Here is a 71151-nt window from a genome sequence, read left to right on the forward strand (position 1 = left end):
TGAATTGAAGTGTTGCACAAGTTTACTATTTTAGGGGAGTTAAACACATGGATTTCTTTTTTTTCTATTGCGCTACATTTATATAAAGATGACACTACACAAATCACTATAATTATAACATAACTAAAACTTCAACATAAATCAATTGTAACCCTATGCTGGGTTCAGAAATAGGCACCTAGTTGTGTTTCCTTGATTACCTCCTATCCATGTATGCTACTCAGAAAGGAGAAGGGGAACCAAAAACATCCGAGTGTCAAGGACTCCAGATTTAGCAATAGCTAGAGTTAACATTCCAAATTTTCAGCGCCACTGATAATTTGTAACTAGAGTTTTCCATAACGGGTTCCTATATAATTTCTGGAAGATAAATAAACTTTGTATTTATAAAGCCTATTAGTCCCAAATGAGATTCAGCATTTCCAAAAAAAAATAGTTCCACATTTGAAAATAATATATTCACCATTTTTCAAAAATACATACATGAACATGTTGAAAAAAAACTACCTTCAACATTTTTTTATAAACTGTTTCAACATCTCAAGAGAATAGATTCAACATTTACTAAATCTAAATCAACATTCTTTTTCAATAGACTGACATCTCTTCTCCGGCGGCGGCGTAGGGGCAGGAACCTTGGCGAGCGGCATGCAATCGGAGGCCTGGCTGCAACGGCAGTGTGTGGCGAAGGCCTCTGCGTGAAAGGGAGCAGGGGCGGGGCATGCCAATGGCAATGAGCTAGGGCGGACGACGGACACAACGAGAAGCAGGGCGGAGCGGCGCGCGGTGGTAGGCTGGGGCAGAGCATGGTGGCACACAGCGGGGAGCAGAGAGCAGGGAGCGGAGGGGCAGTCGGAAGAGGAAGACAAGATGGTAGTGGGGCGAAAAATTCAAATGGATAACACATGTTGCATGAATTTCAAATAGTGAAAGGTGGAGAAAAAAATCCTCTGAAAGATGTATAGGATTTCTGGTCTATAATCATAACCTGAAAAGCAATCCAAATTTTTAGCGGTGCCAATAATTGGGGGCTCCTATACTCCTTCCCGAAGATGGTTAAGAGATTATCTTCAAAGCCCATTAAACCTATGAGTGATGTATTTACATCCCCGCACGTGCCACTTGAAAGTGCATCTAGGCCCCTAATGGGTTTTGGTGAATTGAATGACAATGATTAAGGGACTAATGTTTTATTTAAGATATCATGAGCAGAGATTCATTTATAGATCATTATGTGTATTGTCTCATGTATCAAGGAATCAAATAAAAGAGAGTCTATTATTGAAAGTCAAGCATGTTGTGATGAGAAATGAGAAATAAGTATTCATGCAATGACAATATACGGTTTCTATTCATGGCTTGATATATTTGAAGAATATGTGAGATATAAAATAGTTCAAAGTATTATTTCAAGGCTTCATGGAGTTAAACAAAAAGAGAAGACATACACTTATGTACTACATATTGGTCTTATATTTTGAAGCTTGCAATGCTTGAAATATTATTATCAAATCATGGTTACAAAGCAAGACAAGCACATTATGAAGCAAAGATAGAAACAAGTGCTCATACGTTATGTAATGGTTTCTAAATATGGCTTGTCCAAATGAAGTATGCTTTGTCTCAAAGGATCAAAAGTTCTTTATTACAATGCAAGACAAAAAAAATGAAGATACAAGAATGAATTATGGAATTCATTGTTGATGTGCAAAGTTTAGCTCAACATGGCAAGAGTAAGTGATGAAGAAACCAACCGAGATGACTAGTACGAGGGACTAAGCAAGCTTTGGTGAAGCCACGGCTTACCATGTGTGCAAGTGCTAAGGTGAAGTGCTAGTATCCGTGGGGTGTTCGAAGTATCATATCCAAACTTTGTTGGGAGAGGCAATGCAATACATCAAATATTTTTATTGGAGTGACTTGAGTATTCAAGGATAGTTTTGCAAGATGATTTGGAACTCTAAGTCACTAGCTCAAGTATGGATTTGCTCAAAAGGATGTTATGCAATGTTGGAATCCCAAAGTTGAAGAAAATCAAAGTATGGCAAAGCTGAAGTAATTCAAGACTCAAGTGGTTGAAATGTGTTTCATATTTAATCTTGAGTGTAGGTACTCCGTACTATTAAGAGGGATGCAACATTGATTGATTGACATGGTCAAAAGTGCTCATAGGTCACCCCAAGAGAGAGTCCTGAGAGAAAACCCCTGAGAACTAACTTTGTGTTACTTGGATGATCAAGTGTAGACTTGGTGGACCAAGTAGAGTACATTAACTTGGGTTTGGGCTTCTCTGGCCCAGACCGGTCTGACTGGTATGGGCGACCGGTCTGACCGGCCTGGGTATAACAGCTAGTAGTTTGAACAGACCGGTCTGGGGGACCAGTCTGATTGGTCTGCACTAACAATTACAATGGCTAGTTTTTAGAAGTGGGGTATTTATACCCCTCAGCCCCCTCTTGCGTGGGCTGCTGGTTCCCTGATCTTTTTTGAGCCCTTAGTAGCATTTTCTTGACCAACTAGCTCTCCCCAACACTCTTTGTGAGTTAAGCCATCTAGATTGCATATTTTTGGATTGGGTTGGGAGATTGAGCAAGTGTGAGATTGATGAGCATTGTGAGAGCTGCATTTTGAGCAGCAAGTGAGCAACCATAGCTTGAGCACTTGAGATTTGTCAAAGCTTTCAAAGTTCGCATTTGTTACTTTTGGAGGTTTGCCTCCTAGACGGCTAGGTGTCGCCGGCTAGCTCCCAATGTTGTGGTGAGCAGCGGCAAGTCTGTGCGGGCGTGATCTTGCCCCTTGATGGAAAGGATTAAGATAGTGGAATCGGGGAAGTGGTTGAAAGAGACCCAACTCTAGGGATCGAGTTGAAAGAGGCGTGAATCTGAACTTCGAGAAACAAATTCTTGTGTCTCCTTTATGGTTTGCTTCACTACTTTGAGTTCTAGTATTTGTTTAATAATTCCGCATCGATCTACTTTGGTGTGTTATTTCTGTATGTGCAGGGACTTGCAATACATTCATAATAACCTGCAGGAACACTACTTCAAGTTGTATTAGTGCTAGAGCTCGAGGAGGGAAGAAACTCTGATATTTGTGCAGGTTCTGCGTAGGACCGGTCTGACCGGTCACTCCAACCGGTCTGACCGGTTGCCTGTTCTGCTCAGCGTCTAAGTGTTAGACCGGTCTGACCGGTCAGTGTGCTGACAGTTTGATTTAAGTATTGTAATTTGCAGAATTTGTTGGAACACCTATTCACCCCCCTCTAGGCAACATCCAAGATCCTTTCACCACCACAGTCCATTACATGCAGCCACGCACAGATGCACAGTGAGCAATTGACCACACACGGACACGACACATGCAACACAGCAATGCCCAGGATTCATAAGATGGCATGAGGATAGGCTGCCGGCAGGTAAGCTTTCTTTGCTTTTTTGTCCCTTAGTGTGACCATGATTCATAATTTTTGCTACAAATATTTCTAACCTAGCATGTTTAAAATATTAAACTGGTATGGTCAACATTTTAAGCCATTAGAGTCAACATTGATCAAAATCTAGTTCAACAATTTTAATGAACTATTTCAATATTTCACATGGAAATACTCATGCAGTATATCTACAATGTTGAACTATTTTAAAATGTTGAAGCATTTTAATTTGAATGTTGAATTTTCAAAAAAAGTTTGAGAAGTCAAAATATATTGAGTAAAACACATGGTCGGTCCTCGAACTTGTCTCAAAGTGTCATCTAGATCTCTAAACTCTCAAAATGTATTTTTAGATCTCTAAATTTGTTCGGAGGTGTCATTCGAACCCCTAAACTCTCAAGATGCATCTTCAGGTCCTCAAATTTGTCTTAATATATCATTTCGGTCCACAAACTCTCAAGGTGAAATTTCAAATTCCTAAAAATTACCATTAATTAATTGTTTTCAAAATGGATTGTTTATTAAGCTATTTCTTCAGCCAATTCATTTACAAATCTTACCACTAAGACCATTTTAATTCTGAATTAGATGCTTATTAATCATACATCTTGGGTTAATCTAGATCAATTGATATCAACGATGTATAGTTTTCCTGTTTAACAAGGAGATATCAATGTTAATTTTGAATATTTTCTACTAACTATTTTACATTTTGCATGTGTTTTGTATAAATTTATTAAGATAATTTATTCTCATTCTCAATAAAAATTAAATTAACAATTTTTTATTAAATTTAAAGTAACAAAAGAACTTTTCATTAACTCAAAGTAGAAAAACAACATTTATATTAAATTAAAAATATAATAATGAGAGTTTAGAGACCTGCATGACACCACGAGACAAGTTTATGGACCTAAAAATATATTTTCAGATATTAGGGACTTATGCGACACCTTGTAACAAGTTTAAGAATATGAAAATGTATTTTGAGAGTTTAGAGACTTAGATGACACCTTCAGACAAGTTCGAGGACCGCCTATGTATTTTACTCAAATATATTCATATTGGATCTTGTTCTGTTGCAAAAATTCAAAATAATATTATGGTTCAAACGAGATCTAAAACACACTTACAGTGTGAAAGAAAATTAAAAATCAAAGTTTCAAACTCAAAAGGGAATCCACCTGATTTCTCATTGCACGTATGCGTCAGGACATAGGAGCAGGCACGTGTTCTCCTGACTCCTGCTGCCGGCTGCCCGGCGCTCAGATGACTAATCAGCAGCTTCCCACTCATTTTGTAGGCATTGGATTTATACATGCATACAAATCTCGAAGCGAAAGTCATCTTAGATATATGGGATTCCCTCCGATAATTTGTACTCCTTCTATTTCAAAAAAAAGTCATCTTATAAATTTTAGAACAGATTAACGACAATATAAAATGACTATGTTTGCCCTCATTTATTATCCATATTTGACATTAATTGATTCTTATATGCACATGCACTTCCAAATAGGATAGGGTGATTTATTTTTTGGATAAATTTTGAATCTTGAAATGACTTGTATTTTAGGTCGGAGAGAGTAAGAAAGTAAGCCCCAAATCCATAACTGTAACACCACAATTTTTTTTCTTGGCCTGTATGGACTATGGAGGACTAAATAAAAGTACACAATATTAAGGCCCAAGTCCACCTAAAAATGAGGAGGCCCATTTCTGATGCGGCTTGTCTCTAGGCCCTAGAGGTCCTTTCCTTTTGGGCCAATCCAACACAAAGATCCAATTAGGCAATTACCTGCCTGATTCGCTCCGCTCCAAAACCGATGGGGCGGCGTCGCGGCGGCGGCGGCGGCGGCCGAGGAGGCGGAAGAGGGCGTGGGCGAGACGAAGAAGACGACCTCCATCTGCACAAGGCTGCGAGGTCTGGTGATGCGGCCGCGACGGAGTCTCTGTGCGAATCGAACCCTCTCGCCGTCAACTCAAGGGACCGCCTCTCCCGCACACCGTACGCATCCCTATCCCTGCAAATCCCTCCCTTTCTCTCTCACCTTCCCTCACCATCTGAGCAGAGGAGAGACGAGTAGCCATGCCATGTGTTATGGATACTTACTATCTTTGTTGAGAAGTAGTAGAGTTCGCTAACCCTAACACAACAAGCCTGTGTGTTGCGCTGCGGCTTCTTCTTATAGATAATTGGGTTCCTTGTTAGTTTGTTTGGTCTTCTGTTGTTGCAGCTGGCTTGCCATTGCTTTTTCTTTCACGAAATCAGCTAGTCTATAACACTACAAAAATTCTGTTCCCATTACATTAGCATGCCATGGCATATCATCTTATTCTTATCCATCGAAACTATTGCTATCACTCAATTTTGCTACTAACTAATGGTTAGAATAGGCCATTGTATTTTTCTCTCTCTCTTTGCTCCTTGTTATTTCTAATGCTAGTTACAAAACAAGCTGTATGTCTACTGTTGCGCATAACATCAAGATTTCGCTAGCATGCATATGAGTTGAGTGTTTTCATCAATTCCAACTCAGGACCAATTAGAATGCCTGAATATTTGCAGCCATGGGTTAAATCCTCTGATATAAATACTGGGGCTCAGTGAGACCCTAAGGCCGATGGCCTGGTGGTGGGGCAGCTCTTTAGCATTCCTGCCCGCACCAGGTTTCAAGTCCTAAGAGGCTAACACCAACTCTGGGGGCAAACTGATTCATTGGAACTTGGGAGTATAATTCGCTATTACTGCAATTATATATATATTTTTTAGGGGGGGGGGTGGGGGGGGGTTCTGATTTCTCCACATTCATCTTTCTCTCTCCCTTCCTATCATATCCAGGCATCCAGCCAATGATTCTGTTTTTCTCCCTGCAAGAGTGATCTGGCACAATGTAAATGTAGTCTTGCTGCAGTGAAGCATATTTACATACAGAGATGTACATGCTGACCGATGCTGTGCTTTGTCATACTGTATCATACCATCTTTTTTATTTATTTGCCCATTTTTTGCAGCATGTAGTCTGATAGTTATTGTTTACCATGGGGATCCATTGCAGTGGGAAGTCGCCTTGCCAAGTTTTGATAATCTTTTCCTTCTGAAAATAGCCCGCAATAAACCCTTTTACTTACTAGCTGTAGTAGTTCCTGAACTTTGTTGCTAATTCAGCGAAACAAGCTGTTGTGTTATCTCAAGGCTTCGGGTTTTGGCAAGGGACCAGACACAATTATGTGCAATTTACGAACATTCTGTTAGCATCAATGCGAGTATTCCTCATTTTAGCTTTCTTGGTGTACCATTCTTGCTGAATTGTCTGTGCACCATAGAGGAGGCAGAGTAGTTCCTCAGTGGACAGGATATGTTGTTGCTGTATTAGTATTCTATATTGATTTTCTCTGTCAATTTTACTATCTCCTTGACACAATATATTTCTTCATTCAGACTCCACTTGGCTGCATGGGCTGGGCATGTTGAGGTTGTCAGATGCCTTTGCAAGCACAAAGCTGATGTCGGAGCTGCAGCAATGGACGACACTGCGGCAATTCATTTTGCATCCCAGAAAGGCCATATAGAAGTGGTCCGCGAGTTGCTGGCTGCTGGGGCTACCGTGAAAGCGAAGAACAGGAAAGGCTTCACGGCGCTGCATTTCGCTGCGCAGAACTCCCATCTGGATCTTGTGAAATACCTTGTGAAGAAAGGTGTCGACGTCACAGCAAAGACGAAAGGCGGGCAGACAGCTCTGCATGTCGCGGATAATGATGATGTGCGTGCATTCCTGAAAGAGTGCGAGCAGTCCTTGAAGAAGGGGGCCGAGCTACCATCGGAGAAGAAGGATGAATCTGCTCAGGATGGCGGGGGCGACAAATCTTCAGGTGAGGGTATAAAAGATGAGGATGATGCAGGCCAGGGTGAGAAGAGGAAAAGCGAGGGGATTGCTGCGTCGAGTTCGCCACAAGTGAAGAAGGCGAAGGTTTCCCTTGGTCACCTTGTTAGCGAAAATGACGCTGATGAGGAGGAAGAGGACTGATATTCATTGAACGGCCTTACCTTTAGGATCCAAGAGAAGTGTCACCTTGTATGTTTTGTTATCCTTAGTCTGTACGGCAATCTGGGATGTAAAAACAAGTGCAGGTTTTAAGACGTCTCGTGTATTTGATGGATGGAAATTCTAATTGCATCTAGTCAGCCCTGCTATGGGTACGACCTGTTGTTAAGATTTGGGTACGATCCCCAGCGTCGCGCTAGCCATCAAGATCCTGGTACACGAGCTGCACGGATCAACTTCTAAGTCGTAAAAAAAATTGTACGAACATCCGTACACGTAGCAATTTCCACGCCCTACTCTGAAAGCCGGGCGGAGGAGTATAATCGTGTGAGGAAATTTATTAAAGAAAAAGTACAGGGTTAAGTTACGGGACATTTCTAGAAATCAGGAAAAGGGAATCTGCCATGGGATAAGCTAGTCGAAATGAGATTTTCACCTGTAGTTTAGCTACAAAAAAAATTGAAAGAAGTTTAGTGTTCTTTTTTATAAAAAAATAATGTGTAATATCGTGGTAATCAAATTGCGTGCTAAAAATTCTCAAATATGCTAGATAGAAAAATATTAAAGGAAACATCTAACAAAGGGGATCTCTACTTCTAATGGAAAGTTTATTATACCCTCAACACCTTGAGCTATCTTTTCTGATCTGATCAAGTTGTAAATCTTTTTTTTAAACGGAGTCTTAAATCTTTTATACACTATACACGCTGCTTTAAGCTTTGATCCTAGTTTCGCTTCGATGGTGGTTTTTATGGCGCATAATATCCACCTTGCGTCTTTTTGCTGTGCTAACGTGCATGCATTGTAATAATAATAATAATAATAATAATAATAATAATAATAATAATAATAATAATAATAATAATAATAATAATAATAATAATAATAATAATAATAATAATAATAATAAAGAAGATATTAGCAGTCGGTGTTTGTAGATCTCCATTTGCCATCATGGGCAAATTGAGGTAGATCGCCAAGACCACATGCACTACTTCAATACAATCAGAAAAATTAGGTATTAAATGAGCAATGTTTAGGTTAAGTTTGTAAGAGACACTTGAAATGGAGTGAATTTACCTTACTAGTTACTCCTCCAATTTTGTGGTAGTTAGTATTATGTGCTATTTGCCTATAAGTCTTTTTACAACCTGTTTAAACGCACAAACATGCACCGGCTGGCCTTATCTATTGAATCAGATGTTTATTCTCATTTCATTGTTGTTTTAGCGTGTTTAAATGGTTGTTTAATAGCTCAAATAAATAGCTAAAGATCGCTCGTTTAGTGTTTACAATAAGAGTAAACTTCACCCACCTAAAAGTTCAACGTGTATGGCTATATCTCTTTGGTCCAAGAAATTGAAAAATATGCAAATGGATACATGAACTCTTGAAAATATATGCATGTACCGTCACATATATACTATGAGCATATTATGCTACTTAAGCAGATCAAGAACAATAGTTTATTGTTTGATTGTAATGAGGTAAACATTTCTTGCAAATATATCCTTAAGAGCAATCTCATGTTTATTGTGTAATGGGCTACCATCGAACAAAAGTTATGCCATTAGCATTTCTCACAACTATTTTTGACGAATTATTTTAGTTTATTTTGGATATTTTTTCACTTCTAGATTGTACGTCTAAAATAACATGATTTTGTGATAGAAAAGTTTGTTAGTAATAAGACGTACTGATATTTAAAAGTTTAATATGCGATTTTAGTATAATTATTAATTGATGCACAAAATCACAATTACTGGGAGGAGAATATGATGCAGCACACTAAATTGGAGGTACACTCCAAGGTGCTGATAGGCGAACAACACAAAAGTGTTGAAGGAACCATTTCAACGTGCTGAACTAGATATCGTTCTAGAGACGATATAGACCAATAGGTCAAATCCAAATCCATGGATAGCAAGAGCTTAATCCAAAGCTCAAAGGAGAGATCTAATTCAAGAGCTACTATAGGAACATCAAATTCTATTCATAAGGGAAAGAGTACATGTACGAGTTACAAAACTTGAGGGCGTTGCCTCTATTTATAGGCGAGTATCTCCAGCAAATTGTTTATCTCTCGTACCCTATATATTTTCTCTCTCTATCACCAATAATACTTTTTGTATTTTTTGTAGCAAGTGTTGTAGCAGATTACTCAAATGATAGGGTGGAGCCGTGGAGGGAGGAACCCTCTACATTTGAGCAAGAGATGTGTGTTTTGGCGATTGCCAAAAACTTTTTGGTATTAGTGATGAGATTGGTAGTCTGCTGAAGCACTTCCCATTATCAAAAGAACAAATTTTTGGTATTAGGAAGAGGGATAGATAATCCACTTGAGATGCTCTATGACCTTGCACTTGCACAACTTGTATACATTTAATATGACAACTACTCGCTCCGCTCCATTCCTAAATAATTGTCGTTTTCGTTTCCCGAGAAACAACTTTAACAAAATATATATTAAAAGATATTAATACTTATGGAACATAATTAGTATCATTAGAAAGATCTTTGAATCTAGTTTTTTAATAAATTTATTTGAAGCTACAAATATTGCGCGTATTTTCTATAAATTGAGTCAAACTTGTGGCACGCACACCAAGAGCAACACATATTTAGGGACGGAAGGAGTAATAGCCAACTAGATAACAACTTTTATGACAACTAAGACTAAGATACAACTCATAACAACTCATTCTTAATTCAGTAACACCTAGGATACAACCTCTAGATCAACCAAGTAACTTCTATGACATATTATATGGTGGCATTATTTCCTTCTTAGCTAAGTAACCTCTATGAAGTATAGAGGTAAAACTCAATTTGAAATTTTGATCTTAGTGGTAAAATCAGATTTCTCTTCAAACTTACGTATCAAAATCTAGTTTAATTTTATATTCTTTAGGGTACTTGAGTGTTCAACTGTTCATGATCCATCTATATGATTTCCCTCGTCAGAATACAATAGAAGCCATAAAATGGGGTCATTTATATTCTAATATATACAGAGCAGCAGAGCAAAGGAAACGAATACCCCCCAAATTAAACGTGCCCAAAGGGGGGAACGAACGGAAACCCCACCACATCAACCGGGGCTCGGCGGATCGGCGTTTCGCGATGCCACCGGCGCAGGCGCCCCTCGGCGGCGGCGGTGCGGCCTGGCGCCGCCTGCTCCTGCTCCTTACGGTCCTCCCGCTCACGCTCGCCACGCTGGCCTTCGTGCTCCAGTGGCGCGGCGGCGGCGTCGACGACCCGACCGCGCGCTGGCCCCCGCACGCCTTCCCCGGCATGGCCGAGCCCGCCCGCCTGTCCCTCCCATCGTCCGACTGCAGCGACGTCCTCGCCGGCTCCTCCGGAGCCTCCTTCCCCTACCTCCGCGGCTGGTCCTTCCCCACCGACTCGGGGGCGGGCCTGGGCCTCCAGCCCAAGGTGTGCGTGCAGACGAGCACCTCCGCGGGGCTCGAGCAGATCCTGCCCTGGCTCTTCTATCACAAGGTCGTCGGCGTCGCGCAGTTCCTGCTCTTCGTTGAGGGGAGGGCGGCCAAACCCAATGTCGCCGGAGTCCTCGAGTCTATTCCTGTGGGTGACATTCCGAGTGCGCTTCTATTTTCTGCTCTTGCTGTCCAGTGCTAATTTGAGTGCTTTTTATATTCCTGATGCTGCAAGGGGGTAAAAGTGGTGTACAGAACAAAGGATCTTGAGGAGCAGCAGGCCAGCAGGTGTGTTCTTTTCTGCTACCAACCTCGTAATTTTTTTTTCTGCCACCAATCTTGTATTTTTTTTTCTGCTATTCACTTCATTTTATGAAATTAGAAATCACATGGTTCTTGGTTCAGGCAAAATTAAGCCAGAGCACATCAAACCAATGATGGCTGATGAAGGATTTTATTGATCAGGAATGTGTAGGACATTTCCATGAGCATAACTGTATAAAAAAGCCTATATTTTAAAAACCACAGCAGCATTGCTATCCTCAAATTTAAACCTGTTGTTTTGGGCAAACAATGCTGAACATCACATGCCACGCACATGTATGCATCTGTAGTTTGACTGAATCCTTATTCAGTTTGGTGAAACAATGAATGCCTATCTCCATATCTCTCTCTCTTTTAATTCTTATGGATAGTAAAACCTTTGTACAATCGTATTTGCCGTGACAAACCTCAACGCTTGAATTGTGACCGCTATTGGGCTTAGCATCGCACGGTATCTTATAATGCCCACTGCTGACCAGTCAAAGAGTGTCTGGGTTGGCATGCATGTTAATTGAGTTTCTATCATTCTCTTCTTTCACCTTTCTGATGTGTTTTGTCGTTCGGCTTGCAGTCGAATCTGGAATGAGACCTGGCTCTCAGGCTTTTTCTACAAACCTTGCAACTATGAACTCTTTGTGAAACAATCACTCAACATGGAGATGGCTATTGTTATGGCTCGGGTATGTCTTTTCTGTTATCTCCTTTGTTAATTAATTCTGTTATATATGAATGATTGAGCTTCATTTATAGTTTTTTGCTTGCCAATGAGGCTGCTATGCAATATTGTAGGTTTCTAGTTTTGCTTTAGGCATTTATCTACTAACTACAATGTTATGCGTTGAAGGATCATGGCATGGATTGGATCATACATCTAGATACTGATGAGCTACTATATCCTGGCGGAGCTGCTGAGTATTCTGTTAGGCGTTTATTATCTGAGGTCCCTCATGATGTTGACATGGTTATTTTTCCAAACTATGTAAGTAAACAAAGTGAATATTCAAGTCTGCGCTACTATTCATATGTCTGTCTTTCCACAAAACTTCTATGTTGTAATCAACATAAATGTCTGCAGGAAAGCAGTGTTGAGCGTGACAATATTAAAGATCCATTCAGCGAAGTAAGCCCCTTGTTCATCCTTCCCTCCCTCCCTCCCCTCCTTCCCTCCCTCCCTCCCTCCCCTCCCCTCCTTCCCTCCCTCCCTCAGTTGTGTATAGATCTTTGGTTGCAAGCCAAATCCTAGTCACAACCTTGTGCATCTAATAACATTATGTCTACTGAGTTTGTTTTTTTTTCTTTTTTCTTTTTGCTACACAGTTGTGTTTTGCATTCATTTTCTGCTCATTCAACAATCACAAGTTCAAAACTGGGAACAATTGTATTCCTCTAATTGTGCTGGGCAGTAACTGGTTTGTTTTGTGAATAGAAATTTAATTTAATTTATTTTTTGAATGATTGCATTATGTAGTTTCTACCCACCTTTGTAAGGCATTGATGAGGAAAGGTCAACTATTGTTTTTAAATTATTGAATTATTTTCTTTGTTCCTTGCTTAATGCTTACTCATTCCTTCTTGAGATTACTCCTACTCTAGTACTATGTGATTTCCTGCCTTTTCTTGTAAGCTAGTTTGGGCTTGCATTCCTTGTTATTTGGTCAGACTTTCATCTATGAAGATTATGAACACTTCGTTAAGTTCCTTTGTTTCTTGCCATCCCTAATTATTAAAGTCTCTTTTGGTATATACTGGACATGGAACCTAGCCAGTTCAGCATGTTGTTAACTTTTACAAAGATAGTTGGATGTGGTAATTCTGGCTTCACCTCTGTATAAGGTTGAGGTCGTATATCCCTAGCATTTGAGTTGCAATATGATTCTCAAATCAAATGCCTGCAGCTGTGGTGGATTTTTGGTAAGCTATTTTGTATTTTAGGATAATTACTGATGCATTATCTCCTTATTTAGCCTTTTAGATTCTTTTGAAAGCACAGAAAGAATGCTAGGTTTATGTGTTGTACTGTGTATTGGTGGTTTGTATGTCTCTTTTGTGGTTTTGTCATCATCTTTAGCAAGAGAAACAGCTCATAACTGCATCCATTGCAACTTGTGATCCTACAGCAAGTACCGCTACAGATGAGCAGTATCACTGAATGATAAAGTTACATTTGTATTCCAGACCTTCTGCAGTTAATATGGTCTTATCATGACAAATCTATTTGTGCATTGCAATATCTTACCAGGTATCCATGTTCAAGAAGAATTATGATCATCTCCCTAAAGATACTTATTTTGGCATGTATAAGGAAGCAACACGTGGAAACCCTAATTATTTTCTCACTTACGGTAATGGAAAATCTGCTGCACGAATTCAAGATCATCTCCGTCCTAATGGCGCACACAGATGGCATAACTATGCAAAGAGCCCAAAGTAAAGATCTGTTTTGCTAATATACGTTTTTACATTATAATATGTATTCATTGTTACCTCCAGCCACAAATACTTGTGGTGTAAAATGTAATTTGAGCCATCTATTGTTTGGGGTTGAGAAAATGAAATCTTTGTTGTATATGTCTCTCCAAAACTTGCAATTTGGAGTTTGTCCATGTCCAAAATGTAAAATATTTGTGACTGGAGAAGGTATCTCGTGTTTATACTTACTATAAATGTCTCAGTAGAGTTATTCTTACAATATTTTTTGCACATCACGAACAGTGAGATCAAGTTGGAGGAGGCTGCGGTTCTGCACTATACATACACTAAATTTTCAGATTTGACATCAAGACGCGATCGCTGTGGATGCAAGCCTACAAAAGAAGATGTTAAAAGATGTTTTATGTTGGATTTTGACAGAGCAGTAAGTAAAGATGCTCCTATCAGTAATTCTGAAGCTCAAGACAAATACATGTAGTTGGATAATAACTTAACTTCATTTGATATCAATAAGTGCCTTTACTGTTAGGAATTATAACCTTGTTGGTGCTTCCCTTTGGGCAACTCAGTTTCTTACCGTCTCTTCTACCATCTAACTTCAATGTTTGCTGTGCAGGCTTTTATAATTGCATCAACTGCTAGTGAAGAGGAAATGCTTCGTTGGTAAGTTTCATAATTTTCCTCGCTTGCTTATCTAATGTTATGATGTAGAGGCACTGGGGCGCTGTTAATTCAGGCCAGACTGGCGCTTTAATGACTGGAACTGTGCAGTTAGATTTACAAGAAAGTAGTTTTTTGTTTAGATGATTTTTTTCCTTAAGATATCTAATTTATGTGTTGGTGAGTTTCCTTCAGAAATAATTTCTTTAGTGAGTCAGGTAAACTGCCCTTATATAAGGATCAATGGATCACAATGTATTTTCATTTCTGTAGAAAGAAAGGATTAGGGTTGTAGGAGGTTAAAATAGCGTTTTTCATCTCATCTCCACTTCTCCAGTATTCTTCCTCATATAGCCCATCTCAAACTGAGTGGTCCACACATAAGTGGTGTTGTGGTTACTCATTCATGAACAATAAAATGACTTGCTTTAGCTTTAAGCACGTCTGCACATGGCAACAATTGGATGCATAACGATTCCCAAGTTGCAACCTACAGGGTCAAGATATTAACCTCAATGAAACCACATGTAGAGGTTTTCAGACTCGGGCGGTCCTGAAATGCCTGACCCAGAAACACATAGCCGAAGTCTGGACCAGCTTCACAAGGCTTGGCGCTCAGCTTAAAAGGGTCAACAACATCGTCATCATATTATGTTTTGAATATTTACTGTTGTTTTATTACTTTTCTGAGGGAATACATGAAACATAATTTATTGCCTTGGGGTGAACCGCACTGGGCTACACATTGGTTCAGTATTTACACCAGAGCTGAGCCTGCCCTGAATATGGAAATATCAGACTACACTGGACCAATTCATGGAAATATATAATATCTACAAATCTGCTGTCTCTTGATATATAGGTTAAATGAGTTAAATTCTGGCGCTCCTCCTCTCTTGGACTGCGCCCCCCCTCTTCCCCCTCTAATGTTTTTCCTTTATTTGGTGGCTAGGTACAATGAGCGGGTTGTGTGGAATGATAAGCAGCTGAATTTGAAGCTTCTGAGGAAAGGAGTGCTAACTCGCATATACACCCCAATGGTGCGTAATAATGCTTGTGTGAAGTCACCATCAATTTCCATGCTATCTAATGCTTAATTGTTTTCTTTTCTTCGTCAGGCAATTGTTCAAGGTCTGCGGGAATCTGGTGTCTTCACTTCTGCCATTGCAGCTGGCCAACCTGCTGTCAATGAGAAGCTCTCACCGAAGAAACCCGATGCCCAGAGCCAAAATGTTACTAGACCTGGAAACTTGCCAATTAATTTGAGAGCTACTACTGATTCCACGGCATCTGCTAGGAAGATCTTGCAATCTGAGCCTGTCTTTAGTGCTACTGAAATAACTGCTGTTCCACCAATGTCACCACCCGGTTTGGATGACGAACACAGGCATCATAGTGAATAATTCATACATACATTGTTTTGCTTCCTAAGGAAAGGAGAAAAGGTACTGACATCTTAGGATACAGAAAAAGGGGTACTGACATTATTATAGATGGTCTAACCTTTTCTCAATCTGCAGCAGCTGAAATTTTTGCAGGGATATGTGGGCAGCATTGATAGACAGATATAGTGCTTTCTTGTGCACAACACAATTTTTAGCGATTTTGTACATGACCTTAACATTTACTAACATGGAGTTACGACTTACGAGGGGTGCCTCCGGATGGATTCTTTCAAAGTTTTCTGGACAAATGCTGTAACCATACTTGATGATCCCTGCACATTGCAGAATGAGATTTCTATTTATAGTGCTAGTACTACCGTGGTAGTACATTATAGCCCGTGTGATTGTCCCTGGTATGGTACTGGGAGTGGGACTCGATCGCGGCTCTGGCGTTCGCATTGACTGACTGTTTTTTTACTGGTATACTCAGCTAATTTCTATTGGTGGTTGTTTCCGTTGCACGGCCCGTGCGTATTGATGTCTGCAGGGCACTGCGGTGCAGGTGCAGAGCTGAGCAGCCCTCGTATCATCGTCTGTCCGGGTGTTGCGGTCCAAGCCCGAGGAATGGCATCTCCCACGAATTTGTTTAACACTCAAGTTTCTGTTTTGAGCTCGTTTTAGACTACATTTGCAGGTTGGATTTTGTGTTGCCGAACAGCTTGCCACGTGGAATCCACGGTCACAGATGCTTTATGTGGAAAAAATTGCTTATTTAATTTCAAATACAGTCACTATGAATTCATAATGGACATATTTGCTTAAAAGGTTGAAAATAGATCACTTGGTCTTCACCCTTTTCTCCAACTCTCATGACATTCATTTTGAAATTAATGATGATTCAGAACTTGCGGATTTGGTGCTTTATATGGGATGCCGAGGAGGGGAGTTGCATGGACGGTGGTTGGTGCATAGCATAGCATGGGTGGCAAGGATGTACGTCTGTAGGGATGATACTAACATTTTGAAATTAATGATGATTCAGATTTTGAAGATTGCACCTTATGGTTTTTTTTTCTTTCAAGATTAGGCTGCGTCTTACTATAAACACTTCATAGGGGAAAGCTGAGGTACAGGTTTCATCGATAGCACTTGTTGCTCGGTAAGCAGCTCCTACTACTCTTGGTTGACCTGCTTTAATTTTCCAGCAACCCAGTGATGAACGAGTCCCATAAAACTAAGTCCAGAGTGAGGAATATTTGAAACTTGATGCATTGGAAAAGAAGGGAGAGCAAGTAACGTAAGAAAAAGCCTTCACGTCTGTCTGTATAGTGACCTCATGGTAATTATCTGGCTAGCATTAGCCTCGCATTGATGACCCATAGACAAAAAACAAGAAAAGAAAAATGATGGTAGCCCATATTCCTCCTGTACGCAACAGTAGAACACGCTTGAGATCAAGTCAAGCTGCCAGAAGAAACAAGACGGCGGTGGCCTGCCGGCGTTGAACAAAAAAGAAAAAAAAAGAAAAAATCGAAATGGCTGCATACGAACTGAGACACAAGCCTACGACCGCGTGACCGTGTCACTGTGGTTGATGGCTCCAGTGGTACGGTATTCGTTGACGAAATCCCTACCACTGATTCGTCAGATAAATATATATGTGCATCAAATTTAATTGAGACCCATACTTGTATTACAACCATGCAGTGCTCGTGCGTACACGTCTACATATATAGTAACTTGCACCTTCAATTTTCTCCAGTGCAATACGTGGACACCTCCAAGCCGCCTACACCGATACGCAATAAAAATGCAATGCATCACATATCACATTTGCTTTGTCCCAAGTCAAATTTGTTGAACTTTAACCAAATTTATAGAAGAATATAACATCTAGAGTACCAAATACTCCATGGTGGAGCCATCGTGCGAGTATATGCATTGTATTATATATTGCGTATATATAATCTATTTTCGAATCTTTATCTTTACCTACTTATAAAGAGCGGACCGTTTCTGCGGTACTTTGACTTTTGGTCCGTCTTGTGTCATTGACAGATGAGATCCTCTCCCTGTTGTGTTCGTTTCTCCATGGCTTATCTGAATCCGAGTGTGATTCAACTGTCGATCAATGGCCCGAAGCGGAGTCTGCCTTGCCCCTAACGTCGCCCCCTAATCCGGCCTGATATGTGATCCCGTGCGACCGTGCTTGTTAATATGTGTGTTGTGCCTTCTTATCTCAACTCTAACACTATATTGTAACCTAATTATGTATGTGTTGTGCTAATGGATTGTCAGTTCGTGGATTTTAGCCCACAGGCGCAATAAATGCAAGCTGTGACAGCTGCTACGTGATCGATGGTTGCACGGTGCCAATGCATTATGCTATCATTACTTCTTGTCCTTCAATTCATGTTAGATCGATTGAGAGGAAAAGAAGTGAGCTGGGGTTTTGGGAGCCGCAGGCGTCGACGGGGTTTATTTCGAAGGCGAAGGTCCGATTGATTGTGGCGGCTAAGATTGCGCGAGCCAGTTTGCGAGATGATGGAAGTAGGGGCCTCATACGAAATGATGTTTGAACTTTTTTTTTTACAACATTTTGTTGTGTTTTTAAGACACTGATTCCAAAGTAGTACTACAAAATAATGATATGCATTACTCCGATATAAATATATTTCCTTGTAAATATGATTCCCATTGCAACGCACGCCATATATGCTATCTCTGTCTTTTTATATCTATTTATTTATCTATCTATCTATCTATCTATAATCTATAATAATATTTCTAAAGCGAGTAACAAAATTATCCGATATATATATATATGATACTTATAGCAACTTTGTTCATAGCACGCATAAGCATATTAAAATTGACAGTCTCATGTAGAACAAGGTGAAATTTATATTATTCGTAGCAACGCACGGGTACTATGCTAGTGTAGTATGTTTGGCCAATGGATCACTTGTAAGTCCTATATAAGCACGTACACCCCTCAGCTGTTTTTCCACCTGCCTACCTAGCTACCAAGCTAACAAGCTCCTCGGACAGATCAGCCAGTGCACTTGATCACAAGATGATGGCTGTGATGATACCGGGGCTAGCTGCTTGCTGCGTAGATGGAACCAGGATCACCGCGCCGTCGCCACGCGAGATGCGGGCACCGCCGCCGCGACGAATCGCCTTCTTCCGCCGGCGTATGATCATCACGGCGGCGGCGATGACGGCGCCGGAGAAGGCCGAGTTGCTGCGCTCGCTGGACGGGTGGGCGGAGTCGAACCTGCTGCCGCTGCTGAAACCGGTGGAGCGGTCGTGGCAGCCGCACGACCTGCTGCCGGACTCGTCGTCGCCGGGATTCCGCGAGGCGGTGGACGAGCTGCGGGCGCGGGCGCGCGAGATCCCCGACGACTACTACGTGTGCCTGGTGGGCAACATGGTGACGGAGGAGGCCCTCCCCACGTACCACGCCGCCCTCAACAGCTTCGTGGGCTACGGCTCCCCCTCCGGCGACGACGACGCCTGGGCGCGGTGGTCCCGCGGGTGGACGGCGGAGGAGAACCGCCACGGCGACCTCCTCAACCGCTACCTCTACCTGTGCGGGCGCGTGGACGTCCGGCGCGTGGAGCAGACGATCCACCACCTCATCGCCGCCGGGATGCGGCTGGCCGGCGGCGGGTGCCCGTACCGGGGGTTCATCTACACGGCGTTCCAGGAGCGCGCCACGGCGATCGCGCACGGCAACACGGCGCGGCGCGCGGCGGCGCTGGGCGACGCGAGCCTGGCGCGGGTCTGTGGCGCTATCGCGGGCGACGAGAGGCGGCACGAGGCGGCGTACACGCGGGTGGTGGCGGAGCTGTTCCGGCGGACCCCGGACGCCGCCGTGCGCGCGCTCGGGTACATGATGCGGGAGCGGATCCTGATGCCGGCGCACCGCATGTTCGACGGGCGGGACCCGGAGCTGTTCCGGCACTACGCCGCCGTGGCGCAGGGGCTCAGCGTCTACACCGCCGCTGACTACGCCGGCCTCGTCGAGTTCTTCGTGGAGCGGTGGGGCGTAGCGGGGCTCGGCCACGGGCTCACCGGCGAGGGTAGGCGCGCGCAGGAGTACGTCTGCCGGCTGCCGGAGAGGGTGCGCAGGATGGACGCGCGGCGGCGGCATACGCAGCCGCAACGGGTGCCCTTCTCCTGGGTGTTCGACAGGCAGGTGGAGCTGCACCTCTGACGGTGGTCATGGCTGATCGAGCTGTGTACTTGTGCGTCCGACACTGTATAGAGGTGTGCGGTCTGGTGATCTGCGCGTTGTTGGGGATCAGGAGAGTATTCAATAAATCGTATGGCGCGTACCATGTCTGAAAATTTATACAGAACTTTTTTTAGGGTCGAACGTGATTAAGGTTTACTTGGTCAGGAATGCTGCTTCCTCTCCCATTTCCCTTCTCTCCTGCCCGTGCCGGCCCCAGTGCCATCGCGCTCCCTCCGCTCCAGGACCTGCCTGGACGACGGCTTGCCGCCGCCTCGCGGTCCTTGCGGCCTCAGGCCGTCGAACTCGGGGTCGCCGATGCTGCTGGCGTCGCCGGAGTCCCTGCTTCCCTCGGTCCAGGCGGTGTCCTCGTCAGCGGCAGCACGGTCGCGAGGCTGCAGTATTGGAAGGTTGCCGCCGGAGTAGGATCGTGACCCGGCGAGCACGACCGGGGTGCCTCCGGCTGGTGCGGGCGCCCGAGCGGAGCCTCCCTCGTGGCCTCGGCTGCATGATCTCAGGCTCCCCGCCTCCTGCTGCGCTCTGCCGCCGTCCCTTTCACGGTACCGCTCCCTGGACCGGCTGCAGGATGAGCAACTCACAGGGGTAGTCGCAGTGCTGGAAAAAAAAAATGACTACCACACGAATGGTAAATGCAATGGGTAGATAGAGGCGACCAGAGGCACACTGCACCTGTTTGGATTGGCAGAGAACTCCCGCCTTGACGACCGCCCCAACTCGACTTGCTCCAGTTCACGTTGAAGCTCTCTCTGAGAAACAATCGTACACGATCAATACAGTACAGGAAGAAGACAGATAAAAGCCCATGCAAACTAGTAAAATGACCATCAAACGGCGTGGCATACTTTGAGTTATTCAGTAGTACATGGTGAAAGGAAAACAGTGATACACATATGGTGAAAGTTAAACAGTGATTTCGATGGTGCTCTCACAGCAGATGCACCTCTAAAGCAAGTCTAGCTCACTCTATGTTTCTTTTAATGATGGATGAAGCATGAAGAACTGATTGCAAACATATATTCCAATGCCAACAGATTATGTCCATTCGAAAGGATAAATTGCTTCGTACCTGAGTTTGTTTTTCCTTTTCCAAATCAAGATTGAATTGCAGTTCCCTAGACTTGGCACGCTCAATATCTAGCTGTCGCTGTCTTTCTACTTCACGTTCCATCTCGAGACTTCTCTCCCTACAAAGATACAACCAAGAAATAGGGACAAACATCTCTATAGTATCAACATGCCAAACAAAAAAGCAACAGGTCCAAACCTATCGAGATCTTGCATAAACTCCATTTCCCTAGAGCTTGTCTCTTCTAAGTACTTTTGACGAGCATGTCTTATAAGCAGCTTCTTTTGCCTGCGTGCTGTAATTTCCTCTCTGAGCCTGGACCTTTCCCTGTCCAATTAAAACATAACCAAATGAATATTAAACAGTTTGATATGCTGCTAGACTTCAAAGTAAACTGCTGAGGAAACAATGTGTCTTCGATTGGCATAGGAGTTAATATAAAATATCAGAAACTTTGGCTGCAAACTTGTTACTAGAAGTTCTTAAAGACAAGATTGAAGAATAGTAAATTTGAAGGATCATTCACCGTGTTCGGCTGGAGGCTGTTGCCTCCAGCGCTACAGTGAACCCCTCTCCTATCCCTCCAGCTCCAGCCTCCAGCCACCAGCCACGTAACAGTATTTTTCTCTCACACCACTCCAGCTCCAGCCTCCAGCTCTAGCCTGCCGAACACGGTGATTGTAATCTCCAAGCTTACAGAGATCGTATATTCTCCCGTAATTGCTGGAGCCGTTTATTGACATCGTTATCATCCTTGGGGTCTGCAAATGAAACTACATAAGACATGCATGTAAAAGCAAAAGATAGAATTGACAATGCTAGCCCCTTAGTAATTGAGCTTACATGATGGCATATCAGGGACCACAGTATCATGGGGATGCCCAACAAAGCTATGAACTGTTTTCTCTTTTTCAATAAGCTCCAACTCAATCTCAGCTTCTTCAAGTTCCTTGGTGTTTTATTTAATCAAGTGTCAGAACTCTGAATACGATGTTCAAAACAAGTCCGCAAAAGATGAAAAGAAAATGGCTGTTGTACTTCTCCTCACCTCATATTCTTGAGCAGATCTGGCTGAGAAGAACTCAAAGTATGCTTCAACAGAACTTAAAGAGGACATCACCTATCAAAATGTGTTTGGCAAGTTTAGATAGACCAGTACTAATTAAAGCATTAAATTAGCACCCCATGATTTCAGCAACTTCTACCATAGAGATAATATCAATTTAAACAAATATATAAGCATGCCAGTGCTTTTGCTTGATAGCATTTTCTTTGAAGAAAGATAAACAAAAACTTCCAAAAAACAGTGTAGTTATTACAGAAATTGAAACCATCAACATCTAAAATGAGTGTGATATGCAAGCACATTCAACAATGAGAACGTAATTCAAGTAATGAAGTGAAATCGAGGATACAGAAATAAAGTAGAAACAGAAGCTGGAGAATTGACTATGACCAAAGAAATACGGAAATACAGATGCAAAAAGACTAATAAACCTAAGAATATCCAAAACATTATGACCTGGAGAATTGATTCACGGATGCTCTTAAAATCAGGGCTGACTGCCTGACTGGTGGTACATCCAGAGAGAACTTCTTTGACAACCTAATGGAAGAAATTTGGAGACAGTAGTATTTGGTAAACATGTAACTTCGAAAACAAAGGGGGGAGGGGGCACTACGGTTTTAGCATCTGATTCACTTCTTAGTTGGCACAGAGCTCGGCAGAGATCTTTCTCCATATAACCAAAACCTCCTGGTAAGAAACGACAAAAAAAGGCAGCTTGAATTACCAGAACTACATACATACATGTGATACATTGGAATTTACATATGTTGGCTGAGAAATCTGGATAAATTTACCAGTCGATGTTTGCATGTTTTCCAACTTCTGCCACACACATTCAGGTATCAAAGCAATATCTTCAGGAGTAGAATAAAGACATGCCCTAGAAAGCAACAGCAAAGACATTCGTGTAAAATAGCCCTCTTCAATTATACCAGAAAGTCGTCCTAAACCATTCAGGATACTGTTACTGGATGCAAGAAAGGACTGCAGATGCTTCCTATCAACAAAGGGCACATATTCAGTAAGCAATGCCACTACTTGATTCCTTAATATCATAGAAGAGTCATGGAAAGCCAATGCTGCTACTATGTCCCACGAATGAGTAACCAAAATGGGTGTAACTGTTGAGCCAGATATGAGGAGATTGTGGTCATAGGTAGGAGATTCCAAATCAGCTTCGGTGGAATTTGTTGACTTAATAATCCTCCCAAGTTTCTGTACTGCAATAGAGCGCTGCTCTGGTTCAGAATGACTCAACATTGTACAGAAAAGATCAATCAAACACATCTCGCTGTTCTTGAAGCCCTCAATTCCACCAGAAACCAATAATGATAACCACTTATCTGTCTGAAGCCTCCAAGATATCCTAGGTGCATGAGAGCAGAAGACCTTGACTGCAGAGCATGTGACACTAAGAACATTACCCCAAGCAAGGACGTTTGGTATACTCATTATATAATCGAGCATAGCTGATGCCACCTGCCAGCACTGTGTTTTCTGATTTGCTAATATGATTTCTCCAAGTCCTTCAAGAGCACTTTGCCAATGATTCTGCGCAAACTCAGAGGTAATTTTTGCAGCAACATCTTGCTCACTGCCACTAGACACTGTGTCTTCTTGAGCAATGGACTTCAAAAATTTTGCAAACAACAAACACTTCGCAATCGACAAAGAGAGACTGGAGGCCAACTGATGATGCCATTTCCAACTACCCTCAATAGATGGAGTGAGGTGTGAAATAAACTTCTCCAGGGCACCACAAAATTCTATGATGCTACTCGGACGTAGAGAATAAGCACCCTTATGACTTCCATCATTCTCGCAATATGCTGTGGGTTTTATTACTATTTGCTCTTCACTATCTTGTGCGTTCTTCTCTAGTTGCATGGTGCCCTCAACACCTAAGGAATCAGTAGATTCTATAGATTGACCTGTCGCAGAACGGATGCTGACACCAAGTAGTTCAATATTTTGAACTAGCACAGTTTCGCAACCATCAAAAAGTGTCTGGAAGCTTTGAAGATAGCTGCATAACAATGATGGGGGATCGGAACTGATACAATCAACCCATACTAACAAGGAGCCAAGCATTTCAATCCTCCTTTCAAATGAGAAATTAGGAAACATTGATCCCAGAATGAAGATAAGCAAGGGTACCTGAATATTATATACAGATGCATCCTCTGAATCTTTACCACAGCGCACAAGTTCAAACAATTCTTCGAAACAAAGCAACTCAAAATTGGTGCCCTCTGTTACATGACCCATTACTTTTGTATTATCAGTTCCCTTCCGCAAGAAGTAGGCTATGAGTGACTTCATTAGACATAGCACAGACTTGAGGAAGGCCACATCAGTATAAGAAGCTCTACAGAGCGACACAAGAATGTGCACTATCCTGGGCATTTCAGGAATAATGGCCTCCATGTGCTCAGTAATAATACTCTCAAGTAGGTAGAAAACAACTGCTTTCACATTAGCAGCAATGCTTCCTCTCAAACAACTAACGCGGTTTGCAACTATAAGATGTTCCTTAATGCCTTCAAGATAAGGCCACAAGCACAACTCAGAAAACCAAGAAAGAACGTCTGGTACTGCACTGTTGGGTAGACATTTTAACTGTAGTCCAACAGCTTCCAAGATGCCCTCTCCAAATGCATTAAACAATTTGCTCATGCTTGGAAAGAAGAAATGTAGTTCTGTCAGTAAAATTCTAAACTGTTTGGCCATGTTTCCCTGATCTGACAGAGTATTTTCCTTAAGGAACAAATGCTTACAATTAGTTCGTTCACCTTTTGCAGGTCTGACCTTCTGAGTTGCAACTCCATCCATCAAACAAAGTTCATCCATGTAAATTGACAGCAAAGATGTAAGCTGTGAGAAATCAGAAGCAAGAAACAGCCTCTCATTTAGATATTCTTTGGCATAACGAGACACTGCCATCCACCCAAGAAATCGAGGGAGCGGGCTAGAAAACCTGGAGAAATCAGATATCTTCTGTATCCATGTTGATGGAGGGACTAAGCTTCTAAAACGTAAACCATCTCTTTTAGTTCTGGCAATTTCTCTAACATTATCACTGCCAGATGAAGCCAGAACAGAACCAGCTTCTGGAGAAGGGTCCAACGTCTTCTTAGACCATGTACTTTTACCATATCCAATTTCTTATTCCTTGCATTAACACAACTGTAAACACATGCGAGCTGTTCGTTGAGGTTTTCAGCAGACTTCAAAATTATATCAATTACATTCTCTGGTGGACAAAATAGGTCGGTTGCTGAGTGCAACAAGAACAACAAGCTCTGGAGAAGAATTTCACTACACAAGTGTCCTTTCCTTTGCAATTGCTTCATAATAAAGTGGCAGAGCATAGCCTGGTTCTTTCTGACCAAAGTTACAGCATCAGCAAACTGAAGAGCTTCTGTTGAGATCTCTACAGATCGCTTGCCAGCTTCGGCAATATTTGGATAAGGCTCCCCCTCAGGTACCTTTTCCTGGTATTCACTGTCAAGTGTTGCAGCTTGCAAAAGTAAATCTATGACAGATCTATCCCGCTTGTTCTCCAAATTAGATATTGTTTTTTGATCTAAATCTTTCAAGTGCAATTTTTTGGACACAAACAAGGCATTCCCTAGCATCAACTCTGAATGGATACGTTCAATCTTGTTCAGACGCTCTAAATTAGACTGGAAATCCAAGAGAAAGAATGGATTAACATAACATTCTGCAGCTAACAGCAAAGCATCAATTCCAGCATTGTGCCCTTCAAATGTTGGTTCTTGTTGCGTGCATAAGTTCAGTGCTAAGCGATGAAATTCTTGAGCTTGTAACTCACAGTCCTCATAGTTCTCCAGCTGTAAATAATCAGCCTTAGCATCAAAATAATCAGCTGCAACAATATTATCTAGCAGGAAAGGATCAGACGATAGCTTCTCATTACTTTTTCTGCTTTCAGGGCTGTCCTGGTTCAAACTTGTTTGAGTTATTACATCACGGCCTTTTCCTTTCAAGGTACAAAGACCTGTCAAATCAGATTGATTTAATTCTTCAGGAGCAAACAAAAATTTGCACTGTTCAAAACTTTCAGCCCGAACAGTTGTTTCAGATGCATCTCGCCCATCAATATTTTCAGCGTTGCACGGCTGTGGTGCAGGATTATCCAAAACAGACAAAGATGCATTATTAATCTCATGCACTGAACTTTTGCAGAAGTCTATGTTAGGAGGAAGTGGCATATGTGGATCCAAGATAGAGAGAACTACACTGCAAACAAAAGTCAGGCATGTTATAAGTTACAAAAGCATGCATGATAGTGCTAGAGAGAAATATAAACTAAATTTGTCACTATTAGTGCAGTATATGTATGCCGTACGTCTTGAAACGTCACATGGTTCCGAAATTTGCATCAAAGTCTTGAAATGGAAACTAAATCCGTCACTGTTAAGTGCCATATATGGATCATATACACTTTCATCCATTGGGCCTACCTAACTGGATTGGACAATGATGCCCATAACTCTCTAGTATATGAACCTGATTGCTAATGGGATAAAACATACAGTCATAATATTTCTCCTCATCTCAATTTCCCACAATTACAGGGATACCAAGCCTAGCCAGTCTACATTATAAAGCAACCTAATCCAATGGTGCGGACCAGAATAAACTTTAGAAACTAGGATAGCAAATAGATGACTCAGGAATAAAAAAACATCAATTGGATGTGTAAATCACACATCAAATCTCGATAAGACAGCTGCTTGCAAACACATGAAAGGTTCCCACTCCTGAGTAATAATAACTTTACTCCTTCCAGTCAAGAATCTTTTCATTCTTTTTTCGAGGACACCAAGATGAAAGGTACAATCATTTTTTACCAAGGTAACTGCAGAAAACTATACGAATATTAACATTATGTAATTATTTTTTTTGTGACAAATCTACTCCTGCAATTTTCACCTGACCAATCTAAATGTAAAAAGACACAGGTTTATGACAAATTGGTACCTCAACTTCCACTTATGCCTCATATTGGCCCCTCAACAGAGGGGTGTGTGGATGGGTTGTAAATTGTGATCGAAACATTTTTTTTATCTTAGTGTCAATATACACAGTTGTCCTATGTTTTCAAGAAAGAAATTGGTCCCTCAACATTTGACAGGGAAAATTGATCCCTGAACATTTGGACATGATTCAGCTGGGGCTATAACCTGAGTTGGTAATATATGTAAGCATTAAGTTGACCGTTTCGTTGCTGAGGCATTGCTTATGTTTCCTGTCAACTGAGCCAGTGACCTAAATTGAATCATGCCTGCAAGTTCAGAGGGTAATCTTTCTGTTCTGAAAGTAAAAGGGACCACCATAAACTTTTTGTGTAAGTGGTGGACAAATTTACAAAGGACAACATTAATTTGTGTGTATGTTGGCTTGCATCAATCATGACGATTGGGTTATTGCAGCATCAGGCTTATGTCAAATCTTTAAATACATTTTGCTTTACCAACCTTGGGGCAACTGCTCCTCGTCGCCATTCAAGTTCCAAAGAAGGAAGAACATCAGCCCTCTTTACTGCTGTACGGATAATATTTAAGGCAATATCGGATGCACTTGACTGCTCCTCCAAATATATAGCAGAGATACCACCAAACATTACTGTATCTTTCATGGCACTTGTAGAAGGATTGATAAAAGGATCTAGCATCTCCAGAATGAAAAGTAACTTATGCATGACTTCCTGAAAGTAGGAAAGTTAGGGAAGCAGTGCAGAGGTCACTACAAAGAACCACTTTCAAGAAGGGAAACATAATTTTACTTTATATTCTGTGAGCACATCATCCATATGGCCAGATATTGCCAATACAACATACTTCAGCGCTGCACGAGAACGAGCAAGATATTGGCCTGCTTCCTAATCAACATGACAAAGAACAAAGTCATTGGTTCACAATATAAATATGGAGTGTCAATCATCTTAAAAGGTCCTGAGTAGTTTAATAAAATGCATCATTGACATTGCAGTTGTGGTGAAGTACTATCACAACTGAATCAATTTTGCTCAGTTGTGAATAAAGTGCTTCATCTCAAATACAGGTGCATCCCTTCAAGTGCACTAACATCGGAAAGATATAAAAATTAAAGCACAACTTCATTAGGTATAGCAGCAAAGTCCAAGACATCGGAGTGTGGTAGGATACAAATGCCCGAGATTACATGGATCAAAAGCTAACTTCAAATTTCCCAGCATTAATAAGTTTCCAGTGTGCACGCACCTGGATGATACCCAGGAGGCCCTCCAGAAGTTCAACTGCAAGATCTACCTGTTTCAAGAGTATATGAAGAGTTAAATACTAAAGCCACAAAAAGGAATGAATAACAGAAAATCTTAAGAAACAAAGTTGCAATATAGACCTTTGCTGTTATCATGGGTATCCATGGTACCAATGGCCCCCGACACAAGTCGAGCAAAACACAAGCTGTTTTTGCCTAATAAGTAAAAAAAAGAAAGTTGAAAAAGATTTTTTTCCAGCAGCGTGTATAACAACATGTGGCAAAAGCATAAATAATTTTCTCAAGATTGAAGAGAAAAGATTAGCAGGGAGATATACAAACATGTGATGAAAGGTAGGATGAAAGATAACCGGCGCAAGCTCTGAGAAGAGGATGAAAAACTGATGACGAGACTGACATTGTAACAATCTGCAGCCACAGTTATCTTGAGGAATGGTATAACAAATTATATCAATCAAAGCCAATGAGGTACCTGGGACAGAGCTTTCTGAACGTTTGTATGATTCCATTGGATAAGAGAATCATCAATCTGTTCAGTAGGACCAGGACAGAGTGGAGGACGAAGTGCTTCAAACACAAGAGCAACAGCATAGTATCATTTATGGGACTCAGCAAAGGCAACGTATGCTATGCAAACCACCTTCGTATGCAAACTATGGAAACTCCAATCTGGACCACCGGATCAAGATCCAAGGGGGGCGTAGGGGGAGTGGGAGGGGGGATTTGTAAAAGTGTGATTACCTAATCCTAGGGCGGGCGGTTAATTGTAAAATTACCCCCCCCCCCCCCCGCCTCCTCCTCCTCATGCCCGTTGGATCTTGATCCGGTGGTCCAGATTGGAGTTTCCATATGAAGGTGGTTTGCATAGCATACGTTGCCCTCAGCAAATGCATGCATGTACTGCTCGTACAATTGCAGGTAGGCCTTGTTTCAAAAAAGGGGTTCACTTCATTATTATACTCCCTCCATTCTCTTTTTATAGTCCTATTTCATCTTGGTACAATAACCAAGAAGTACCTCGCTTATCATCTCATTAATTATGACTCCTCGTTTTCGATATTATCATATACATGCACCAATCTTTTTTCTAGAGAACTTACTCTGCACAAGAATCGAAGAGGCATCCATACTATTCCCAAGATGTCAACCCAAATAGGACTATCGAAAGAGAATGGAGGGAGTAATTATCTTTATGGCTCAGCAACTAAGAGGTCATGCGATAAAATTTCAGAAAATGCCTAAGTCAACCGCAACATTTTTAGTCAGTCAAACTCACAGAGCAAGGCCGTTGGCCTAAAGACACAAGAGCCATGATAATTGGCATAGGCACATAGGCCTTCCTTCACTTAGCACAAGATAATCCCACCAGCTAAAATAGGTCAAGTTATGGAATCTATGCAGTAAAATATTTAACTCTGAACTTACCTTAGTTGTTTAAGTTGGTCGAATGAAGTTAGTATATTTAAAAGTTGTCACAGAAAATAATTTCATACTGTCGTAACCCAAAAGAATAGATGGTCAAAAGTGTGCTAGGACATCATGTCTGTCCATGCCCAAAATGTAAGTGTGATTAGAGCAAGTGACATGTGATTGCGCATCCATGAAGGTGTGGAATTGTGGATTACCCATAGCAAACATTCCAACTCATTAAAATTTCCATATGCTTCCATGAAGAGCAGTAAAGCCCAGTCATTACCTGGGAGTAGAGCTTGGACAAGTGGTAAGACAGACCAAATGTCTGAAGTAACTTTAGCAAGCTTGCGACATAACTGAGGCTATAATTACAAATCAAGAAAAACATTAGTATTTTTCTAATATAATGGCAGATATATGGTGAAAGATATGATGATGGAACAAAGAGATAATTAACCTGTGAAGCAGCAGCATATAGTACATGAAGAATGCCTTCTTCGACAGCAGCGATATCCAAAATATTCAGGAATGAACCATCAAACTGATTTTCTGACAAGCTAAATTCTTCTCCAAACATACTAGAGTAGTCTGTAGAAAGTACTAGACTGGAAGCATCACTTTTAGGAATTTCATCACAGACATGGCTCGACAACACGACACCATTGGAAATTGATTTGTCTGAAAATGGCTCAGGCTCTAAGAGTTTTTGCAATACTTTTGACGCCTAAGTTAAAAGAAACAATTAAAGGGGAAATTTTCCATATGGAAAGAGCATATAATGAAAATGAAAAAATATAGTGTTAACGATCATACTCTTAGGCAAACAACTCCAAGAGTTTTGTCTTTATGTGCTTTCCTTAAGAGGAGCATAGCCGTTTCAGATCGAAATGCCAGTAAATATGAAGCAGGCTGAACAGATGATGGACTCCGTGATCTCCTAGGTTGTGCCTGGAAGGAATGCAGAGTTTAGAACAGTAGATCAGGTGGGAAATTCAAAGGAGTGCCTCTATGTTCCACAAGAGAATAACAGAACCCTAAATATATGTGTTTGATTTATTAATTGCCAGCACCCTCAACTTCTGTAATTGGCTTAGGTGGCGTTTCCTTTTGCGGAGCAAAGGGGCACTTTAGTAGTATAAAATAGAAGGACCGACAATTGTATGATGATGTTTTTGTAAAATAAAGAAAGGGTTTGAAGTAGTTCTACTCATAGAACAGAAAACAAAAAACAAACAGTCATTTCTTCACTATTCATGCTATTCAAATATCACGCTGATTTTTTAGAGCATTATATTTTCTATGATGTCAATCTTACATCGAAAAGATTGGTACAAGAAAATTGATGCTTGTCATGGAACAATGGATGCAGCAGTACCACAAAAACCCGCATGTTAGTTGATAGGTTGACAGTAATCCCTTATAGGACAATAAACAATTACAGCCAGTCATTTGAGTCCCTCTTAGATTTCACACTTTTGGGAACCACCAGGAGACAAGTTACATGCTTAAACCATTCATTTACTAGTGTGACCCAGTTGTGTGACGATTCCTTTTTCTAAAAAAAAGGGGGCCCGGTTGTGAAAACTAAGGCTGTTCTGAAAATGCGACCTTGAACAGGACAGTCAGACAAAAGATATACCACCCATTGGCCATGAATGCTTGCAAGAAATTAATGAAGTAACAAGAAGATAGTATTCTTGGCATGTCAATACCTACCTCACAGTCCAACTGATTTTTTTTCCATGTAATGATAACAGGCTACATGAAGATCCTCGGTAAAATCAAGCTAACTTATGTGCAGTGACAGATCTTCAACAGCCATTCCATGGTAGCAAAATTAAACTATGCAATTTGATTTGAGCTCTTCAAGATGCCTACTAGAATATATTTGCATCCCACATTAGAACTTTTAACAGTCACCAATTAATCAAGGCAATGCAGTATTTTTAAACTAACAAAGGAGCTCGGCTTGTATGCTGTCAATCAGCACTGCTGTTAGTTGTTACCTAAAGACCGTTCAGCACAAAAGAAAATAAAAGGACTGAATATAAAGGATTATTTACCAGGAAATTATGTATGACTAAGGTTGCAAGTGCAGATCTATGTAATCAAGCTTATAGCATACATGGCTGCAAAGCCTGCAATGCAGTAACCTTCACCTTCCACAATACTGTAGCACATTGCAAAAACAAAGGAAACAGACACACATGAGGAAAAGGGAAAAAAAGTCACATGCCTCAAAGTTTGAAGAAATGGTTGGGGTAGCTGCCAGACTAGTTCTCAGGGCATCTGAATCAGCAGAACTTAACAAAGATTTGGTAGGATCCCTGTAAATTTATGACATTTCAGATACCATTGCCCACATACAGGAAGGAAAGCGCAAACACATATGCACAATAACACAAGTGCAATATATGATGTCAGGCAACACATCATGTACCACAAATCAAACACCTTTCGTTTACAAGGTGGAGGATCGGATAAAATGGACCAGCAAGCAGAGCCAAGAAACGCACGCTGCTCTCTGGGGAGTCTGCAATGTTATTAAGGTCAGCCTGCACTAAATGTACAGGAGCCTGTTAAAACGGCAATGCACACCATTCATCGAGAAGTGGCAATTCAACTAGGAGCATGGAAGAGTGACGTCACCTCAATCTGGGGCAGAAGTGGAGTCAGCCTGCTGGCAATGTCTTTGAGCAACTAGAGTGAATGGGGGCAGGAATGCATCAGGAACTCATGAAATGGTGAACCCAGAGCCAAAGGGGTAAAAGGAAACAGAGTAGTACGAGAATAACCTGGAGGTGCATGTTGTGAGACGGGGGTTGTTTGGCGGATGTGATTTGTGGGAGCAAGTAGCTGAGCACGGGCTGGAGCTCAGGTTCGAGGCCAGGCACGGGGATGCCATAGAGCTGGATGAAGAAGATGGCGATGGGATTGCCGCGCAGGCAGGAGATGCGGAGGTAGCGGCACGGGGTGTGGTTGGCGGGGTAGGCCACGTCGCGCTTGGGGGCCTCGCAGCGCGAGCGCACCTTGACGAAGGCTTCTGGCTTGTAGCGCAGTCCGGCGGTGAGCTCCCATTCGAGGACCGACTTGTTGTAGATGCGGACATGGGAGAGAAGGCACGGCTCCTGCAAGCAGCTCGCCCTTGTAAATTGTAATCCTTGGTAAGTGAGCGAGGAACTCCTCAATTCGATTCCCAATCCATCGGATTGGGAGGGGAGGAAGAAGATGACGCAGCGAAGGGCGACCTGGAGCTCAAGGAGGATCCATTCCTTGGTGTTGGTGGCGGTGGACCAGTGGGAGCGCAGGTCGGCCTCCAGCAGGTTCCCGGCCTTCTGCGACGGCGACTCACGAGAGGACGCCTTCACCCGGAAACCCAGCGCCACCACGCCATCGCCCCACTCCGCCGCCGTCCAACGCCGCCGCCTCCATCAGCTCCGATTAGTCTCCCTCCCCGCACCCCACTCCCTCTCGCCTCTTCTCCAGTGAAGACCGAGGGACTCGAGCAAGACGATTCTCCGGCAACAGTTGGGCTGGGCTTCGAGGTACGATATTGGACCGAGGCCTATTCTCCTTTTGGGCTACTTTACTACAAGTACGCATTCGATTAATCTAGTATAGGCGTACTCTCAAAAAAAAAAAAAATCTAGTATAGGCGTGATTTAACCTTGTTAATATGGAGCCAATAAATAGGCACCTTGGTATCCTTGAACCAATAAACAGGCTAACCATTTTTAAATTATAGGATGTAATTGGTACCACTGAATTCATATTTGAGAGTTCTTTTATGTGATACCAATTTTAAGAGAAATAAAAGTGAAAAATATGTTTCTACATACATCCGATCCTACCGCACTTTACCAAGAGAGAAGCAAAGGAGAGAATTATTATGCCAACTTTATAGTCATTAGCAACGTGGTATAAGAGAAATAATGGTCAAACTATGTCCTTACAGACCTCTAGAGACCCCAGGTTCACCTTAAGGGAAAGAAGAGGAAGTACTATGCCAAATTTTTATGACCAATAGCAACATAATACTCTCTCCATTCTAACTTAATACTCGGTACATTTCAAATTATATGCACCCAGATACACACTGTCTAAATACTATGTACTAGAAGATTAAAATAATTTATAATTTGGAACAGATGGAGTAGAAGTTGATGAGAACAATACTAGTCAAAACACGTTTTCCTGGAAACCACACCAGGTTGTGTGAGTACATTACTGCATTAGCACGTATACATACCATATGCTGCTATGAGTACGTTACAGCATTCCGCACCAGAAATGGAGAATAGTGCGGTGTCTCGAGTTCTGTTTCCGATATGTATATCCATATACATTGTCATCTCGATTCCTTTCCTACTACTGGTCTCAATCAATTCTGAATGGCCCCCGTTTATTCAAACCTGACTTAGGCCCCTTCCTGCTTCTATTCCTAACTCTAAATCTCTTCTCTTTTATATCTCCAACACAACCTATTATAATACCTACATGATACACGTCAGGTTTGCAATGCCTAAATGTGCGATACAATACAATACATAGTACATGCATAGTAACACCCTCAGTTTATTCACTCACTGGTAGGAGGTGGCATGAGGCCCGGCCGCTGGAGCCTTTATCTATGTTTCCTAGTAAATTGTATACACTGTCAGAGATTCAAGCAAAGCCGTGACATAGCTGCAGCCCAGTACGGTACGAGCTTTGGTCAATCCTCGAGCACCGGAACTACTGCTGATGACAATTCAATATGCGACATGCGAACTGCACCAATCAGCCGTTCTGGGAGCTCCTCGTATGTATTACCCTGCAGGCAATGTTCGGTTCAGCACTCCGGCCAATGATGAATGATTATTTCACAAAAACAAATGATGCGTAAACAAATTATCGGCAAAGATGCCTACCTGGACAAGGAATGCCATGTCAACAACTAGCGTTGTTATCACACCACACACAAGACCCAAGACTCCATTCGCCACTGTAGATGAGCCAATGTCCACATCTATCTGCACGTCCATCACCATAGGGCAGCATAAAAGATGTGTTAAGTCAGTCCAAGTCCACATCCTATTTCATAGCTGAAAAGGAGACAAACATAGGCTTCGGAGATTTCTCCCCATCTTACTTCTAAGTAATTTACTCCGCGGATGTAGGTAATGTCAACTGCCTTGCCTAATAGACAAGGTGTGCTGCCAACACTTTGGCGGACAATCCATGAGCCCTGAGATTCAAGGTGCATTACATCAGACAGAAATATCTAAGTTCACCAAAAACTTAAAACAAAATTAAACTTATCCTTTCTTTTTTCCCTTCCTACTTCACTAATCACTTTTCACATGGACCTCACAGGATCTCTAAGGAATGATGGATAGTCATAGAGAAAACATTACCTTAGGTACTGATGGTATCAGCTTGAACCTACTATTCCGAAATTCATCATCGCCATCAACAAATCGTTGCAATAAGGAATTCGGTACCAATTTCTTTGTAACAAAGTAGAAAACCATACTGTAGTTTGTTGTCCCAGGGACCTGCAAAAGAAAATAGTTGCATCATCAACAAAATTATGGAAAAAAAATGCAATGTCAGCATTTGATATCACCCATCATTGCTGGTCCACAAGTAACAACAATGAACAATGATAGTGTTACAAGGTACATCTATCATGAGCAACATCTGGAAATGAGTAGCATAATTAGCAGATTTCCTTTCAAACTAGTAGATTATACGCACAATCCTAAAAAAGCATACGCATATAAAGGAAGATAAGGAGCAAAAAAAAGGCTTTGATCCATTTGTTCAGTAACGTCCATGGTATTACTTACTTGTAGATTTATAGCCAATGTAAATAGCCCCTTCTCGGCCGCCACCTAGAACCGAAGCAAAAGGTTATCAAAAGGGATAAAATAAAAACTAAGTAGAAACTGAATTTCACCTCATCAATACATCCATGGTTAAATACAAAGCTCAAAAGAAAAAAAAACTATCAGCAACTGACTCTTAATTGTATACACAGAAAAGCTAAACGTAATACCACCTCTACTCCAATGTACTCCCTCCGTTTTTATTTACATGTCATATTAGGTTTGGCCTAAGTCAAACTTGGCTAATTTTGACCAAATCTATAGAAAAACAGAGCAACAACAATACTAACCAATCTATGCACTATCAAGATATATTTCATGGTGAATTCAATGGCACAAATTTGGCATTGTAATGTCATTATTGTTTTCTATAATTTTGGTCATGGTCAAAGTTGGACAAGTTTGACTTAGGAAAAATCTAATACGACATGTAAATAAAAACAGAGGGAATAAAAGCCGTCTAAAACATCAACACGGCCTCCAATATGACACTGTGACTTGTAATTTTTTAAAGCGTGATATTTTAAATAGATAAAGTTATATATTATAAAACTATTTTCCACGATGAATCTAGTAACACAAAGTGTTCTTAATCTATATAAATTTTCATATATTGATGGGTCAAGTTAAAGAAGTTTGACTGACTACAATCCTAAAACGACCTACATTTGATTTGGAAGTAGTAAGAAAGAACAAAAACATGGATCTTGGTGCAACAAATGATGCTGTGTTAACTCCATGTCCAAGCATCGTTTTATGCGCCTATGAGGCCTATCAACAAGGACTTCCATATACAGTGGCAACATAGTTCAGTTTCAAAAACAGAGGGCTTGCTTCTCCATGGTTAGGGTGTTCATGATGTCAGAATTCAAACACGAATTTACTTGAACAGCACAGCCTTTTCTTCTAGCAACATGGTCCATTCGCTTTGTATCTTTGAACCAGTCAACAGCAACAAGTTCCATAAGAGGCTTTCCTGCAGGAACCTGTCAATGAAGAATAAAAATCATAAATAATACGGCCTAGAAAACAGCCAAAATGATGCTACAGCAGTGCTAGCAAGATAATGAGTGTGGTTAGATGAGGAACATCAAAACCTTGCTTTTATCATATACAAAATTCTTGCTTCGAACTCTGAAGTTATTCCCATCGGAGATTCTCCAGCAGTCACGACTGTTATCACGGTCATCTCGACGTAAATTCCCAGAAAACCCAGATAAATCAATATGATCTGAATCCTCCTCATCCCGCCCTAGATAGAGTTCATAAAGTGAACTAGAACATGTGAAATATACTGTTGTTTGTGCAGATAATGGAATATCAACATACCTGGCTGTTTAGCATCTTCAGCATCCTCACGGGTAGATGGCTGCATGGAAAACATAGTCTTGTTTAAAAAATGACATAAAAGGTCCACTGGAAAAACCATAAGCAATTCATCAACCTCTTGTTCAGATTCAGGTATCAGAAATTCGTCATCCTCATCAGACTCCTCCTCAAGGATTGTAGAATGTCTGCTTGGATCCATTGGTAGGCTGGTTTGCATAGTATTCTCTTGTGCTTTTCTTCCTTTCTTAGAAGAAGCAGATGGAGTCATGTTGACCATAACAGGAATCCTAGGAAGCACTTGACTCTCATCACTTTGTGAAAACCATTCCCTGAGCCCTGTAAGGGGAGAAAAAAGCACAATGAATAATACAACCACATATCATTTTCAGTTTCCCAGAAAATTAGGGAAAAAACATGCTGCACATCCATAACAATAAGTGATATGTCTTAGCAAAATGAAATGGAGTATGGTAAATTTGGTACTTGCTAAGATGGTAAAATACACGCTGAATACTTGAAGGCAATGAATCTAGCGATATGCCATTTTTTGCGGCATTATGCAACTTAATGATGGTGCAAAAATTATGTGATATGCTTGAACGGTCATGCACAAGAAAAGTACTGCAACAGTCTCCTAAGCTTGTGTCATGCATGTCAGTTTATGGCGGCATGCATAAGGATTATTCTTAACTCTTTGAGGGTAAAAGTGGGATTGTACATGGCAACCCACTGAGCTGCAGCCTAGAAGTAGGATGCGGAGTGGGAAAGGCTTCAGAAACTGAGGAATTTTACAGGGATAATCTGTTGGCTATTGGACCTAAGGTGGTAACTGGCAATAGCCTTGTAACGAATAATGATTTGTTGAAAGTGGATCTCCAAATTGTATGATGGACTAGGCAGAAAAGCAAGAAACCATTTTCTCCAAAAGCATCTTCAACAGAAAACATATACTACTAGACTAATGGTTATTTTAGTAATGTGCCAGAATTTATCATAGTAACAGTCATTTTATAGACCCTGGAAAGGAACCCATTAATGCATCTGATGTTACATGCAATTTGTCAGCTCTGAACCACCCAAAATGACCAAACATAAAGGTTTATAGACACTGGTCAAGCCAGCAGGCTCGCACTGCACGGTCTCATCTCAATTGAGTACTCCAAATCCTATCCAAGAACAAGATAAACCAAATGCTTTCCCTAAGTACTATCATACAGAAATAAATGAAGATACCACGCAAAAACTCATTTCAGAAGCTTATTTGTACCAGCAACACTATTCAGCATATGGAGGAGGCAATGCTGCTGAAACGAAGGTACATAACCAACCCCCCAACCCTTCAAATCTATCTGCATAAGATGCTGCACTTGTGTTCGGATTCTTCCGTTACGGGATTTCAGTGGAGAAATGTTGAAGCCACCACCTACAATTAATGCAAAAGAGAAGAAAAGAAGTTAGGAAAAGAAAGGCCTGGTTGTTATACATCAACATAAGGTGCAAATGTGTGCTGTAATGAATTCGTCAGAGCAATTTCCTTACTCTCAATATGTGCCCTCACAAATCCTGGTTGTGGGCCACAGTTTGGGTGCTCTCTGGATTGAAACAGAACAACTGCAAATAAAAGTTACTAAATACATCAAACAGAAGTCATAAAATAAAATGACTACACATTCGTGTCCGCATCTGTTGCATGGGAACATGGCTATGTGTAAACCCAAAAGTACCAGAGTACCAACCATAGCTTCCATCATCATTACGCCGCCAATAGCGCACATAACAAAGATCACGAGGCCAAACAACCCTAGAAAAGTATTCATAAAATCCATGTCAGACTCCATAAAGCTAAATAAATGACTCTGAAATTAACAAAAATGGGATAAACTTTAATGATGAAATACAAGAGCGAAGCTAAATAGGCTCAGTACCAGACAATGTCAGTATTTAATCCATGTTCCCAGGAACTATATTTAAATGAATTAGCACCAAACATTTAAAAGGTCAACAAAAGTATATTTACAAAATGTAACATAATGACATGTCCATTTGAGAACCAATAAAAAAATGTCATGATTTTGCAATGAATGCAAAGTTCTCGCGCATCATAAGCCAGTAGAGGAACATTTCCAGAAAAAAGCAAAACATACATTGGGAACCAATCCAGTTGTAGCCTATGATATAGTATTGCAGTGTGGCCATCGACCTCCTCCACTAAACTACCATACTGGAAGCTGCAGTCCCACCTTACAGAACCAAAAAAAATATGGATAAGGAAAGATATAATCCACAATGGTCGAGTTGATTTATCAAATGTGGGAACAAAGAGAATTTACTCAAAACGTGTAGTATCCATGCTCATGACAAGCTGAAATATAGCCTCGCAGGAGGCTTCAACCACACCAACAGCCTTCATTGCTCTGCTACAGCTTCTTGCCTATGAATAGCACACAAGCATCAAGCAACATGAGAATGTGACCATAGATTTAAAGCACCTGTATATACTTACAACTATCAACAACTTACAAGGTAATCAACATCTTGGAGCTCCTCAAAAATGCGGAGGCCTGAAGAAATCAACTCCAAATCAGAAAAGCAGCCTAGTTACGTAGAAGAGAAACAGAGTTTCGGCAAAACAGAAGTTCTTACTATTCTGGCATCTGACAAGGCGCCAGTGTCCTCTAGAGAAAACTTGGTCAGGGCTTGCCTGATTTGATATTCCGAAATCGTTTTCACGAGTCCAATCATACAATGATTCTGGAGGACCTACAAAAGGCAACAATAGAAAATTATTTGCTAAGCACTGAAAGAAAAAAAATAACAATATGGAAGGGAACAGACAAGCCATGTTAAATGACATGTTGCAGACCATTGCCAATTGTTGTTCTCCTTAGCAATGATCGCTGATTTTCCTCCTCTTCTTCCTCTTCTTCATTACTGTACCTGCCAGGTGAGTATTATATATTTTGGAACACATGTCATTTTGGAACAGGTTACAACTCTACCGTAATATATATGCAAAAGATGGAAACATAGTTACACTCAAGCACTAGTAGAGTATGAGGTGTGTCAAGTATACACAAACTTGACTTTGATCGCTGTCAACGACACATCCTTTCTTCATTTCAGTGCAGCATTATAAGATCAGAAACTGCTTTAGGACCTAAGTCTGGATGAGTTGAGACACACACCTACCCAGTATTTACTTATTTTCGACCATAAGAGTTTTAGACATTTAGATCACAAAGAGAAGAATGTCAACTGAACAAAAATAACAGTCCTGCCAGAATGTGGTGTTTTTAGAAATACTAGCTGTCAACAGCCCCAATAATACAGATGGGAGATGTACCCAAAGCATTAACAAACTGGTACCCAAAGCATTACCAAACTGGTACTAGCAAATTATTAGCAGAGAAGAGTATCCAAAAGAATATTTTGGCCGCTGATGGTGAAGTGTTCAACACAAAAACAAACACAACATGAAAGTGCAAAAGCAAAAAATGGTACAAGTTCAAATAGAAGCATAAATGGCAACAGAACCATGGAAATCAGCTACTTACTGACTTTCGTGGTCAGAGGAAGAAGATTTCCTTCCATTTTCTAAGCTAGCCTTTTGCTGCGATGAGCTAATAGCCCTGTTGCCATCACTTTGTGCTGCTCCTTGTTGCTGCACCGCTCAGGAGAAACAATTTAGGTACAAGTAGGGGTGCAGTCAGCAACTAAGTAAATTGCAGGGAAATTTGTTGTTTTGTAGATTCATAATCACTTTCTGTACTGCTATTACTTTGTAATACGAGTAATGAAATTGGCACAGCTTAGGATTTGCACACGTCAAACCTGATCAATGACCATCTCGATTTTCTCCTTCCAAATTAGAGCCTCCTGTATGTTGAACGCCGCCATCTGATACATGTCACAGAAAGGAATTGAGTTAAATGGGTGGTATGTAAGTGAAGGCATGATGAATGCAAAGCCCGAGAGCTTCCAAAACATTTAGACACAAAAAGAAATGAAATGGAAAAGGACACTTGGCAGTGATAGAAAGCAGCTTGCAATCTAGTGATCTACTGTTGAATGCACTAGCACAGAGAAGTTACTCCTAATGAATGAGCTATGAAATTACCGTGATGCGGTTGTGCTTCTCCCTTTTGTTGTAGACGCACAAGACATAAAGCATCTGCAGCAGGAGGGGTAATGCCCGAAATGGATCATCATCATAGTATTGTATTGAAAAAATAAAAGCAAGAAAAAGGAAAACAATAGTACGTGTCCGTGGTGCATCTTGAGCCCCCTGTCCTCGACCCTGCAGTTGCCGTCGATGGGGAGGGACTTGATGGGCAGCTTCCCCCCGACCTTGTCCGCCTTGTGCTGCGGCTTGCGCTTGTAGTAGGACAGCATCCGCGGCTCCAGCACGAAGTAGCGGGTGTGGACGAAGGACCGGCCGATCTTGCGCCGGCCGTAACGGACCATCCACCCCTCGTACACCGCCGACGAGGACGACGACATCCTGCTCCTCCCTCAGATCCCTTCCCCCTCCTTTCCTCAGTAGCACAGGGGCAGCATCAAGCGGGGATCGATTCGATCCACCAACCGAAGTAGCAGCGGCAGCAGCTCTGCTCTCCAGGATTCTCCTCTTCGCTTTCTTCTCTGGAACAGTAGACTCCTAGTCGTCTCCTCCCTCGGCCTCGGCGAGATCGAAGGGTGGACGCAGAGGAGAGGCCATGGACGCGACGCAACCAACAATGCGAGGTGCCAATGTGCGAGCCAGCGTTGTTGCTGGGCCGGGCTTATTTTCGGAGAGTAAAGTCAATAACGTGGCCCATATGTCTTCGGCATCTGCCATCGCCTAAGCTCTTTCTCAAAAAAAGAAAATACGTGGCCTATTTAAATCCGATTTGCAAAGCGGTTTGCTGAAAAAAAAAGTCGACCCAACTCGGGGGATAGACGAGATCGAGATCAATGAAAAACAACCCTCCCCTCTTTCTCCATTTTATACTATTATTATTACTGTCTTGAGTCTGTTCGGCTTGCTGGAATAGCTATGCTGGGCTGGCTGGCTAGGCTGAGCTCTGTCAGACTTTGCGTGATGGAGCTAGCTTGTTCAGAAACGCAGATATCAGGAAGCATAAACACAGTTGATTATTTATGAAAATATGATATAGGTCAAAGAAGTGTTTGATGTAAAAAACAATAATAAGGCAAAATAAATTGTGCGGCTGCAGGGAATACCGATCTTGCTACATAAAACAGGATGAAACAAAAAAAATGTGTGCAAACATTAGGAAACCTGTAATTTCTGAAATAAGATGAAGTCGGATATATCAACTTGATTAGACATTTGTTTGAAGATCTTTTCAGTGCGATGGTGCGTTACTGTATTGCCTCTTGCATCAACATCTGGGACGAGAAACACGCAGCATCATCACTGGTTGGGTCCGGACCGCCGGGTCTGGACACCGACAATTGGCGCGCCAGGTAGGGGAAGCTGCGTGACATTTTCTCTTTTGTCCTCATTTGATCTCCAGGGATGGCGAGCAGATCCAACCCATTCCCCATGGGGGCCTCGGATCCGCTCCCAGCGGGATACATGATCTGGTTCGGGAGTCTTGAGTTCAGAGCAACCGGCAACGGTTACCTCATGGAGCTCATCTCGCCCAGACGCAACCCTGACACTCCGACTTCACCAGCCCGGCGCAACAGGCGCTCGGGCCAGCACTCGCGACAAGCGCGCGTGGAGCGGCGCCGGGCGGCACGCCTCAGCTCCCCCACGTGGGTTGAGGTTGCCATGTCGTAGCTCAGCGTCGCGGCCGACGGGGCCACCGCTTCGTCATCACGTGCCTCGGCGTCATCTACGCCGGCATCATCATCGACTGCAGCCCTAGCGCCTCCCAGGGGGCGCGACTGCGCCGTCGCCCTTTCCCTTCGGGATGCGCAATGCTGCCATCTACGCCTCTTCGTCCAGCACCAACTTCGCCGAGTACGAGGATTTGCCGGGTCATCACCTCCTATCGATCCGCAACCTCATCGCATCATCTCCTGACGACTCCTACCCCGAGACGGCGAGCTCGATCGCCGACGACATCAGCTTCTTCATGGATAACTTCACGGCCGAGGAGGCCGAGGACTACTCCGGGGTCCGCGACCCCGACGCTTTCCGGTCGTTCCAGCTCGCGGCGGCTTACTGCCTCAACTGCTCCGAGGACTCCAGCGAGGGGGATTACGATCCCACTCGGGAGTGCTTTATGGTCCAGCTCGCGGACGGGCAAAACGACAATGCTTCGGGCAATGATGGGAACGGCGGGGCAGACGTGCAGGCAAACCAACCAGTGGTGCCCGTCGCGACCCCTTCTTCCTCGTCAAGCTCGGCGGCATGGCAGGCAGCTCAAGGAGCTTCAAGCCAAGCTCGACGAGCAGCGTCGGCAGACACAGGAGCTGCGCACCGCACTCGAGCAGCAGCGCACTGCGCGTGGCGCACATGCCCAGGCGGCGGCGCGCGTTGCCCGGGAGCGGATCCTAGCCGATGACAACGTCGACAAACCTCCGGAATTGAAAACGACCGGCGAAAAACTCGTCGCTGCGGCCTACCTACTCCTAGCGATGCCCGAGCCGTCGACGACTTCGGGTCGCAACCTGCGCCGCTAGGCACAGGCGCTCATCGAGCAAGCTGCTATGCAGCAGGCCGAGAGCTCTGCGTCTCGCATGCGCTCGATAGTCCCGAAGCAGCCCGGCGGGACTGCACGGCAGGACCACGAGGTTTCCTTGCACACTCCACCATTAGGGAAGGGAAAGACAGCCGCAGCGCACGATGCGAAGGCACCCTCGGTAAACGACCACATCGGAAAGACTCCCGCAAGGGAGCAACTCCACGATGCGCGCGGACATGGCGGCGACGGTGACGCCCGCAACATCATCAATGGCAGGAAGTACACCCCTTGACGGGGTGGACATTTCGACCCCGAACATGACAGGGGCGAGTCACCGGAGCCTCCGGGCACCCGTGTGTTCAGCCGGGAGATTCGTACCGCTCCTTTTCCCCAACGCTTTCGACAGCCTACCACCCTCGTCAAGTACTCGGGCGAGACCGATCCTGCAGTCTGGCTCATTGACTACCACCTAGCATGCCAACTGGGCGGTGCTACGGACGACGCGGTCATCATCCGCAACCTTCCCCTTCACCTTGCTGACGCCACGCGAACGTGGCTCGAGCACTTGCCCGCGGACCAGATCCACAACTAGACCGACTTAGTCCAGATCTTCGTGGGCAACTTCCAGGGCACGTACGTGCGCCTTGGGAACTCCTGGGACCTGAAAGGGTGCCGGCAGAAGCCCAATGAGTCCCTACGCGACTACGTGTGGCGCTTCTCCAAGTAATGCACCGAGCTCCCCAGCGTCACCCATGTCGAGGTCATCAACGCCTTCCTCGAGGGCACGATGTGCAGGAACCTGGTGCACGAGCTTGCATGAAGCCATCCCGCCAACACTAACGAGTTGTTCGACGCTGCCACCAACTACGCCGCCGGCGAGGAGGCCGTTGGTGCCATTTTCGACGACAAGCCGAACAAGCGCAAGGAAGATGCGCCCGCAGAGGACAGCAACGCCAAGACCAACGCCCCCGCCAAGAAACAAAAGTGGGCGAAGAAAGGCAAGAAGCTGGCCCTACCAAACCAGCGTGGACCAGGGCAGGCGGAAGACTCCGACAAGGCATTCATCGCTGCCCCGGACCGCAAAGGACCTCGAGGCCCCCTCGAGGCGGTGGCGGCCTGTTCGACGACATGCTCAAGAAGTCGTGCCCTTACCACAAGGGTTCGGTCAACCACACCCTCGAGCAGTGCGAGATGCTCCGAAAGTACTACAACCGCGTCACGCATCGCGACAAGGACAAGAAGAAGGATGCTGGCGACAAAGGTGGAGACGACGAGTTCCCCCTGGTGGAGAACACCTTCTTCATCTTTGGAGGACCGATGACAAACATGACTTCTCGGCAACGCAAGCGAGAGCGCCGGGAAGTCTTCTCCGTCACCAAGGCCACGCCATCCTACCTCGACTGGTCGGAGGACACTATTTCCTTCGGCCGCGAGGACCACCCCGACTACGTCCCACACCCGGGACGGTACCCGCTCGTTGTCGACCTCATCATCGGCAACACCCGCTTCTCCAAGGTGCTCATGGACAGAGGCAGCAGCCTCAACATCATGTACACCCACACCTTGGAGCTCATGGGGCTCGGATTGAACAAGCTCCGCCCCAGCAAATCGCCATTCCATGGCGTTGCGCCAGGGAAGCGAGTCCAACCCCTCGGCCAGATCGACCTACCCGTCTGTTTCGGCACAGCAGCCAACTTCCGCAAGGAAGTGCTCACCTTCGAGGTGGTGGGGTTTCGGGGAGCCTATCACGCCATCCTTGGTCGTCCCTGCTACGCCAAATTCATGGCCATCCCCAACTACACCTACCTCAAGCTGAACATGCCGGGCCCGAGGGGCGTCATCACCGTTGGCTCCTCGTTCGAGCACGCCTACGAGTGCGACGTCGAGTGTGTTGAGCACGCGAAGGCTCAAGTGGATGATGAGGCCCTTGCAGCCACCCTCGACAAGATGGCAAGCGAGGCCTTGGACTCCACGCGCCGACACGCGGGCAGCTTCGAACCCGCCGAGGGTATCAAGAAGGTGCCCCTCGACCCGAGTCACCCCGACGGCAAGGCGTTGCAGGTCAGCGCCACCCTCGACAGCAAATAGGAAGTGGTGCTCGTCGACTTTCTCCGTGCCAGCGCAGACATCTTTGCGTGGAGCCCCTCGGACGTGCCTGGCATACCAAGGGAGGTCGCCGAGCACTCCCTTGATATCCGACCCAACTCTAAGCCGGCGAAGCAGCGTCTGCGATGCTTCGACGAGCTCAAACGCCGGGCGATCGGCGAGGAGCTGCAGAAACTTCTGGCGGCCGGATTCATCAAGGTGGTATTCCATCCCGAGTGGTTAGCTAATCCTGTATTAGTGAAGAAAAAGAATGGAAGTTGGAGGATGTGCGTAGACTACACTAGTTTAAATAAAGCATGTCCGAAGGTTCCCTTTGCTTTGCCACATATTGATCAAATCGTAGATTCAACTGCGGGATGTGAACTTTTATCCTTTCTTGATGCTTATTCCGGTTACCACCAAATCAAGATGAAAGAGTCCGACCAGCTCGCGACCTCTTTTATCACACCTTTTGGCATGTACTGCTACGTCACGATGCCCTTTGGCCTCAGAAACGCCGGAGCTACATATCAGCAGTGTATGCTCCACGTATTCGGGGACCATCTCGGGCGGAACGTAGAAGCATATGTCGATGACATCGTTGTAAAATCTAGGAAGACAAACGACCTGGTAGCCGATCTCAGGTTCGCATTCGATTGCCTAAGGGCCAAAGAGGTAAAACTCAACCTCGAGAAATGTGTGTTCGGAGTCCCTCAGGGCATGCTCTTGGGCTTCATTATCTTCCAGCGGGGCATCGAACCCAACCCTGAGAAAGTCTCGGCCATCACTCGGATGGGACCGATCCGAGATCTAAAGGGGGTACAGAGGGTCACGTGGACCCCCGAGGCTCAAGAAGCCCTCGACAGGCTAAAAGCATCGCTCACTCACGCCCCCATTCTCACACCACCCATAGACGGTGAGCCCCTATATCTGTACGTAGCTGCGACGACCCAAGTGGTCAGCGCGGTGATCGTTGTTGAAAGACAAGAGTAGGGCCATGCTCTGTGTGTCCAACGGCCGGTGTACTACTTCAGCGAAGTGTTGTCCGAAACCAAGACACGCTACCCGCAGATCCAGAAGCTGCTATACGCGGTGGTCTTGGCTCGGCGCAAGATGCGCCACTACTTCGAGGCCCATCCCATCACCGTGGTCTCGTCTTTCCCTCTGGGAGAGATAGTCCGCAACAGGGAAGTCGAGGGTAGAATTGCCAAGTCGAGGGTAGAATTGCCAAGACGATCAAGTCCCAAGTCTTGGCCGACTTCGTCGCTGAGTGGACGGACACTCAGCTACCCCCACCACAAATCCAAACTGAATGCTGGACCATGTACTTCAACGGGTTGGTGATGAAGACCGGCGCCGACGCTGGCCTCCTCTTCATCTCACCCCTCGGAAAGCACATGCGCTACGTAATACGCCTACATTTCCCTGCGTCTAACAACATGGCGGAGTACGAGGCCCTCCTCAGTGGCCTCTACATCGCCATCGAGCTAGGAATCAAGCACCTCGATGTACGCGGTGACTCTCAGCTCATCATCGACCAAGTGATGAAGGAGTCTAGCTGTCATGACCCGAAGATGGAGGCATACTGCAATGCAGTACGCCGCCTCGAAGACAAGTTCGACGGCCTAGAAATCAGCCACGTCCCGCGCAAGTACAATGAGGATGCCGATGAACTAGCCAAGATCGCGTCAGGGCGGACCACCGTCCCTCCGAACATCTTTGCTCGCGACATCGCCAAGCCCTCCGTCGACTTCAGGGATCCGGCGGAACCAGGCCCCTCTAACGCCGGGCCCCCCGGCGGGAACCCCTCGGCGGACGAGGCCGAGCCCATGGACACTGACTTCGAGACCTCCTCCATGGACGAAGCCGAAGCAATGGAGATCGACGAGGCCCCATCTCCGCAAGATTGGCGCACCCAGTACCTCGACTAGATGATTCAAGGGATCCTACCCCCGGACCATACTCAGGCGCGGCGCCTCGCTAGGTGGGCCAAGTCCTATGTCCTCATCGACGACGAGCTGTACAAATGCAGTCCCTCGGGTGTTTTGCAGCGATGCATCCCCATCCCCGAGGGCAAGGAGCTGATCCTTGACATCCACGCTGGCATCTGCGGTCACCACGCCGCGCCGCGCACCCTCGTGGGTAACGTGTTTCGACAAGGCTTCTACTGGCCCACCGCGGTTGCCGACGCCACCAACGTCGTGCGGACCTGTGAGGGTTGCCAGCTCTACGCTCGGAAGACGCACCTCCCGGCCCACGCTCTGCAGAAAATCCCCATTACGTGGCCGTTTGCCGTGTGGGGATTGGACCTCGTTGGCCCACTACAGAAGGCGCCCGGAGGCTACACCCACTTGTTGGTGGCAATTGACAAATTCTCCAAGTGGATCGAGGCTCGACCCATCGCCAAGATTAGATCCGAGCAAGCTGTTCTGTTCTTTACTGACATTGTCTTCAGGTTCGGGGTACCGAACTCGATCATCACCAACAACGGCACCCAGTTCATAGGCAAGAAATTCTTGGCATTTTGCGACAGCTACCACATACGCGTGGACTGGTCCGCTGTGGCGTACCCACAGACGAATGGGCAAGTGGAGCGTGCCAATGGCATGATCCTCCAATGACTGAAGCCAAGGATCTTCAACAAGCTGAACAAGTTTGGCCGGAGGTGGCTCACAGAGCTACCCTCGGTTATTTGGAGCCTGAGGACGACCCCAAGCAGAGCCACAGGCTTTACCCCATTCTTCCTCGTCTATGGCGCCGAGGCCATGCTCCCCACGGACCTGGAGTACGGGTCACCGAGGCTCAAGGCCTATCAAGAGCAGCAGAACCAGCAAGCCCGCGAGGACTCGCTGGATCAAGTGGACGAGGCTCGTGATGTGGCGCACCTACACTCTGTGCGTTATCAGCAGTCCCTGCGAAGATATCAAGCGCAGAGAGTTCGGCGCCGAGACCTCAACAAAGGGGACTTAGTGCTGAGGCTTCGACCGCACAACAGGGGTCGCCACAAGCTCTCACCACCGTGGGAAGGCCCATACATCATCGCCGAGGTACTCAAGCCCGGCACGTACAAGCTGGCGAACGAAAACGGCGAAGTCCTCACCAATGCTTGGAACATACATCAGCTACATCGCTTCTATCCTTAGAGTTCTAAGCTATTTGTGCATCGTTTGTACTCGCATTTACGATTTCCCAAAACAATAAAGGAGTATGCTTTACTTGCTTTTTTTTGGAACCTTCCGGACCCTCGGGGGCTCGGAGGCACACGAACACTGAGATACGCCTGGCTTTACCCTCGGCAAAGCCAACCCTCCCTCGGGGGCTACTACGGCCCCCCGAACGTCCCCAAAAAATCGCCAACATTTTTTCGAAAAATTTCCGTATCTAAGTTTCTTGTATACTTGGGAAAAACGGACGCGAGGCATGAGCAACTACGGTACGGGCCGGCCGAGCTGTGGGGCCGCCTACGCCTCCGGGATACGGCACCCCCCTCACCACCTCACGCCTAAGTCACTTATGAACGCAAAATTCCTCACAGAAGTTTACCAAAGTCGCATACGAGAATACGGAAATAGAGTAAAGAAAACGAGAGCTCGAATGCACAAGGCCTCGATGGGCCACACTGTCGGTTCACAATAACCAGTTTCTTACATCCATAAATACTATTACGATAAAGTACTAACCTATTACATGGGCTCCGTGGCCCAGACTACCTTCAGGTTATCATCCCCCCTTACGGGTCTTCCACAGCATTGAATTCGGCTATGGGGGGGATGTCGGCTTCCAGCTTCGCGGCCAGGACGTTGGCGAACCCCTCGACGGTGGTGTCGGCATCGTCCATGATGGCAGACGCAGTATTCGAGCTGGCGTCATTGGGGACCACGTACCCAGACGACACTCTCTGGAGGTCCATGATGTAGTGCGTCGAGGCCACGACGAGGGCTCGCAGGACACCAAGGTGGAAGGTGCTCTTGGCGTGCTCGGCGATCCGGCCACCTAGTGCTCACAAGCGGCTGATCACCGAGCTACCAGACACAGCGCCCTCCCCCTCGAGCTCCTAGCACACGCTCACAGTGGTCCGCTCCAGGTTAGTGTATTCAGCCTGTGCCACCATGAGCGCAATGTTGACTGCCTCCTTCGCCGCAGTCTCGTCCGCCACTCTCTGCCTCAGCTCTGGTCAAAGGAACCAAGATAAGCTGCGATGAACCAGATTCCAATAACAGCGAAATCTCGAGCACTCACCCGTGATATTCTTCTGCGCTTCCTCCTGCTAGACTCGGGCAGCCTCCTCGAGAGAGGACAAGGAGTCCTCCTTCTCCTTGAGGGTGGCCTCCGTGTTCCGGATGGCCACCTCCTTTTCCTCGAGGGTCCCGGAGAGCGTGGTGACGGTCGCCTTCTCATGCTGGAGCTCGGCCGCCTTGCCTTGGAGCTTGGCCTCCTAGTGCTGGCGCTCGGCCTCCTTCTGCTCAAGCGCCGTCCTAACACGCTGCAGCTCGGCAGTCTACTCATTGGCCTCCTGAGCCTTCTGCTCCGCCGCGGCCGTCTGGACGTCGCGCTCACCGGTGGTTCGCGCCAGCTCTTCCTCTAGCGCCTACTGACGCGCCCCCAGATCTGTCATCTTGGTATTGGCGTCGATGTTCTTGAGCACCAAATCGGCATTGTGCTGCCCAAGCCAGCGCATTTGGGAGTACATCCGGTTCAGCTCGTTGCTCTTTCTGCGCGAGATGTACCTCAGCCGCTGCGAGTGGAAGAGCGTGAATGAGACGCACAAAATCAAGGTCAAACACAAATGATTCCGGGGAGAGAGCCACCAACTTGTCTGATTTGGAAATCCTTCGTTCTGTGGACCTCCAAGGCATGGTCGAGGTGGCCCAGAATCTGGGAGTCGGCCTCAATCTTCGCCTTCCAGACGGCTTCCTCCTCCTGCTTGTTGCGGAGAAACTCCAAGGGGACCCCGGACTAGATGATCGCCCCGTGACGGGGCCCCTCGGACGTACCCGCGTTGAGTATCTCCTCGGAGGCCAACGTGAACTCGGCAATCCAGTCGACGGCGCTGGCAGCAGCAGCAGGGTCGATGTCCCTTGAGTCCCCGTATTCCTCGCTGCTCTCCGGCAGCTGCACCACCGGCACCACGTTCTCCGGTGCCGCTTGCGCCGTCACCGCTGCAACAACACCATCGTCCCGGGCCCCCGCAGGCTCTGAAACGCAGGTTTCCTCCTCTGCCGGCGCCCTTGGCGCTGACTCCTCCTCCGCGACACCCTCGAGCCCAGCCCTCGGGGGCTCGAGGATGAGGGTCTCCACCTCTATTTGGCTGGTGGGGCGCTCTGAGGCATCCCCACCAGCTCCTTCTCCTGGGATCGGCCGGGCAGCGCTATCCGCGTCGCCCCAACCGGCCTCGACTTCGACGTCCGGCCGGGTGGCGTCATTTGCGCCGCCCCGGTCGACCTCCCCCTCGGTGTCAGCATGAGCGGCTGTTATAGCGCAGCCCTGGCCGGCGTCGCCCCTGCTCTCCAATGCTCGAGCCCGTTGGGCCTTCTGGGTCCCTCGAGCCATCGCCTCCTAGAGCTTTGCGGCCTCCGCCACAATGTCCACGGCTAGCAGGGGCTGCGGTGCCGTGTGCGGTGTGGCGTGCGCCCCGGTCTTGAGGGCCTTGGTCGGTGCAAGCGGGGCTGCATCCCTAGAGATGGCCCCGGAGCTAGTAATCGGGGAAGAAGTGCTGAAGTCAGTAGGATTGGGGGGGCCAATTAAATGAATGCAAAAAATAAAATAAAAATCACTTACCCTGACCGGGCGCTCATGCTGCGCTTGCCCGAGCCGCTTCTTCGGGCCCGTGGCACACTGACGCCTCTCAACAACTGACCCGAGGGCGTCGTCCTAGGTTCGGCCTCGAGCCTCGAGGCCGTCTGCGCGAACATCTCCGCGCTCTCCGCGTACCCGCCGCCACCCGTCGACACCGCGGGCGCGGGTGCCCTCCTACCCGTCACCGGTGGAGATGACCTCCGTCTTGTCACGGGCGTAGACGATCTCCTGCCCACTGCCAGTGTGGGAGACCTTCATCCCGCCGCTGGCATGGGCGACCTCTGCCCCGCCCCTATGAGGGGCGGATCCACCAACGACCCCGACGTGAGCCTCACCTCACCCAGCGTCACGGGCACGTCCTCGTCGCCTGCCGCTCGATAGACCGGCGGGGAATCTACGCCTGTAGCCGCCTCGTCGTTGTCCGGGAAGTTTATCTCGGCATCCGAGGAGCCCTCATCTTCCTCGGTGGACTCGGGCGTAGCGGGCCGCGGCTTTCCCTCCATGTGTGCAATTTTGCACGCCTTATCATGCTTTTCCTTCCTCTTCCTCTTGCTAGCGGCATCCGCCTCCGCCGCGTCCTTCTGCTTCTTCACAGCCTCAGCGTGCAGGCGGTTGACTTCGCGTTCCTTTGGGACCAGAGGCCTCGAGGTGTAGCCCCTGTGGCTCACTCCCTGCAAAACACAACTAAATCCGAATCAGGGAGTGGGGAGAGGAGTAGCACAAGTCGGCAACGAATTAAAACTGGAACTTACCACAGAAAGGTACACCGCCTTTGGGCGCATCTTGATCTTCCAAAGATCCTCGGGGTCGTCGGAGAACTCCGCCACCGCGTTCCTCGCCCTTCGGGCAGCGATGTCACGGGGGAGCAGCACAAGCAATGTCCTTGAGCCCGAGACCGGGGCCTCGGGGTGAGTTCGAAAATCGGCAGGCTCCTCTCCGTGAGAGGAATCATCCTCTGCCAATGAAAGTTCGCGATGACAGCTGCCGCCATCAACCCCTTCCTCGCCAGGTGCCGCAACGCCTCAATGAGCACTTCGAGCCTGGCCTGATGCGCTGGGGGTGATACCCCCCAGTCCCACTTCTCCGGCCTCTCCCGGAGCACCTTATTGGTGAATGCCGGGAGCCAGTTGCCGAAGTTGCGCAGGTAAAACCACCCTCGAGTCCACCCGGTGTTGTTCGTCGTCATCCTGTTGGGGATGTACAAACTCCTCCGGGTTGGGCGCAAGTGGAGCATCAGACCGCCGGTGCGGGCGAACCTCTTCGGCTGGCCCCGCACATTCTAGATGAAGAGCTCGCCGCAGAACAAATGGATCCATAGATCCCAATGTGCCTTGATCCCCAAATACCCCTCGCAGATAGCGATGAAGACCGCCGCCTGCGAGATGGAGTTGGGGCCGAAGTTGTGCAGCTCCACCCCATAGTACCCGCACAACGCCTGCATGAATTTGCCGACAGGGATGCCGAATCCCCGCTCATGGAGTCGCACGAGACTCACAACGTAGCCCTGGGGGGGTTTGGTTCGGTCTCCTCCGGCCGCGGGGGAATCCACACCGGCCGCTCCGAGTCGTGGTTAATCGGAAGCAGCCTATCTGCGGCCAGCTGCTCCAATACCGCCGCGGTGGCGGCGGACTTCCCCCACGGCAACGGCTCCTGGACATCCGACATCGCTTCGAACCGCTAGGGGATGCGGGAAGGCAAGCTCTACGGTGGCTAAGGTGTGCTCTCGCTCTCTCCTTCTTCCTCCTCTCGCTCTTGGCTCTGGGCTCAGGATGCAGGGGAGGCGGCGAAGGTAGGGGAGACGAAGGCAAAGTGGCCAAGTGAGCCCAAGCAATCCCCTCTTCCCTGCTTTTATCCATCAAGACAGGCAGATTCGCCGCCGTGGCCCGAATCCATCGCATTGAATGCGGTAGATTTCACTGTCGCTGACGGCAGGGGCCCATGACCGCGGAGTCCCCCACGCGCGCACTTGGCAACTGTAGCACTGTTCCATCCGTCAGTCGCCGCCCACGCCGCTTCGTCTACCCGAGGCAGCCGCCTGAAAAGGTGCACCCGCACTGCACCGCACGTACTGGGCCACATCGCCAATGACCAGCAAAAGACCCGAGCGCACGACCTGCGACTCCGCGTCGTTTGCGAACCGTGACAGAATATTCCTTTTGGGGGCTCTTCACCCTCGAAGGAACCTTATTCCGAGGCCTTACTGATCAGGGGTTCGAAGCCTGGCCCATCGAGGGTTTGACAGGCGCCCCAGATCGCCAGAGTCAGGGACTGCATGGATGTGCTATACAAGCTACCCTCGAACGCGGAGTTCGAGACATCCTACGCAGTGTTCAAGACCAGTCGAGGGTGCCTAGCAGGGGGATCCCGTCGAGGGAGAGCATCGAGCCCTCGGACCCTATCGAACGGGTCCGAGCCCCGCCTAGCGAACCTTTGCGAGCACTTTATGTGACGTGTCCATAGACCACGAGCCGACCCTTATAGAACGGGACACAGACGTCCACTTGAACTACTCGATAACAGCTCACCGAAGCAGCCATAGCTCGCGGCCTGGGCATGGGTAGCATGGTGCGCTTCACCCCTCCTCCCTACGGAAGGGCGACGAGGGTCGTAATAGAAGTTGAGTGTCCCCTGAACGCCTTCACGCAGGCTGGGGCTCGAGGGCTCCTCGCACTCTGCGGCTCAGGGCGCACCCTCGAATGGGTCGACAACCGTCGATTACAAAGTTCCACGTGTTTAACCAAAACCCCCACTCTTAACGCGCGCCTGCCAGATAGTTCAGCAGGACCCCGAGTCGCTGTGCCAGCATGAAAAACACCGAGGCCGGCTGAAAGGAATGCCGATGTTGGCTGAAAAGGACGCTGGACGGCCACCTCAGTAAAGCAACCAAGCAGGGCGACGTTTATAGCCCTTGGACGAGTGCAAACACTCCTCCAAGGCCTCGGGGGCTACACCCACGGGTGCGCTGACACGCCCCCACATAGGAAACTTTACACATTCGAGGACCAAAATCCTCTGCAGGGGTGATGCTCACCCTTACACCCTCGATCATCCTCTCCGCGAGAAAGAAGGAGACTTCATTGCTTTTTGCAAACAAAGATTACAAAGGGTTACCGGCTCGAAGCCATCGAAAAGTACAAACGCGTTGCCACCTGTGTGGCAATTTTCCCTGTCTTGGGGAGGAGCGAGTGCCGATGAAGAGCACCGAGTCCTTGGCCGACATCGCTACCAGGCTGCTCGGGATTGCGAGGAGCAGGCCTCAGACCGCACGGGTCCGGCGGGATGCCCTCCTCGCAAGCTTTCTTCTAGCGTCTCCTCCACCGAAGACCTTGCGGGGGGTCAAGCTGGCAAACAGCACCCTCTACACCATCTCCCCGAGAGCGACGTTGTTGCCAAGAGGGACGATGCGAAGAACGGCCACCAAACCTGGTGCCGACGCCATGGTCAAGGGTCTCAACGCCCCTTCATGCTGAGGGACATCGCAGAGGCAGGACCCCTCGGGCCCAATGTTCTTCTGCTAATCCTACTGAAGCCGAGGGATGGTGAGCACTCCCTCTCCAGCTTTCCCTCGCCGCTCGCAAACATTCTTCTAGCATCAAAGCCTAAAGAAGCCAGGCCACCGCATCCGGGGGACGACCGTGAAAGGCAAAAGGAAACATTACTAGACTTAGGCGATGCTAGAAGTAAGAGCAGAGAAGTTGGAGAGGAAAAGGAGTCTCATGATCCCTATTTATAGCCGCATCGGGCGCCAAGCTTTAAGCCTGTCGCAAGGGGAAGGCTTGGACCACCCGTGATGGTGCGGAACCCCATGAGTAAAAGATGCCCTCGGTTACCGTGCCGAGATGTGACCAAACAATGCAAAGCCGAGCCCCTGGATGCTAAGCAGCCCAGCATCGGCGCTGGCCGACTGCCCTCGAACGGCGCATCGCAAGGCGACCAGGGAAAACAGGGCTGAGACCCTGAATGCGGGACAACGCGGCAATAGCACCAGCTGCAAAGCAGCAGGCACCATCATGGCCCTGGCCTGCTCAGCGCGCTGACGCATCTCATCATCGAAACAAGACAAGAAGGGGCGCGCCTCGGAGTACTTTTTCCACAGGCGCATTACCCCGACCGACGAGTTGTCGCATCTGCCAGGCCAGCATCCGAATGCGTTTGGCGGGAGCGCAGCACCGATCAATCACATCAAGGGGTAAATTTGCCGAAATACCCTTTGGCCGAATCCCCTGACTCGACCAAAGGCTCGGGGCTACTGTCGGATACCATGATTAGGGGAACCCTAATCAGGGGACTAAAATCGTCCTAAAAACGCAAACACATGCTGGGCAACCAGGTCCACGAAGGCCTACAGCCTACTTCTGACCTGGAAGAAAGGAAAGGACTCAAAGAAGCCCAACACGCGGCCCACGTACACAGTGCGGCCCGTCCGCGCCCCCCTCGGACCTGCGGGGTGATCTCTGCCTCGCTCGAGGGCTCCCCACCGAAGCCCTCGACCGCGCCCTGCGCCTCCGCCTCGCTCGAGGCCACCCCTCGGCAGAAAGGACAAATGGCCCTTCCACTCACCCGCCCGCCGTACGGAGGCACTAATACCAACCACTGCTCCACAGCGCCCGGGTCAGACGGCGTCAGGCCGCCATTCCCCATAGTGGTGGTGACCGAAGTCTCGTCCGCCAACTCCGGTCGCTGCTCTGCCATTCCGGACGCCGTGGCGACACTGTGGGAACCTGTGATGCAGTGCAAGACGTGCTCGGCACTGCTCTAGCTACTATACTGCCAACTCCCCATTCCTCCTTCGTACTTTCCCTTCTGTGGAGCCCTCGAATGGCATGGGCACGACCCTCGGAAGCGGCTCTGGCCTTGACTTGGGCAAGACCTTGGCCTGTAGGACCCTCGGGACGCCGCCACACCACGCCTGGAGGACGGTACCTCCCATAGTAATGACCACGCTGCCCGCTGGAGCCACCAGGATGCCGGCGCAATCCTCGCAAGACCAAGGACGAATGCCACGCCCGGCGCCACTCCCCACAGTGTACTTCCCACAGTGCTCGACCACTGCACCCCAGCGATTCGGGGAGAAGACGACGACTTCCACGATCCCCTGTGCATGTACACCGTCCTTCCTTGTGTCTATAAAAGGAGGAGGTGGGCCTTCCCTTAGGGGGTCGGCCCATTCGGTAGAACACAACGCTCAGCACTACTCATAGAGCACATACGCTCTTCTAAGCCCCGATATTGGCACTCTCCTCTATCAACTCCCCCTCTAGCAGAGACTTGGGAGCTTCCCTCCCTCTCTCGCCTTGCTTGTACCCCCTACTACAGGCACCCCCGGTGCAGGACAGTACAGTGCTCTCGCACACCCCTTTGCTGGACGTACGGCCCCACGGCCGGAACCAGGATAAACCCGTGCATTACTGTGTTGCCTCTTGCATCAACATCTGGGACGAGGAACACGCAGCATCATCACTGGTTGGGTCCGGACCACCGGGCCAGGACACCGACATTATCTGTTGCAAGAAGATATGTAGCCTATGGAAGAACTTAATGAAGCATGTATATATTTGTCTCTTGCAAGATATGTGCCTGTGTGAAGATCTTAGTGAAGCTGTTTCCTCGCAATGTAGTGAGATCATCCAGTGAGGATGTGCGGTGACACCACAGGTCGAACTGGTGAGGATGTTGGGAGACATAAACTCAGAATGTTACGTTGCACCTCTGAAAGTTTATCCGGTGAGGATGTTGGGAGACGTAATAGGTTTAACCAGTGAGTGCGTTAAACTTGGAACGTTACCTTGCACTGTAGTAATATCATCCGGTGACGATGTACGTGACATGACAAGTCTAACCGCTGAGTGCAGTGATCTTGGAACACATCCGATTCACTCCTTTTGAGTTCCACCAAGAAATCACGAACGTAAAATATCTGCGCCACCCTGTAGATATCAACTCATCATTCATTGTAGAAATATATATAAAAAAATTAAATGTCAGCAGATATCTAAAATTATTCCTTCCAAGGGCTACGCTTGAATCGCCCTAGAATGCTAACCCTTTTGTCTCCGTCTCGAGGTTTTGGTCATTTAAGTCTTTTATTAATAGCGTCAATGCTGAATTCATCTACGATAGTTGATGCGGGAGTTTGTGGAGTAGTTGTAATTTTGCGTGGCCGTCCTGGTTTCCTTTTCATAGATCCTGTTGGTGCTGGTGTGCTGGTCGTTGTTGTTGGAAGAGCCACAGTGGATGAAGGAGTTTCCTTTCTGGGCCGTCCTCTTCTCCTTTTCACAGTTCCTCCTGAGGTGCCAGCTGCAGTGGTTCCAGGAGTTTGTTTCGTGCTCACTGCAGGGGTTGATGGAGTTCCAGTACCATGCTGCACTACCTGTACAACTTCATCATCTTCCGCACGGTTGTTCTCGGGTTGTTGATCCGGATACTTCACATAGTATTGTTCCTCCTAAGTATCAACCCAAACATTAGATAGACCCTGGTTATTTGTATAGCATTGAGTCAAGTTGGTCGAACTTAATGATTTTATAAATATGCAATAAATGAACTGACCATCATAGGCTCTTTTTATGAGTTCAAGCGTAAGACGTTGAGATCACAATGGAGCAGCCTCGTGCATATTTTCTAGCTAAACATTCTAATTTGCGCCTGCAAGACAAAGTAGTGCACATCATATTAGCAACTATTGTTTCAGCCTATAGCAATTTGGGATTTGAAGAATTTTAAGACTCACATTTGAGAAATTATAGGCCATTTGTTCTCCATCCCACGCTTGGATATACTTCAAGATGAATGCCCCGCATGAAGTACTGCAACGGAACACACACGTAGGTAATTGGAATACAACATTAATATAGAACCGAGAAAGAGTACCCGTCTGTTTGTAGAGGTATGTTAAGGTAGGGAACTGTTTTCCAAGTGCTCAGGTTAATTGGTGTACCCAAACAGTCAATACATGTTTGTATGCCTTGCACCTAGCGGATGTTCGGATACATGTTAACTTTGATCGAGCGAAAGATGAATACTGATATGTGTTATGCGACGGACTGTACTTACCAGTTTCTTTTCTACGTCTTCATTTCGCATTCTGGGGATAGAGTTAAGGATTTGTATCTCTGACCTTTTAAAGTTCAGCACTAGGAGAGCCCAGTGGTTCCCGTTCAAATGCATTGGCACAAAAACCTGTAACAAACAAGGTAAAAATCATTGGAAAGTCCTACTTAACCTAATTTTTTTAAAAATTATGTTGAGTAAATAAATACACATCGTGGATGCAAATGTCAATTGAAATCCTAAACAGCTGCAGCTCAACCATTCTTCTAGCAGTGAGTTCTTTGTGTCATTTTGCAATCATGTTTGGGTGGGAATTCAAAGGATCAAACGACGGCAAACATAAACTGAGGATAAAAAATAACTGGTACTGTTCCTACACTCTAAAGTTCAAAAGAAAATGAGTATTATGTACCAAATGTCTTCCGTTACATATTTCAGCCATTCGTTCCCTGAATGTCTTGCATGAGACACGATCCAGATCATCCTCACACAATATCCTGGCTTCGAAAGTATTTATGTATGATGCTGAACCAGTCTCCACAATGCTCATTACAGCAAAAGCATCTATGACCTGCAGAGGGTTGATTTAGTACATATGTGTTTGCATGTTTGTATTGTCAACATGGATCTGAAATGATAGTATCTCATCTCCTATAAATTCATTTTTCACATTTCCCAATAGCTGCTTTGCTCTAACTACCATGTTACCTATTTTTACCACTTCAGCGTCTTCGCAACTCATTTGTATGAAGGCTGCAACATCATGGTCGTCTTCATTCAATTTGTAATCTTTATCGATAATAGGCTTCCTTGGTTGTATATGTGAAGAGCGGTGGCCATGGTGTTCTGTAGTTGGGCCACCCAGTTGATCTGTAGAGGGGCCACCCTGTTTCTGCAAGTTCATTTCCTTCTCTCGATTTGTCCCAGTGGTTGGTTCAGTGATAATTCTATCGAATGCCTTAGAGAAAGGTAATGGGACTTTTGATGTTGACTGCTGGACTGGTATTTGTGACAGTACCTGCAATTGGTATTATTAGCGCTGTAGACATCAAATGGTTCACTAGCAGTAGCTCTTGTTTATTAGTAGGTGTATGTAATGAGCCATCTAAGAAACCTGACTGCCGGAGCAATACCTGATCATGTGAAGATGTAGGCATAGATGGTTGCTCAACATGTACAGGAGTAGGCATAGAACGCTGAAAATGTTGAGGTGTAGTTGTAGATGGCTGAACCATACTCTACCCAATAGATTGCAGCATCCGCAGGATTTTCTGTTGTCCCTGTCGCAATTCTTGTTTTCAGACAAATTATGTTAGAGAATGGAGGATGTACAGGTAGCTACAATCAGCATTCTCACGCTGGTTACCTTGTTATCCATTTGTATTTCTTCAGTATCGTCTTCTATCTTTCTCAGCCTGTCCTCCATCCTTTTGTCCTTCTTAAGCTTAGCTAAATCTTGCTTTTGTTCTATTATTTTCATATCCAATCTGTGCTCTATGTTCAAAAGTTTTCTCTCCATGTCTATTCCAATGTCCGTTCGGGTATCGTTCGTCCATTCTTCAAAGAGATGCTTCTACATAAATAGAAAATATTGAATCATGCACACAAACTAGGTTGGGCACACAAATAGATGCCATACTTACTTGCCGATTGTGTAGACCATCCTCACGTACTGGCTTATGTTCACGCTCTCGTTCCATGTGGATTGGTACGCTTGCTGTAGCTGGTGTACTATGTTTTGCCTGCGTGGTCCAACAAACAGTGCGCTTCATAAGCTGCAAACAATAAATAAGATGGTTATATTGCACATGTAATAACAACCACATGTTGATGTAATGTTTGGAAACATACAGTTCCTCCATCTAGTTTGTTGCAATGGAAAGCATTCCATCGACGGTTAGCATTGTCTTCATTCCACCTCGCCATCAGTGGTGGTTGGATCGGCTCGTAATTGACACCATGCGTGCTGTACGCAATGACGCGCTCCCAGTACCAAAACTACGGTCAAAATGCAATAAATAAATAATATGGAAAATAAACATTGTTTATTTGTGGTGGCTGTATCATATAGAACTGACCTGTAGCAAAGTCAAATTGCCATGTATGGTGCCACTGTCCTGTTGTTTATATTGATGACATGAGTTTGTTAAATATTTCAGAGTGAATTCGCCCCAATTGAACTTCGAAATTTCTGATATTTCCATAACACTAGCAGATAACTGGAATGAACATAGTCCTTTGTTGTTGGTGCTAGAATAACACCAATTGTGAACAAGACAAAGACTCTTTTGAAGTCATCATCTGGAGAGCCGGATTTAATAATAATTTCTTTCAGGCCATTTATCGACATTTGGTTTTTTTCTTTGGCAAACCTGAGAAACAAATCTTGCTGCGCTTTGTTGCACTCTGTTTTGTTACCTTTCGGGCCTTTGTGAGAGAAAACATTCTTGCCTTCAATTGGAAGTCCCATTATATCCTTGACATCCTCTAGTTGAATCTGAATATCCTGACCACATATTATGAAGCTTTGGTTGCTCGGTTCGAATCGTTTTACAATCTCAATTATCATCTGTCTTCTTTGACACGTATCCGCCAAATCCCAAATTCATAATAGCTTTTTTTACAGGGCGATAAGTTTTTTACAGTGTTTACAAACTTCACTGATGAGCTTGTTAAATGCATATTGGATTCCTGCATCAACCAGCAGTTGGACGATGATAAGTTGCAAAAATGCACAGCCCACTTACAGAATAACAGAAACTATATTTGGAGACTACCTGCTTCGGAGGCCTTGTTTTCTGTTTTGGAGTAGAATCCATGCCGTTGTTCTCTGCATCGAATTGTGTGAATAAGAGCACAGCAGGATCGGATGGAAGGATCTCGGCGGTTAATAGTGCGGAAAATGATGTTTTATGTACCACAACTCATACTTAGAATTAAGCACCAATCTATCATTGTACCACTGATGTGTGTCCATGAGTGAACTAGCACAATCTAATTGTGTGCTATGAAATTTTCTGAACTCACTGACCAATATCCTTGGCTCTTCATCGTCCGTAGTGCCTGTCGGAGCTGTACAATTTTCAGGATCAACTCTCTGTCCTTCCGTTGCCATGCATGTGTGAATGCTACAAAGACGAAACCAAAGTCACTATCAACTATTGGAACAATAAAATAAATAGCGACTATCAAGAATGCAGCTCATGTTAAATCCAATAATGCAGTACATTGATGATACTTTTGACACCCAAAATACAACCTAACCACATGCAGACATGCTAGTCGGCCGCTGGTTGTGCGTCCAAGTGGTGGCCATGGTGGAACATGCAACAACACCCTAGTGACATCGCTAGCGGGAAAGGAGCGTACCTACGGATTCAAAGTGGAAAGGAGGTCTTGGTGTCGTGGCCGTTGCAGTGGGTGGGGTAGAGGTCTGGCCAGAATGCGACGAAGATCACCGTTGGTGTTCCTGGCGGCGCCAACTTGCTGTGGGGGACCAGCTCCGGCGGGTGGCGGCTCGAGGGGATGGTTGTGTGCAGCTCGGCGAGATTCGCCTGGAGGAAAATGAAGGACGGCGTGACACCGAGGAGGAATTGGGCCGGTGGGCGGCTTGCACTCGATGGAAGCGCGCGCGGAGTCAGCGGCGGAGGAAGGGCGGCGGCGTAATCTTCGGATTACCACGATCTCCATAACGGATACGGGAGATTCCTAAGGAAATTCGTAGATGGAAAGAGCAGCCTTGTGGGACCGGCCCACCTGCAAGTGTGAGAGATACATTTGTTCTTTGTGATAAAAAGCGCGCATTAGAATACCAACCGCCGGATTTGGTGCACGTTATGTTGCACATGAAGGCAAGACAATGCAAGTACATTCTAGAGGTTTTATCTAATCGAAATGGAAATGGTGCCGACCCTCTAAACTCATGCAGGGGATTCTATTACCGGACGATAACCTCGACGTGCTTCGAATCAACATTCCAATTCACCAGTTGCACCAGTGAACAGGAATTTCGTGCACCGGAATAATCATTATGTACTCGGGGTTTTTTTGTGAATGGCTTGCCTTTCATGATGTGCCCGTTATGTTGCATAGCAAGGCAAGACAATGCAAGTAGAAGTAGATTCTAGATGTTCTTTTTAATCGAAACAGAAATGGTGCCGAGCCCCTAATCTCAAGCAGGGGATTCAATCACCGAACGATAATCTCCATGTTCAACGTATTAACATTCCAATTCACCACACCGCTGAACACGGTTCTTGTGCACCGGAATAAATATTATGTACACATTTTGTTTGGGGAATGGCTTGCCTTTCATTGATCAAACAACGCTGAGAAATAAACATATATATTATTAAAGGGAACTACATACAAACTATATACATAGTCATGGTAGCTCCCTGATAACTTCCGCCACCCTAAAGATGGCGTAGACATATCCGGAGACGCTCTCCTCGAGTGGCGTGTTCACCAGATGTCTCCCATGGCGGATGAGGTAGTCGTTCAATGAGTTGAACGAATCCTTCATGACGCCGATTGCCCAGGCATCGCGGGAGCCGAAGGGGTGGTACGGATCGAACTCCGGATCATCATGCGCTGGAGCAGGGGCCGGAGCAGGCGCAGGGGCAACTGCAGGCTCAGGGGCCGGACCAGGGGCCGGTACCAACGCCGGAGCAGGGGGAGGCGCAGGCACCGGGGCCGGCACCGGAGGCAGGGCTGCGGCAGGGGACGGAGTCGGCGTCGGCGTCGGCGCTGGAGCATGGGGAGGCGCAGGCACCGAGGCCGGCGCAGCATTCGGGGTAGGAAGAAGGCGAGGGCGATGAGGGGAGGAGGGGGGGGGGGGAAGAAGGTGAGGGCAACGACGACGACGACGAGTCCATTCCTCCCACGTAGCGGCGGCGGCGGTGAAGGCGGCGAGAGCGAGATCCGGAACCCGACATCGCAGCGGCTGCTGCGCGAGAGCCCGGGGTATGGTATGATGGGATGGCAACGGTAGTGTGAGGCGATGGCAGCCGAGAGCAGTGGTGAGGCAGTTATATGTAGTGGCGAAGGGAATGCGAAACGGCACGCGGTTGCCGAGATTAGAGATCATGGGATACATATCCACTTGAATTCGAAATGTCACGTGGCAACTGATAGGGCACATGGTTGCAGAGAGGGCACCGGCGGTTGCGATTCCCGAGGGGGAGAGAATATTCTATTGGGACAAAAACCCCTCCTGTGCGGACCCATCTCCGATTGCTACCGCATGGCCAGCTGAGGAATCCAACAGGAGAGACTCTCAGAGCAAGGGCAATAGTTACGCCCGCGTTCGGGCGTCTCCCGCTCCAACTCAGCGGAGCAGCTGAGCTCCTGGTGGCCGGCCCCACGAACATTTAATGTTGCGCGCAGATACACAGGAGGGGCTGCGAAAGAGGGACGCGGAAGCTGGGGTGGCGGCCCCACAAGCACGCATGAGCATGCTCCACGCTGCCGTCACATGGACTGCTCGCTTTTTCTCTCTCGGCCATGTTTGGTTGGAGTCATGAAAAAATTTTCTTGAAAAGTTTTGCATGCGTTTGGGAAAAAAATTTCAGACACAGTAAAAAAATGCTCTTTTACTGTAATCACCAGTTGGACTCGTGGACTAATAGTATGTTTTCTAAAGGATTCATTAGAAAACCTGATGAAGCTATTCTTTACAAACACCATTTGGACCTGTGTTCACCGTTCTAGAGCAGTGGACCATATTTTAGGAAACTGAGCCTACCGATTCAAAATTAACCCTCCTACTCTACCAGAAAGATCAAACGGTGCGGCTGTAGTCTAACCGGTGAGTGCATTTAACTTGGAATGTTACCTTGCACTCCAGAAATCGGTGAATGATGCATGGTACCACAACATATCTAACCAGTGAATGCTGTAAACATGAATTCTACCAGAAATATCCTCCGCTGATGATGCACGGTGCCGCAACAGATCTAACCGGTGAATGCTGTAAACAGGGATTGCACTGCACTCACCCGGTTGGACCGGTGCTCACCATTTATATTACTTGTCAATATTTTGGGATAGCCCTGGCGCTGGACCCCGCACCTGGCCACTGGCCCCACGCTCCACCACGACGCCGTCCACGCAGGCCCGCAACGCCCACCATCGGCATAAGCCGCCAATCGCGCTTGGATTATGGGCGAAATCCCAGGCTGCACCACCGTGGAGTCGTTGGAAGCCTTAGGTAACCCTAGGTCGTTACCCTGCACCTATGAAAGCCTCAGCCCCACCGCCATCCCTTCCTAATGCCGCCTTCGCTTTGCCTCGGTAAGCCCTGGCAGACCTTTCTTCTTTCTTTTTTCGCCGTCGCCGCCGATCCTCGATCACGACCTAATCACCTTGGTATGCAGGTGCGCTCTTTGATCACCGCGTTCGCCTCCGGACCATCGTCGCCCTGCATTCACCGTCACCTCACACCGACGATCGCCGTCTCCTCGCCCAACTTCACTCCCCGGCTTGTGGTTCTTTGCCGAAGGCCGTACGTGGTGAGCCCCGTTGTTCCCATCTTGCTGCTTGCGCAGCCGCGTCGTAGTCCCTCCAAGCCATGCTAGCACCGCGCCATGTTGTTCATAGTTTCGTGTCACCCTCGCCCTAGAGGCCTAGAGCCGCGCGCGTGCTGTTCATATTCAAACAAGCAGCTACTAGTATTTAAACAAGCACATTGTCTGGATAATGCTTGCGGTCCTGTGCTATAGCTGTTTGATTGGTGCACTTATGGTAGTAAATCCCTCTTGCATGTGTCACTAGTTATCTTGGATCCAGTTCGGAAGTCGCTGAACGAGGTAGAGGGGATGATGAGCACTTTGAAGGAAAAGCTGGGGGACACAGCTATAGAGATAGATCTTGCACGTGGCAGAACCAACATTAGCTGGAGACAAGTGTGCCAGAGCGTTGACCGGTTCACTGTAGCTGAGCGTGAAAAGCTTGACTCCACGACCTACACCGACTTTGAAACCTTCTGTAGCTTGTTGGAGAAATCACTGGCAGCCATTGTGTGCAGCAGGAACGAACTATCTCTAATGCGGCCTATTCAATGGTCACTGAACAAACTGCTGCCAACCTAGCAGAAGACCAAGGTACCATGGACACTGTTCTTATGTAGCTTCAGACACAGTTCAATACGTTATTGAATGAGCACTCAAAACTGAAGTCCGTGATGGAAACCATGATCAAACAAGAGGAAGTTCGCTGCAACAAAAAACATGAGGTAAGTTACTAGACTCACTCATATTTTGCAAGATTAAAGACAACCATCTGAACGCCTCTAATATTTGCACTTTCAGGACCAAGATGTGATCCGCCTGATGTGACACCAGTTCGTCGTACTGCAGGACAATGAGTGTCGCCCGGTAAATGAATTTTTTTTTCTTTTTCTAAATGAATGAACGTATCATGCTCAAATGATCCTTATTTGTCTAATACATAATACATGCAGGGTGTGGTCATGAAATTTAAGGTTCACAAGGTGGATGAACTTTATCCTGATCTATAGCTGTACGACGACAGGTGAGATGTCATCGCTAGTCTTGCTTTTGTACCGCCAGCTACCACAGTTGAGTACGCCGAATTTGTGGATTCTTTGGTCGATATTGGATACGCAGTAGACTCCCAGTTGTACTACCTCAGCCCTGTTCCTGGGAGTGAGCCATCAACTGGATTACATAAGATTGATGGACGCGATGACATGACGCAAATGCTGAGTGCACATGCAGAGCATAGGACAAAGATTTGTCATTTGTACTTAGTGAACCCTTGTGAAGTGGATCCCTGTACATACAGGGCCAATTCCCTCAATGCCATTAAAATTTTAGCCAATCCCTTGATTGCCATTGACCCCACATGTCATAGACACAAAAAAATCCCTTCAATGCCATTTAGTGGCATTCAAGGGATTGGCGAAAATTTCAGTGGCATTCAGGGAATTAACTCGTACATATATGGATCATCCATATGATCTATATATGGATGATCCAAATATGGATCATCCATATGATGTCTCGGGATCAGGATCACAGCCTTATGACTAGCCTTGCGGGAGCTTTTGCTTGTTATGTTGGTTAGTTATGCTATGTTATCCAGCTGTCCTTGTTGGTTGATCATCACTTTAGCGGGTGTGGTGCGACCTGATGCATGTTGTACTGTGTTCCGTGAAACATTGTAGGTTATCTTACTTTCTATCGCATCTGTGTTCTTAACAATGTATTCCCGTTCAGGCAATGGAAATGTTGGACAACATCTAATTGGAAAACATTTTTTGTTGAAATTTTCACTCTAGGTGTGCCATTTTAAAATGCATTCACCGTAAAAAGATCTCAAGCGCTGGATTCAATCACCGGACGATAACCTCGATTAGCTACGAATCAACATTCCAATTCATTGTGTGTGCTAGAACGTGGCTCTAAACACTGATCATTGTGTGTGCTAGAACGTGGCTCTAAACACTGAAGAGAGAACCCTTCCAATGATCTAGCACTACAACACTATCTCATAGTATGAATGACCCCTTGCGTAATACGCCATGTAAGCATGCTGGTGGTGTAGCAAGAGAATTAAATGGGGGAAATAAGGAAGAGGATTCTCATGCAAGAACCCAGGTCTACAGAACAATGAAGTAAGGTTGGAGAACTCACAGTATAGACTGTGGAAATCACCGGATGAATTAGGTGTGCAACGCATCAACATTCTGAGCCACCATTCCGACCGCTAAACACGATTCTTGTGCACCGGTTAATGTTTACGGATTCAGCAAGAACCCAGGTCCACCAAACAATCGAGTAAGGATGGAGAACTCACATGATAGACCGATGAAATCACCGTAGGCAACGCATCATCATTCTAATCCACCGTTCTGACCGCTAAATGCGGTTCTTCTGCACGTTAATGTTGACGAATTCGGGCTGATCTGGCTACTCCTCTCCCCACCTTCCAGCGGGCACCACCGCCATCTTCTTCGTCCCGACAAAATTGGGAGGGCAGATATTCCCATAGCCCTGGCGCTGGACCCCGCACCAGGCCGCTGGCTCCATACCCCTAAACCCTAGTCCATGCAGGCCCGCAACGCCCACCATTGGCGTAAGACGCCAATCGCGCCCGGATTATGTGCGAAATTCCAGGCTGCACTGCCGCGGAGTCGTTGGAAGCCTTAGGTAACCCTAGGTCGTCACCCTGCGCCTATGAAAGCCTCAGCCCCGCCACCATCCCTTCCTGACGTCGCCTTCTCTTTGCCTCGGTAAGCCCTGGCAGACCTTTCTTCTTTCTTTTTTTGTCGTCGCTGCCAATCCTCGATCGGGACCTAATCGCCTTGGTATGCAGGTGCGCTCTTCGATCGCGGCGTTCGCCTCTGGACCGTCGTCGCCCTGCATTCACCGTCACCTCACGCCGATGATCGCCGTCTCCTCGCCCAACTTCATTCCCCCGCTTGTGGTTCTTTGCCGAAGTCCATACGTGGTGAGCCCTGTCGTTCCCATCTTGCTGCTTGCGCAGCCGCGTCGCAGTCCCTCCAAGCCACGCTGATGCCGCGCCGTGCTGTTTGTAGTTTCGCGTCACCCTCGCCCTAGAGGCCTAGAGCCAAGCGCGTGCTGTTCATTTTCAAACAAGCAGTTACTAGTATTTAAACAAGCACATTATCTGGATAATGCTTGCGGTCCTGTGCTATAGCTATTTGATTGGTGCACTTATGGTAGTAAATCCCTCTTGCATGTGTCACTAGTTATCATGGATCCAGTTCGGAAGTCGCTGAACGAGGTAGAGGGGATGATGAGCACTTTGAAGGCAAACCGGGAGGACACAGCTATAGAGATAGATCTTGCACGTGCCTGAACCAACATTAGCAGGAGACAAGTGCGCCAGAGCGTTGACCGGTTCATTATCGACGAGCGTGTCCGGCTGAACAAAAATAGCGACAAGGAGTACAAAGCCTTATCCAGAGAGTTGGAGCAAACTGTGGCAACCAGGCTGCGCCAAGGGTTAACTGATGCGCATGGATTTATATGGAATAAGATCGAGACTGAGCATTCTATCAGTAATACGGCCTATTTAGATGCCACTGAAAAATATGATGCACACATAAAGCACGAGGAAGAAACAATGACGTCCATTGTTGAGCAGCTTGAAGAACAGTTGAAAGGCCCTTGTTTGGTTTTGGTAATTGAGTGACAACTTAGGTGGACTAATAAGTGTTTATGTTGAGATACACAGGAAATTAGTCCACACAAAGACACTAGTATGAGCAACATGTGTCATGGAGGAGAAATGACTAAGGGTTGATGCTATACTCATATAGTGTGATGGAGGAACTCATTGCATATGAGATATGACATAGAGTTATGTGACCAAAGTGGAGAAGATCAAGACAAGGCTTGGCTTGATGGACCGGTTGCAATGGAGAAGGGTAAGTCAAGGCTTTGAAGCGAGGGACCGCGAGGCGGTGAAGCTTGGGCAAGATTTGGCGCCGATGGACCGAGGTAATGGTGAAGAGCGAGCAAGGTCAAAATCGATGGACCAAAGAGGTCATGTGATGATATGGAGTGGATCATATCATTCAAGGAAGATCAAGCCAAGTGTTGACTCATGAAGATGATCAAAAGGCTTGATGGAGTTTGGTGCTTGTGTGGCATCAACATTTGGGAAGATGAAATGGAATGCGCAAGGCAAAGGTATGACTTGTAGGGCATTTCATTTCACAGGTCAAAGGTTGTGTAGAGAAGTGTATGACCGGATTTAGGATAGATGGCCGTACTATCAAGAGGGGCAAACTTGTTTGCATATCGGTCATCTAGTGCCACTTGAGCGATCTAACATTGTAATGTTGCTAGGATCGAGTGGCGTGGTGAGATCAAGTGAAAATCCTTTGAAAATGATTGTGAAATGCTAACACTCATGCACATGGTGTTGTTCACGTGGTGGTGTTGGCACATTTGCAAAGGAGAAAGAGTTGGAGTTGATGTTGATCAACTTTGGGAAGCAAGAAATGTTTTTCGGTTTTCTCCGGAAATTAGGTGGTCTCTTGGAGTAGAATACTGCTTTGATCCATTGTGTTTTGGATCAAGTATTTAGTTGGGTTGTGTAGCCCTCTGAATTAGCTTTCCATAGAGTCCAAGATCACCTAATTTGGACATCGGAGCTAAGAGTTATGGCCGTTTTACCGAGGTACATTTCTGCTGGAAATATACCTGTGGACGGTCTGCTCAAGGGGGCGGACGGTCCACCGTTATCTTGGATGAGCTCGAACAGAACCATTTTGGGCTCTGTTGGTGGTCCAAAATGAACTGCGGACCGTCCGGTCCATGGGGGCGGACGGTCCGCCTTTAAAAGCTGAAACGGTCGCAGAAACTTGGTAGTTCTGTCTTGGGTGTCCAAAATGAACTGCGGACCGTCCGGTCCTTGAGGGCGGACGGTCCGCCTCCTACTGAAAATTCTGGGACAGAAACACTGCGGTTTCTGTGTGTGCTCACTCTTTGCACTGCGGACGGTCCGCCCCTGGGGAGCGGACAGTCCGCCGGTATCTTCCAGATTTAGTCAGAGACGTTTGCAAATCGGTTGGTTCGAAGTTTTGAACCGTGGACAGTCCGCCCGGGGCTCTAACGGTCGACTCTGACACATAATCATTGCAGTTCTAGCCGTTGGTTTTGAATGGCGGACGGTCCGGTCTCTGTGAGGCGGACAGTCCGCGAAAACTCAGTTTTCACGGGATTTGAGTGTAACGGCTAGTTTGGGGCCTCCCTCTATAAATAGAGGGTGTGGCCGGCCATTTGAGGTGGTTGAGCACCTTGGGGACTTGGTGTCCATGTGTGAGAGTGCTTGAGAGCCCTCTACTCACTCTAACTTGATAGTAATCATCCGATCCAGTGAGAGAGAAATTCTAGTGCGATTGCTTTGAGAGATTGCATCGAGTGGCACTAGGTGATCGTGTTGCAAGCCGGTGTGCTTGTTACTCTTGGAGGTTGCCACCTCCTAGATGGCTTGGTGGCAAGAGGCTCCGTTGAAGCCTGCAAGAAGATTGTGTGGTGCTCCGGAGAAGAGATTGTGAGGGGTATTGTGCTCACCCCGCGGGAGCCGCGAAGAGCAACTCTAGTTGAGTGAGACGTGAAGAGTAACAAGTGGTCCGGCCGGATCATGTGCTAGAGCTCGGTGTGAGCACTCCACGTGGGAGAGTGTGACTTGAGAGTCACCACTAGCAAGAGGATCGACGGCAACCTTGGAGCTTGTCTCAACGGGGATTAGCTTGGTGGCAACCAAGTGAACCTCGGGATAAAAATCACCGTGTCAATCTTGTCTACTCTTCTCGGTGGTTTGCATTCTCCAAATCACAAGCCTTGTATTTACATTCATCTATATCTTGTGCTTGTGTAGCTAGTAGTAGAGATCCTAGTGTAACTAGTTAGCTTGTGTAGCTTAATTAGTTGCTCTTGCTTAGATTGTGTAGCTAAGCAAGTTGAGCTCTTGGATTTGGATTGTGTATCCTTGTCCTTGAGCATCTAGTGAGCTTAGGTTTGGCTTTGTGCTTTTGCTCATTAGAATTATGTAGGAGCTCCCCTGGTTTGTGAAG

General features: G+C 46.3%; 4 protein-coding genes and 1 pseudogene across 5 annotated transcripts; 3 read left to right on the forward strand and 2 right to left on the reverse strand.

Annotated features, from left to right (window-relative positions):
• Positions 1–5180: 5180 nt before the first annotated feature.
• LOC120651493 (ankyrin repeat domain-containing protein 6-like) lies at positions 5181–7645 on the forward strand. Its single transcript, XM_039928982.1, has 2 exons — positions 5181–5438; positions 6873–7645. The coding sequence occupies exons 1-2, from the start codon at positions 5257–5259 to the stop codon at positions 7456–7458; spliced, it is 768 nt and encodes a 255-aa protein (XP_039784916.1). The 5' UTR covers positions 5181–5256; the 3' UTR covers positions 7459–7645.
• Positions 7646–10517: 2872 nt separating this feature from the next.
• On the forward strand, positions 10518–16082 carry LOC120651494 (glycosyltransferase-like At2g41451). Of its 2 annotated transcripts, XM_039928984.1 has the most exons (11): positions 10525–11061; positions 11149–11201; positions 11809–11917; positions 12082–12216; positions 12313–12357; positions 13477–13664; positions 13950–14091; positions 14284–14330; positions 15280–15367; positions 15446–15772; positions 15848–16082. In XM_039928984.1, exons 1-10 carry the CDS (start codon positions 10600–10602, stop codon positions 15728–15730), a joined length of 1554 nt encoding a protein of 517 aa, XP_039784918.1. In that variant the 5' UTR covers positions 10525–10599; the 3' UTR covers positions 15731–15772; positions 15848–16082. The 2 variants fall into 2 exon arrangements, with proteins under 2 accessions (XP_039784917.1, XP_039784918.1); XM_039928983.1 differs by having other exon boundaries at positions 10518–11061; positions 15446–16082.
• Positions 16083–18606: 2524 nt separating this feature from the next.
• LOC120651498 (acyl-[acyl-carrier-protein] desaturase 7, chloroplastic-like) lies at positions 18607–20105 on the forward strand. The gene has a single exon (XM_039928986.1). It carries the CDS (start codon positions 18789–18791, stop codon positions 19932–19934), a length of 1146 nt encoding a protein of 381 aa, XP_039784920.1. The 5' UTR covers positions 18607–18788; the 3' UTR covers positions 19935–20105.
• On the reverse strand, positions 20012–33240 carry LOC120651495 (annotated as a pseudogene).
• A 731-nt stretch (positions 33241–33971) lies between these two features.
• LOC120651497 (protein ENHANCED DISEASE RESISTANCE 2-like) lies at positions 33972–41763 on the reverse strand. Its single transcript, XM_039928985.1, has 21 exons — positions 41269–41763; positions 41126–41179; positions 40840–40905; positions 40563–40669; positions 39872–39945; positions 39652–39768; positions 39529–39569; positions 39339–39439; positions 39153–39248; positions 38745–38809; positions 38548–38619; positions 38276–38431; positions 37124–37344; positions 37009–37048; positions 36777–36931; positions 36564–36665; positions 35641–35685; positions 35206–35346; positions 34941–35036; positions 34720–34821; positions 33972–34622 (listed from the first exon to the last, which is right to left on the reverse strand). The coding sequence occupies exons 1-21, from the start codon at positions 41506–41508 to the stop codon at positions 34524–34526; spliced, it is 2190 nt and encodes a 729-aa protein (XP_039784919.1). The 5' UTR covers positions 41509–41763; the 3' UTR covers positions 33972–34523.
• Between the last annotated feature and the right edge of the window lie 29388 nt (positions 41764–71151).

Source organism: Panicum virgatum, chromosome 9K (assembly GCF_016808335.1).
Source record: "Panicum virgatum strain AP13 chromosome 9K, P.virgatum_v5, whole genome shotgun sequence".
NCBI classification, from domain to species: Eukaryota; Viridiplantae; Streptophyta; class Magnoliopsida; order Poales; family Poaceae; genus Panicum; species Panicum virgatum.

What these genes read in the sequence shown, in the direction of transcription:
- LOC120651493 (XM_039928982.1), top strand. Translation starts at nt 5,257, where the DNA reads ATGGGGCGGCGTCGCGGCGGCGGCGGCGGCGGCCGAGGAGGCGGAAGA. An exon ending in GACCGCCTCTCCCGCACACC is followed by an intron (nt 5,439 to 6,872) that starts GTACGCATCCCT and finishes TTCTTCATTCAG; the next exon opens with ACTCCACTTGGCTGCATGGG.
- LOC120651494 (XM_039928983.1), top strand. Translation starts at nt 10,600, where the DNA reads ATGCCACCGGCGCAGGCGCCCCTCGGCGGCGGCGGTGCGGCCTGGCGC. An exon ending in TTAAAGATCCATTCAGCGAA is followed by an intron (nt 12,358 to 13,476) that starts GTAAGCCCCTTG and finishes ATATCTTACCAG; the next exon opens with GTATCCATGTTCAAGAAGAA. An exon ending in GAAGAGGAAATGCTTCGTTG is followed by an intron (nt 14,331 to 15,279) that starts GTAAGTTTCATA and finishes TTTGGTGGCTAG; the next exon opens with GTACAATGAGCGGGTTGTGT.
- LOC120651497 (XM_039928985.1), bottom strand. Translation starts at nt 41,508, where the DNA reads ATGTCGTCGTCCTCGTCGGCGGTGTACGAGGGGTGGATGGTCCGTTAC. An exon ending in TAATGATGATGGAAGCTATG is followed by an intron (nt 38,620 to 38,744) that starts GTTGGTACTCTG and finishes TTTTATTTGCAG; the next exon opens with TTGTTCTGTTTCAATCCAGA. An exon ending in CATTGGCTATAAATCTACAA is followed by an intron (nt 35,347 to 35,640) that starts GTAAGTAATACC and finishes TTTCTTTTGCAG; the next exon opens with GTCCCTGGGACAACAAACTA.
- LOC120651498 (XM_039928986.1), top strand. Translation starts at nt 18,789, where the DNA reads ATGATGGCTGTGATGATACCGGGGCTAGCTGCTTGCTGCGTAGATGGA.